This window comes from Eucyclogobius newberryi, unplaced genomic scaffold (genome assembly GCF_026437365.1).
Source record: "Eucyclogobius newberryi isolate DKJ021-1_F unplaced genomic scaffold, fEucNew1.0.hap1 SCAF_4, whole genome shotgun sequence".
NCBI lineage: Eukaryota > Metazoa > Chordata > Actinopteri > Gobiiformes > Gobiidae > Eucyclogobius > Eucyclogobius newberryi.
The window spans coordinates 2237707-2297420 of record NW_027316056.1 but is presented as its reverse complement, the minus strand read 5'-3'; the positions used below and the strand labels follow the sequence as shown (position 1 = coordinate 2297420).

General features: G+C 47.1%; 1 protein-coding gene across 1 annotated transcript; it reads right to left on the bottom strand.

Annotated features, from left to right (window-relative positions):
• Positions 1-42715: 42715 nt before the first annotated feature.
• On the bottom strand, positions 42716-59404 carry nptxrb (neuronal pentraxin receptor b). The gene is made up of 5 exons (XM_072464038.1): positions 58739-59404; positions 57793-58105; positions 54006-54247; positions 51739-51918; positions 42716-43135 (listed from the first exon to the last, which is right to left on the bottom strand). The coding sequence occupies exons 1-5, from the start codon at positions 59402-59404 to the stop codon at positions 42896-42898; spliced, it is 1641 nt and encodes a 546-aa protein (XP_072320139.1). The 3' UTR covers positions 42716-42895.
• Between the last annotated feature and the right edge of the window lie 310 nt (positions 59405-59714).

Genomic DNA, 59714 nt, shown 5'->3' with positions numbered 1-59714 from the left:
GAGCTGGGGCAAGGCAGCGAGCGCCACAACTGCACGGACAAAGTATACGCTCAGCAACAGCGGTGAGTGTGGCCAACTAGGTCACGGTGTACATTGCTAGTAAGTCAATCTGGCTTATCATTTCACCAAACTAGAGATGCAGAAGCCATTGTTTATGCAGTAAAGAAGCTCACGTGTGGAATATGATAAACTCACGTGTGGAATATGATAAACTCACGTGTGGAATATGATAAACTCACGTGTGGAATATGATAAGATCATATGTAAACAATAGGCTACAGTTGTACAATTTTCACATTATTTACAGTAACAATAATTATAATTGCTGTCTTCTTGTTTGTCACAATGACACAAAATGAGATCTGTGAATCGTTACACCTGTAGTTGGAGTATTTCATATCCATACTACAACTACATAAACCCAATGCAAAAGAATATTTTGGTGCCTATATTTTGAACTGACTGAATATTGTTCTGTCTTTGCTGATGGAAGTCAGAGCGTGTCGTGGTGAAGGTTGTTTTAGGGACTCGAGAAGTGACATGTCAGTGTTGTGTAATATGACTTATGGAAGTGTGGATGAACATCACCAGAGCAACCACAAGTTCTGTTTGAAAAGCAGTTATATATATATATATATATATATATATATATATATATATATATATATATATATATATATATATATATATATATATATATATATATATATATATATATATATATATATATATATATATATATATATATATATATGGACCAGTGAGTCACAGTCAATGTCAAGACCTGACAACTTATTCATAATGGATCAATTATGAATATGATGAAGCGTATATTGTACAAACTGTAATGCTGTGTGTTTGTGTGTGTGTTATGTACGACGTGTGTTTGTGTGTGTTGTGTGTGTTATGTACGACGTTTGTGTGTGTTTGTGTGTGTGCATGTGTGTTATGTACGACGTTTGTGTGTGTTTGTGTGTGTGCATGTGTGTTATGTACGACGTGTGTGTGTTGTGTGTGCTGTGTTTTGTGTGTGTGCACGTGTGTTATGTACGACGTGTGTGTGTTGTGTGTGCTGTGTTTTGTGTGTGTGCACGTGTGTTATGTACGACGTGTGAGTGTTTGTGTGTGTGCATGTGTGTTATGTACGACGTGTGTGTGTTGTGTGTGTGCATGTGTGTTATGTACGACGTGTGTGTGTTGTGTGTGTGCATGTGTTATGTGCGACGTGTGTGTGTTGTGTGTGCTGTGTGTTTGTGTGTGTGCATGTGTGTTATGAGCGACGTGTGTGTGTGCTGTGTGTTTGTGTGTGTGAATGTGTGTTATATGTACGACGTGTTTGTGTGTGTGCACGTGTGTTATGTGCGACGTGTGTGTGTTGTGTGTGCTGTGTGTTTGTGTGTGTGAATGTGTGTTATATGTACGACGTGTTTGTGTGTGTGCACGTGTGTTATGTGCGACGTGTGTGTGTTGTGTGTGCTGTGTGTTTGTGTGTGTGCATGTGTGTTATGTGCGACGTGTGTGTGTGCATGTGTGTTATGTGCGACGTGTGTGTTGTGTGTTTGTGTGTGTGCATGTGTGTTATGTGCGACGTGTGTGTGTTGTGTGTGCTGTGTGTGTGCACGTGCGTTATGTGCGACGTGTGTGTTGTGTGTGCTGTGTGTTTGTATGTCTGTCATGTGTGACGTGTGTGTGCTGTGTGTTTGTGTGTGTGCATGTGTGTTATGTACGACGTGTGTGTGTGTTTGTGTGTGTGCACGTGTGTTATGTGCGACGTGTGTGTGTTGTGTGTGCTGTGTGTTTGTTTGTGTGTGTGCATGTGTGTTATGTGCGACGTGTGTTTGTTGTGTGTGCTGTGTGTTTGTGTGTGTGCATGTGTGTTATGTGCGACGTGTGTGTGTTGTGTGTGCTGTGTGTTTGTGTGTGTGCATGTGTGTTATGTGCGACGTGTGGGTGCTGTGTGTTTGTGTGTGTGCATGTGTGTTATGAGCGACGTTTGTGTGCTGTGTGTTTGTGTGTGTGCATGTGTGTTATGTGCGACGTGTGTGTGTGTATGTGTGTTATGTGCAACGTGTGTGTGTGCGCACGTGTGTTATGTACGACGGGTGTGTGTTGTGTGTGCTGTGTGATTGTGTGTGTGTATGTGTGTTATGTGCGACGTGTGTGTGTGCATGTGTGTTATGTGCGACGTGTGTGCTGTGTGTTTGTGTGTGTGCATGTGTGTTATGAGCGATGTGTGTGTGTGCACGTGTGGTATGTGCAACGTGTGTGTGTTGTGTGTGCTGTGTGTTTGTGTGTGTGCATGTGTGTTATGAGCGACGTGTGTGTGTGTGCATGTGTGTTATATGCGACGTGTGTGTGTGCATGTGTTATGAGCGACGTGTGTGTGTTGTGTGTGCTGTGTGTTTGTGTGTGTGCATGTGTGTTATGAGCGACGTGTGTGTGTGTGCATGTGTGTTATATGCGACGTGTGTGTGTTGTGTGTGCTGTGTGTTTGTTTGTGTGTGTGCATGTGTGTTATGTGCGACGTGTGTGTGTGCGCACGTGTGTGATGTGCGACGTGTGTGTGTTGTGTGTGCTGTGTGTTTGTGTGTGTGCATGTGTGTGTTATGTGCGACGTGTGTGTGCTGTGTGTTTGTGTGTGTGCATGTGTGTTATGAGCGACGTGTGTGTGCATGTGTGTTATATGCGACGTGTGTGTGTGCATGTGTTATGAGCGACGTGTGTGTGTTGTGTGTGCTGTGTGTGTGCATGTGTGTTATGAGCGACGTGTGTGTGTGCATGTGTGTTATATGCGACGTGTGTGTGTGCATGTGTTATGAGCGACGTGTGTGTGTTGTGTGTGCTGTGTGTTTGTTTGTGTGTGTGCATGTGTGTTATGTGCGACGTGTGTGTGTGCGCACGTGTGTGATGTGCGACGTGTGTGTGTTGTGTGTGCTGTGTGTTTGTGTGTGTGCACGTGTGTTATGTGCGACGTGTGTGTGTTGTGTGTGTGCACGTGTGTTATGTACGACATGTGTGTGTTTGTGTGTGTGCATGTGTGTTATGAGCGACATGTGTGTGTGCACGTGTGTTATGTGCGACGTGTGTGTGTGCATGTGTGTTATGTGCGACGTGTGTGTGTTGTGTGTGCTGTGTGTTTGTGTGTGTGCATGTGTGTTATGTGCGACGTGTGTGTGTGCATGTGTATTATGAGCGACGTGTGTGTGTGCATGTGTGTTATGAACGATGTGTGTGTGTGCATGTGTGTTATGAGCGACGTGTGTGTTATGTGTGCTGTGTGTTTGTGTGTGTGAATGTGTGTTATGTACGACGTGTTTGTGTGTGTGCACATGTGTTATGTGCGACGTGTGTGTGTTGTGTGTGCTGTGTGTTTGTGTGTGTGCATGTGTGTTATGTGTGACATGTGTGTGCATGTGTGTTATATGCGACGTGTGTGTGTGCATGTGTGTTATGTACGACGGGTGTGTGTGCATGTGTGTTATGTACGACGTGTTTGTGTGTGTGCATGTGTGTTATGTGCGACGTGTGTGTTGTGTGTGCTGTGTGTTTGTGTGTGTGCATGTGTGTTATGTGCGACGTGTGTGTTGTGTGTGCTGTGTGTGTGCATGTGCGTTATGTGCGACGCGTGTGTGTTGTGTGTGCTGTGTTTGTGTGTGTGCATGTGTGTTATGTGCGTCGTATGTGTGTTGTGTGTACTGTGTGTGTGCATGTGTGTTATGTGCGACGTGTGTGTGTGCATTTGTGTTATGTACGACGTGTGTGTGTGTTTGTGTGTGTGCACGTGTGTTATGTGCGACGTGTGTTTGTGTGTGTGCACGTGTGTTATGTGCGACGTGTGTGTGTTGTGTGTGCTGTGTGTTTGTGTGTGTGCATGTGTGTTATGTGCGACGTGTGTGTGCTGTGTGTTTGTGTGTGTGCATGTGTGTTATGTGCGACGTGTGTGTGTGTGCATGTGTGTTATGAGCGACGTGTGTGTTATGTGTGCTGTGTGTTTGTGTGTGTGAATGTGTGTTATGTACGACGTGTTTGTGTGTGTGCACATGTGTTATGTGCGACGTGTGTGTGTTGTGTGTGCTGTGTGTTTGTGTGTGTGCATGTGTGTTATGTGTGACATGTGTGTGCATGTGTGTTATATGCGACGTGTGTGTGTGCATGTGTGTTATGTACGACGGGTGTGTGTGCATGTGTGTTATGTACGACGTGTTTGTGTGTGTGCATGTGTGTTATGTGCGACGTGTGTGTTGTGTGTGCTGTGTGTTTGTGTGTGTGCATGTGTGTTATGTGCGACGTGTGTGTTGTGTGTGCTGTGTGTGTGCACGTGCGTTATGTGCGACGCGTGTGTGTTGTGTGTGCTGTGTTTGTGTGTGTGCATGTGTGTTATGTGCGACGTATGTGTGTTGTGTGTACTGTGTGTGTGCATGTGTGTTATGTGCGACGTGTGTGTGTGCATTTGTGTTATGTACGACGTGTGTGTGTGTTTGTGTGTGTGCACGTGTGTTATGTGCGACGTGTGTTTGTGTGTGTGCACGTGTGTTATGTGCGACGTGTGTGTGTTGTGTGTGCTGTGTGTTTGTGTGTGTGCATGTGTGTTATGTGCGACGTGTGTGTGCTGTGTGTTTGTGTGTGTGCATGTGTGTTATGTGCGACGTGTGTGTGTGCATGTGTGTTATGTACGACGGGTGTGTGTTGTGTGTGCTGTGTGTGTGCACGTGCGTTCTGTGCGACGCGTGTATGTTGTGTGTGCTGTGTTTGTGTGTGTGCATGTGTGTTATGTGCGACGTATGTGTGTTGTGTGTACTGTGTGTGTGCATGTGTGTTATGTGCGACGTGTGTGTGTGCATTTGTGTTATGTACGACGTGTGTGTGTGTTTGTGTGTGTGCACGTGTGTTATGTGCGACGTGTGTTTGTGTGTGTGCACGTGTGTTATGTGCGACGTGTGTGTGTTGTGTGTGCTGTGTGTTTGTGTGTTTGCATGTGTGTTATGTGCGACGTGTGTGTGTGCGCACGTGTGTTATGTGCGACGTGTGTGTGTTGTGTGTGCTGTGTGTTTGTGTGTGTGCATGTGTGTTATGTGCGACGTGTGTGTGCTGTGTGTTTGTGTGTGTGCATGTGTGTTATGTGCGACGTGTGTGTGTGCATGTGTGTTATGTGCAACGTGTGTGTTTATGTGTGTTATGTACGACGGGTGTGTGTTGTGTGTGCTGTGTGATTGTGTGTGTGCATGTGTGTTATGTGCGACGTGTGTTATGTACGACGGGTGTGTGTTGTGTGTGCTGTGTGATTGTGTGTGTGCATGTGTGTTATGAACGATGTGTGTGTGTGCATGTGTGTTATGTGCGACGTGTGTGTGTTGTGTGTGCTGTGTGTTTGTGTGTGTGTGCATGTGTGTTATGAGCGACGTGTGTGTGTGCATGTGTGTTATGAGCGACGTGTGTGTGTGTGCATGTGTGTTATGAACGACGTGTGTGTGTTGTGTGTGCTGTGTGTTTGTGTGTGTGAATGTGTGTTATGTACGACGTGTTTGTGTGTGTGCACGTGTGTTATGTGCGACGTGTGTGTGTTGTGTGTGCTGTGTGTTTGTGTGTGTGCATGTGTGTTATGTGCGACGTGTGTGTTGTGTGTTATGTGCGACGTGTGTGTGTTGTGTGTGCTGTGTGTTTGTGTGTGTGCATGTGTGTTATGTGCGACGTGTGTGTGTGTGCATGTGTGTTTTGTACGACTTGTGTGTGTTGTGTGTGCTGTGTGTTTGTGTGTGTTCATGTGTGTTATGTACGATGTGTTTTTGTGTGTGCACGTGTGTTATTTGCGACGTGTGTGTGTTGTGTGTGCTGTGTGTGCACGTGTGTTATGTGCGACGTGTGTGTGTTGTGTGTGTGCACGTGTGTTATGTACGACATGTGTGTGTTTGTGTGTGTGCATGTGTGTTATGAGCGACGTGTGTGTGTGCACGTGTGTTATGTGCGACGTGTGTGTGTGCATGTGTGTTATGTGCGACGTGTGTGTGTTGTGTGTGCTGTGTGTTTGTGTGTGTGCATGTGTGTTATGTGCGACGTGTGTGTGTGCATGTGTATTATGAGCGACGTGTGTGTGTGCATGTGTGTTATGAACGATGTGTGTGTGTGCATGTGTGTTATGTGCGACGTGTGTGTGTTGTGTGTTCTGTGTGTTTGTGTGTGTGCATGTGTGTTATGAGCGACGTGTGTGTTATGTGTGCTGTGTGTTTGTGTGTGTGAATGTGTGTTATGTGTGACATGTGTGTGCATGTGTGTTATGAACGATGTGTGTGTGTGCATGTGTGTTATGTGCGACGTGTGTGTTGTGTGTGCTGTGTGTTTGTGTGTGTGCATGTGTGTTATGTGTGACATGTGTGTGCATGTGTGTTATATGCGACGTGTGTGTCTGCATGTGTGTTATGTACGACGGGTGTGTGTTGTGTGTGCTGTTTGTTTGTGTGTGTGCATGTGTGTTATGTGTGACGTGTGTGTGTTGTGTGTGCTGTGTGTTTGTGTGTGTGTATGTGTGTTATGTGCGACGTGTGTGTGTACACGTGTGTTATGTGCGACGTGTGTGTTGTGTGTGCTGTGTGTTTGTGTGTGTGCATGTGTGTTATGTGCGACGTGTGTGTTGTGTGTGCTGTGTGTGTGCACGTGCGTTATGTGCGACGCGTGTGTGTTGTGTGTGCTGTGTTTGTGTGTGTGCATGTGTGTTATGTGCGACGTATGTGTGTTGTGTGTACTGTGTGTGCATGTGTGTTATGTGCAACGTGTGTGTGTGCATTTGTGTTATGTACGACGTGTGTGTGTGTTTGTGTGTGTGCACGTGTGTTATATGCGACGTGTGTTTGTGTGTGTGCACGTGTGTTATGTGCGACGTGTGTGTGTTGTGTGTGCTGTGTGTTTGTGTGTTTGCATGTGTGTTATGTGCGACGTGTGTGTGTGCGCACGTGTGTTATGTGCGACGTGTGTGTGTTGTGTGTGCTGTGTGTTTGTGTGTGTGCATGTGTGTTATGTGCGACGTGTGTGTGCTGTGTGTTTGTGTGTGTGCATGTGTGTTATGTGCGACGTGTGTGTGTGCATGTGTGTTATGAGCGACGTGTGTGTGTGCATGTGTGTTATGAACGATGTGTGTGTGTGCATGTGTGTTATGTGCGACGTGTGTGTGTTGTGTGTGCTGTGTGTTTGTGTGTGTGTATGTGTGTTATGAGCGACGTGTGTGTGTGCATGTGTGTTATGAGCGACGTGTGTGTGTGTGCATGTGTGTTATGAACGACGTGTGTGTGTTGTGTGTGCTGTGTGTTTGTGTGTGTGAATGTGTGTTATGTGCGACGTGTGTGTGTGCATGTGTGTTATGTACGACGTGTTTGTGTGTGTGCACGTGTGTTATGTGCGACGTGTGTGTGTTGTGTGTGCTGTGTGTTTGTGTGTGTGCATGTGTGTTATGTGCGACGTGTGTGTTGTGTGTTATGTGCGATGTGTGTGTGTTGTGTGTGCTGTGTGTTTGTGTGTGTGCATGTGTGTTATGTGCGACGTGTGTGTGTGCATGTGTGTTTTGTACGACTTGTGTGTGTTGTGTGTGCTGTGTGTTTGTGTGTGTGCATGTGTGTTATGTGCGACGTGTGTGTTGTGTGTTTGTGTGTGTGCATGTGTGTTATGTGCGACGTGTGTGTGTTGTGTGTGCTGTGTGTTTGTATGTGTGCATGTGTGTTATGTGCGACGTGTGTGTTGTGTGTTATGTGCGACGTGTGTGTGTTGTGTGTGCTGTGTGTTTGTGTGTGTGCATGTGTGTTATGTGCGACGTGTGTGTGTGCATGTGTGTTTTGTACGACTTGTGTGTGTTGTGTGTGCTGTGTGTTTGTGTGTGTGCATGTGTGTTATGTACGATGTGTTTTTGTGTGTGCACGTGTGTTATGTGCGACGTGTGTGTTGTGTGTTTGTGTGTGTGCATGTGTGTTATGTGCGACGTGTGTGTGTGCATGTGTATTATGAGCGACGTGTGTGTGTGCATGTGTGTTATGAACGATGTGTGTGTGTGCATGTGTGTTATGAGCGACGTGTGTGTTATGTGTGCTGTGTGTTTGTGTGTGTGAATGTGTGTTATGTACGACGTGTTTGTGTGTGTGCACATGTGTTATGTGCGACGTGTGTGTGTTGTGTGTGCTGTGTGTTTGTGTGTGTGCATGTGTGTTATGTGTGACATGTGTGTGCATGTGTGTTATGTACGACGGGTGTGTGTGCATGTGTGTTATGTACGACGTGTTTGTGTGTGTGCATGTGTGTTATGTGCGACGTGTGTGTTGTGTGTGCTGTGTGTTTGTGTGTGTGCATGTGTGTTATGTGCGACGTGTGTGTTGTGTGTGCTGTGTGTGTGCACGTGCGTTATGTGCGACGCGTGTGTGTTGTGTGTGCTGTGTTTGTGTGTGTGCATGTGTGTTATGTGCGACGTATGTGTGTTGTGTGTACTGTGTGTGTGCATGTGTGTTATGTGTGACGTGTGTGTGTGCATTTGTGTTATGTACGAAGTGTGTGTGTGTTTGTGTGTGTGCACGTGTGTTATGTGCGACGTGTGTTTGTGTGTGTGCACGTGTGTTATGTGCGACGTGTGTGTGTTGTGTGTGCTGTGTGTTTGTGTGTGTGCATGTGTGTTATGTGCGACGTGTGTGTGCTGTGTGTTTGTGTGTGTGCATGTGTGTTATGTGCGACGTGTGTGTGTGCATGTGTGTTATGTGCAACGTGTGTGTTTATGTGTGTTATGTACGACGGGTGTGTGTTGTGTGTGCTGTGTGTGTGCACGTGCGTTATGTGCGACGCGTGTATGTTGTGTGTGCTGTGTTTGTGTGTGTGCATGTGTGTTATGTGCGACGTATGTGTGTTGTGTGTACTGTGTGTGTGCATGTGTGTCATGTGCGACGTGTGTGTGTGCATTTGTGTTATGTACGACGTGTGTGTGTGTTTGTGTGTGTGCACGTGTGTTATGTGCGACGTGTGTGTGTTGTGTGTGCTGTGTGTTTGTGTGTTTGCATGTGTGTTATGTGCGACGTGTGTGTGTGCGCACGTGTGTTATGTGCGACGTGTGTGTGTTGTGTGTGCTGTGTGTTTGTGTGTGTGCATGTGTGTTATGTGCGACGTGTGTGTGCTGTGTGTTTGTGTGTGTGCATGTGTGTTATGTGCGACGTGTGTGTGTGTGTGTGTTATGTGCAACGTGTGTGTTTATGTGTGTTATGTACGACGGGTGTGTGTTGTGTGTGCTGTGTGATTGTGTGTGTGCATGTGTGTTATGTGCGACGTGTGTTATGTACGACGGGTGTGTGTTGTGTGTGCTGTGTGATTGTGTGTGTGCATGTGTGTTATGAACGATGTGTGTGTGTGCATGTGTGTTATGTGCGACGTGTGTGTGTTGTGTGTGCTGTGTGTTTGTGTGTGTGTGCATGTGTGTTATGAGCGACGTGTGTGTGTGCATGTGTGTTATGAGCGACGTGTGTGTGTGTGCATGTGTGTTATGAACGACGTGTGTGTGTGTGTGCTGTGTGTTTGTGTGTGTGAATGTGTGTTATGTACGACGTGTTTGTGTGTGTGCACGTGTGTTATGTGCGACGTGTGTGTGTTGTGTGTGCTGTGTGTTTGTGTGTGTGCATGTGTGTTATGTGCGACGTGTGTGTTGTGTGTTATGTGCGACGTGTGTGTGTTGTGTGTGCTGTGTGTTTGTGTGTGTGCATGTGTGTTATGTGCGACGTGTGTGTGTGCATGTGTGTTTTGTACGACTTGTGTGTGTTGTGTGTGCTGTGTGTTTGTGTGTGTGCATGTGTGTTATGTACGATGTGTTTTTGTGTGTGCACGTGTGTTATTTGCGACGTGTGTGTGTTGTGTGTGCTGTGTGTTTGTGTGTGTGCACGTGTGTTATGTGCGACGTGTGTGTGTTGTGTGTGTGCACGTGTGTTATGTACGACATGTGTGTGTTTGTGTGTGTGCATGTGTGTTATGAGCGACGTGTGTGTGTGCACGTGTGTTATGTGCGACGTGTGTGTGTGCATGTGTGTTATGTGCGACGTGTGTGTGTTGTGTGTGCTGTGTGTTTGTGTGTGTGCATGTGTGTTATGTGCGACGTGTGTGTGTGCATGTGTATTATGAACGATGTGTGTGTGTGCATGTGTGTTATGTGCGACGTGTGTGTGTTGTGTGTTCTGTGTGTTTGTGTGTGTGTGTGCATGTGTGTTATGAGCGACGTGTGTGTTATGTGTGCTGTGTGTTTGTGTGTGTGAATGTGTGTTATGTGCGACGTGTGTGTTGTGTGTGCTGTGTGTTTGTGTGTGTGCATGTGTGTTATGTGTGACATGTGTGTGCATGTGTGTTATATGCGACGTGTGTGTCTGCATGTGTGTTATGTACGACGGGTGTGTGTTGTGTGTGCTGTTTGTTTGTGTGTGTGCATGTGTGTTATGTGTGACGTGTGTGTGTTGTGTGTGCTGTGTGTTTGTGTGTGTGTATGTGTGTTATGTGCGACGTGTGTGTGTGCACGTGTGTTATGTGCGACGTGTGTGTTGTGTGTGCTGTGTGTTTGTGTGTGTGCATGTGTGTTATGTGCGACGTGTGTGTTGTGTGTGCTGTGTGTGTGCACGTGCGTTATGTGCGACGCGTGTGTGTTGTGTGTGCTGTGTTTGTGTGTGTGCATGTGTGTTATGTGCGACGTATGTGTGTTGTGTGTACTGTGTGTGTGCATGTGTGTTATGTGCGATTTGTGTGTGTGCACGTGTGTTATGTACGACGTGTGTTTGTGTGTGTGCACGTGTGTTATGTGCGACGTGTGTGTGTTGTGTGTGCTGTGTGTTTGTGTGTTTGCATGTGTGTTATGTGCGACGTGTGTGTGTGCGCACGTGTGTTATGTGCGACGTGTGTGTGTTGTGTGTGCTGTGTGTTTGTGTGTGTGCATGTGTGTTATGTGCAACGTGTGTGTGCTGTGTGTTTGTGTGTGTGCATGTGTGTTATGTGCGACGTGTGTGTGTGCATGTGTGTTATGAGCGACGTGTGTGTGTGCATGTGTGTTATGAACGATGTGTGTGTGTGCATGTGTGTTATGTGCGACGTGTGTGTGTTGTGTGTGCTGTGTGTTTGTGTGTGTGTATGTGTGTTATGAGCGACGTGTGTGTGTGCATGTGTGTTATGAGCGACGTGTGTGTGTGTGCATGTGTGTTATGAACGACGTGTGTGTGTTGTGTGTGCTGTGTGTTTGTGTGTGTGAATGTGTGTTATGTACGACGTGTTTGTGTGCATGTGTGTTATGAGCGACGTGTGTGTGTGTGCATGTGTGTTATGAACGACGTGTGTGTGTTGTGTGTGCTGTGTGTTTGTGTGTGTGAATGTGTGTTATGTACGACGTGTTTGTGTGTGTGCACGTGTGTTATGTGCGACGTGTGTGTGTTGTGTGTGCTGTGTGTTTATTTGTGTGCATGTGTGTTATGTGCGACGTGTGTGTTGTGTGTTATGTGCGACGTGTGTGTGTTGTGTGTGCTGTGTGTTTGTGTGTGTGCATGTGTGTTATGTGCGACGTGTGTGTGTGCATGTGTGTTTTGTACGACTTGTGTGTGTTGTGTGTGCTCTGTGTTTGTGTGTGTGCATGTGTGTTATGTACGATGTGTTTTTGTGTGTGCACGTGTGTTATGTGCGACGTGTGTGTTGTGTGTTTGTGTGTGTGCATGTGTGTTATGTGCGACGTGTGTGTGTTGTGTGTGCTGTGTGTGTGCACGTGCGTTATGTGCGACGTGTGTGTGTTGTGTGTGCTGTGTGTTTGTGTGTGTGCATGTGTGTTATGAGCGACGTGTGTGTGTGCTGTGTGTTTGTGTGTGTGCATGTGTATTATGTACGACGTGTGTGTGTGTTTGTGTGTGTGCACGTGTGTTATGTGCGACGTGTGTGTGTGCATGTGTGTTATGTGCGACGTGTGTGTGTTGTGTGTGCTGTGTGTTTGTGTCTGTGCATGTGTGTTATGTGCGACGTGTGTGTGTGCACGTGTGTGATGTGCGACATGTGTGTGTTGTGTGTGCTGTGTGTTTGTGTGTGTGCATGTGTGTTTTGTGCGACGTGTGTGTGCTGTGTGTTTGTGTGTGTGCATGTGTGTGTTATGTGCGACGTGTGTGTGCTGTGTGTTTGTGTGTGTGCATGTGTGTTATGAGCGACGTTTGTGTGCTGTGTGTTTGTGTGTGTGCATGTGTGTTATGTGCGACGTGTGTGTGTGCACGTGTGTTATGTGCGACGTGTGTGTTGTGTGTGCTGTGTATTTGTGTGTGTGCATGTGTGTTATGTGCGACGTGTGTGTGTTGTGTGTGCTGTGTGTGTGCACGTGCGTTATGTGCGACGCGTGTGTGTTGTGTGTGCTGTGTGTTTGTGTGTGTGCATGTGTGTTATGTGCGACGTATGTGTGTTGTGTGTGCTGTGTGTGTGCATGTGTGTTATGTGCGACGTGTGTGTGTGCATTTGTGTTATGTACGACGTGTGTGTGTGTTTGTGTGTGTGCACGTGTGTTATGTGCGACGTGTGTGTGTTTTGTGTGCTGTGTGTTTGTGTGTGTGCAAGTGTGTTATGTACGACGTGTGTGTGTGTTTGTGTGTGTGCACGTGTGTTATGTGCGACGTGTGTGTGTTGTGTGTGCTGTGTGTTTGTGTGTGTGCATGTGTGTTATGTGCGACGTGTGTGTGCTGTGTGTTTGTTTGTGTGCATGTGTGTTATGTGCGACGTGTGTGTTTATGTGTGTTATGTACGACGGGTGTGTGTTGTGTGTGCTGTGTGATTGTGTCTGTGCATGTGTGTTATGTGCGACGTGTGTTATGTACGACGGGTGTGTGTTGTGTGTGCTGTGTGATTGTGTGTGTGCATGTGTGTTATGTGCGACGTGTGTGTGTTGTGTGTGCTGTGTGTTTGTGTGTGTGCATGTGTGTTATGAGCGACGTGTGTGTGTGCATGTGTGTTATGAGCGACGTGTGTGTGTGTGCATGTGTGTTATGAACGACGTGTGTGTGTTGTGTGTGCTGTGTGTTTGTGTGTGTGAATGTGTGTTATGTACGACGTGTTTGTGTGTGTGCACGTGTGTTATGTGCGACGTGTGTGTGTTGTGTGTGCTGTGTGTTTGTGTGTGTGCATGTGTGTTATGAGCGACGTTTGTGTGCTGTGTGTTTGTGTGTGTGCATGTGTGTTATGTGCGACGTGTGTGTGTTGTGTGTGCTGTGTGTTTGTGTGTGTGCATGTGTGTTATGTGCGACGTGTGTGTGTGCATGTGTGTTTTGTATGACTTGTGTGTGTTGTGTGTGCTGTGTGTTTGTGTTTGTGCATGTGTGTTATGTGCGACGTGTGTGTTGTGTGTTTGTGTGTGTGCATGTGTGTTATGTTCGACGTGTGTGTGTTGTGTGTGCTGTGTGTGTGCACGTGCGTTATGTGCGACGCGTGTGTGTTGTGTGTGCTGTGTGTTTGTGTGTGTGCATGTGTGTTATGTGCGACGTATGTGTGTGCTGTGTGTTTGTGTGTGTGCATGTGTGTTATGAGCGACGTGTGTGTGTGTTTGTGTGTGTGCATGTGTGTTATGTGCGACGTGTGTGTGTTGTTTGTTATGTGCGACATGTGTTATGTGCAACGTGTGTGTGTTGTGTGTGCTGTGTGTTTGTGTGTGCATGTGTGTTATGTGCGACGTGTGTGTGTGCACGTGTGTTATGTGCGACGTGTGTGTTGTGTGTGTGCTGTGTGTTTGTGTGTTTGCATGTGTGTTATGTGCGACGTGTGTGTGTTGTGTGTGAATGTGTGTTATATGTACGACGTGTTTGTGTGTGTGCATGTGTGTTATGTGCGACGTGTGTGTGTTGTGTGTGCTGTGTGTGTGCATGTGTGTTATGTGCGACGTGTGTGTGTGCATTTGTGTTATGTACGACGTGTGTGTGTGTTTGTGTGTGTGCACGTGCGTTATGTGCGACGCGTGTGTTTTGTGTGTGCTGTGTGTTTGTGTGTTTGCATGTGTGTTATGTGCGACGTGTGTGTGTTGTGTGTGAATGTGTGTTATATGTACGACGTGTTTGTGTGTGTGCATGTGTGTTATGTGCGACGTGTGTGTGTTGTGTGTGCTGTGTGTGTGCACGTGCGTTATGTGCGACGCGTGTGTGTTGTGTGTGCTGTGGGTTTGTGTGTGTGCATGTGTGTTATGTGCGACGTGTGTGTGTTGTGTGTGCTGTGTGTGTGCATGTGTGTTATGTGCGACGTGTGTGTGTGCATTTGTGTTATGTACGACGTGTGTGTGTGTTTGTGTGTGTGCACGTGTGTTATGTGCGACGTGTGTGTGTTTTGTGTGCTGTGTGTTTGTGTGTGTGCAAGTGTGTTATGTACGACGTGTGTGTGTGTTTGTGTGTGTGCACGTGTGTTATGTGCGACGTGTGTGTGTTGTGTGTGCTGTGTGTTTGTGTGTGTGCATGTGTGTTATGTGCGACGTGTGTGTGTGCGCACGTGTGTTATGTGCGACGTGTGTGTGTTGTGTGTGCTGTGTGTTTGTGTGTGTGCATGTGTGTTATGTGTGACGTGTGTGTGCTGTGTGTTTGTGTGTGTGCATGTGTGTTATGTGCAACGTGTGTGTGTGCATGTGTGTTATGAGCGACGTGTGTGTGTGCATGTGTGTTATGTGCAACGTGTGTGTTATGTACGACGGGTGTGTGTTGTGTGTGCTGTGTGATTGTGTGTGTGCATGTGTGTTATGTGCGACGTGTGTTATGTACGACGGGTGTGTGTTGTGTGTGCTGTGTGATTGTGTGTGTGCATGTGTGTTATGTGCGACGTGTGTGTGTTGTGTGTGCTGTGTGTTTGTGTGTGTGTGCATGTGTGTTATGAGCGACGTGTGTGTGTGCATGTGTGTTATGAGCGACGTGTGTGTGTGTGCATGTGTGTTATGAACGACGTGTGTGTGTTGTGTGTGCTGTGTGTTTGTGTGTGTGTGCATGTGTGTTATGAGCGACGTGTGTGTGTGCATGTGTGTTATGAGCGACGTGTGTGTGTTGTGTGTGCTGTGTGTTTGTGTGTGTGAATGTGTGTTATGTACGACGTGTTTGTGTGTGTGCACGTGTGTTATGTGCGACGTGTGTGTGTTGTGTGTTCTGTGTGTTTGTGTGTGTGCATGTGTGTTATGAGCGACGTTTGTGTGTTGTGTGTGCTGTGTGTTTGTGTGTGTGAATGTGTGTTATGTACGACGTGTTTGTGTGTGTGCACGTGTGTTATGTGCGACGTGTGTGTGTTGTGTGTGCTGTGTGTTTGTGTGTGTGCATGTGTGTTATGAGCGACGTTTGTGTGCTGTGTGTTTGTGTGTGTGCATGTGTGTTATGTGCGACGTGTGTGTGTTGTGTGTGCTGTGTGTTTGTGTGTGTGCATGTGTGTTATGTGCGATGTGTGTGTGTGCATGTGTGTTTTGTATGACTTTGTGTGTTGTGTGTGCTGTGTGTTTGTGTGTGTGCATGTGTGTTATGTGCGACGTGTGTGTTGTGTGTTTGTGTGTGTGCATGTGTGTTATGTTCGACGTGTGTGTGTTGTGTGTGCTGTGTGTGTGCACGTGCGTTATGTGCGACGCGTGTGTGTTGTGTGTGCTGTGTGTTTGTGTGTGTGCATGTCTGTTATGTGCGACGTGTGTGTGCTGTGTGTTTGTGTGTATGCATGTGTGTTATGAGCGACGTGTGTGTGTGTTTGTGTGTGTGCACGTGTGTTATGTGCGACGTGTGTGTGTTGTTTGTTATGTGCGACATGTGTTATGTGCAACGTGTGTGTGTTGTGTGTGCTGTGTGTTTGTGTGTGCATGTGTGTTATGTGCGACGTGTGTGTGTGCACGTGTGTTATGTGCGACGTGTGTGTTGTGTGTGCTGTGTGTGTGCACGTGCGTTATGTGCGACGCGTGTGTTTTGTGTGTGCTGTGTGTTTGTGTGTTTGCATGTGTGTTATGTGCGACGTGTGTGTGTTGTGTGTGCATGTGTGTTATGTGCGACGTGTGTGTGCTGTGTGTTTGTGTGTGTGCATGTGTGTTATGTGCGACGTGTGTGTGTTGTGTGTGCTGTGTGTGTGCACGTGCGTTATGTGCGACGCGTGTGTGTTGTGTGTGCTGTGTGTTTGTGTGTGTGCATGTGTGTTATGTGCGACGTGTATGTGTGTTGTGTGTGCATGTGTGTTATGTGCGACGTGTGTGTGCTGTGTGTTTGTGTGTGTGCATGTGTGTTATGTGCGACGTGTGTGTGCATGTGTGTTATATACGACGTGTGTGTGTGTTTGTGTGTGTGCACGTGTGTTATGTGCGACGTGTGTGTGTTTTGTGTGCTGTGTGTTTGTGTGTTCATGTGCGACGTATGTGTGTTGTGTGTGCTGTGTGTTTATTTGTGTGTGTGCACGTGTGTTATGTACGACGTGTGTGTGTGTTTGTGTGTGTGCATGTGTGTTATGTACGACGTGTGTATGTGTTTGTGTGTGTGCATGTGTGTTATGTACGACGTGTGTGTGTTGTGTGTGTGCATGTGTGTTATGTACGACGTGTGTGTGTTGTGTGTGTGCATGTGTTTTATGAGCGACGTGTGTGCTGTGTGTGTGCACGTGCGTTATGTGCGACGCGTGTGTGTTGTGTGTGCTGTGTTTGTGTGTGTGCATGTGTGTTATGTGCGACGTATGTGTGTTGTGTGTACTGTGTGTGTGCATGTGTGTTATGTGCGACGTGTGTGTGTGCATTTGTGTTATGTACGACGTGTGTGTGTGTTTGTGTGTGTGCACGTGTGTTATGTGCGACGTGTGTTTGTGTGTGTGCACGTGTGTTATGTGCGACGTGTGTGTGTTGTGTGTGCTGTGTGTTTGTGTGTTTGCATGTGTGTTATGTGCGACGTGTGTGTGTGCGCACGTGTGTTATGTGCGACGTGTGTGTGTTGTGTGTGCTGTGTGTTTGTGTGTGTGCATGTGTGTTATGTGCAACGTGTGCGTGCTGTGTGTTTGTGTGTGTGCATGTGTGTTATGTGCGACGTGTGTGTGTGCATGTGTGTTATGAGCGACGTGTGTGTGTGCATGTGTGTTATGAACGATGTGTGTGTGTGCATGTGTGTTATGTGCGACGTGTGTGTGTTGTGTGTGCTGTGTGTTTGTGTGTGTGTATGTGTGTTATGAGCGACGTGTGTGTGTGCATGTGTGTTATGAGCGACGTGTGTGTGTGTGCATGTGTGTTATGAACGACGTGTGTGTGTTGTGTGTGCTGTGTGTTTGTGTGTGTGAATGTGTGTTATGTACGACGTGTTTGTGTGCATGTGTGTTATGAGTGACGTGTGTGTGTGTGCATGTGTGTTATGAACGACGTGTGTGTGTTGTGTGTGCTGTGTGTTTGTGTGTGTGAATGTGTGTTATGTACGACGTGTTTGTGTGTGTGCACGTGTGTTATGTGCGACGTGTGTGTGTTGTGTGTGCTGTGTGTTTATTTGTGTGCATGTGTGTTATGTGCGACGTGTGTGTTGTGTGTTATGTGCGACGTGTGTGTGTTGTGTGTGCTGTGTGTTTGTGTGTGTGCATGTGTGTTATGTGCGACGTGTGTGTGTGCATGTGTGTTTTGTACGACTTATGTGTGTTGTGTGTGCTCTGTGTTTGTGTGTGTGCATGTGTGTTATGTACGATGTGTTTTTGTGTGTGCACGTGTGTTATGTGCGACGTGTGTGTTGTGTGTTTGTGTGTGTGCATGTGTGTTATGTGCGACGTGTGTGTGTTGTGTGTGCTGTGTGTGTGCACGTGCGTTATGTGCGACGTGTGTGTGTTGTGTGTGCTGTGTGTTTGTGTGTGTGCATGTGTGTTATGAGCGACGTGTGTGTGTGCTGTGTGTTTGTGTGTGTGCATGTGTATTATGTACGACGTGTGTGTGTGTTTGTGTGTGTGCACGTGTGTTATGTGCGACGTGTGTGTGTGCATGTGTGTTATGTGCGACGTGTGTGTGTTGTGTGTGCTGTGTGTTTGTGTCTGTGCATGTGTGTTATGTGCGACGTGTGTGTGTGCGCACGTGTGTGATGTGCGACATGTGTGTGTTGTGTGTGCTGTGTGTTTGTGTGTGTGCATGTGTGTTTTGTGCGACGTGTGTGTGCTGTGTGTTTGTGTGTGTGCATGTGTGTGTTATGTGCGACGTGTGTGTGCTGTGTGTTTGTGTGTGTGCATGTGTGTTATGAGCGACGTTTGTGTGCTGTGTGTTTGTGTGTGTGCATGTGTGTTATGTGCGACGTGTGTGTGTGTGCACGTGTGTTATGTGCGACGTGTGTGTTGTGTGTGCTGTGTATTTGTGTGTGTGCATGTGTGTTATGTGCGACGTGTGTGTGTTGTGTGTGCTGTGTGTGTGCACGTGCGTTATGTGCGACGCGTGTGTGTTGTGTGTGCTGTGTGTTTGTGTGTGTGCATGTGTGTTATGTGCGACGTATGTGTGTTGTGTGTGCTGTGTGTGTGCATGTGTGTTATGTGCGACGTGTGTGTGTGCATTTGTGTTATGTACGACGTGTGTGTGTGTTTGTGTGTGTGCACGTGTGTTATGTGCGACGTGTGTGTGTTTTGTGTGCTGTGTGTTTGTGTGTGTGCAAGTGTGTTATGTACGACGTGTGTGTGTTTGTGTGTGTGCACGTGTGTTATGTGCGACGTGTGTGTGTTGTGTGTGCTGTGTGTTTGTGTGTGTGCATGTGTGTTATGTGCGACGTGTGTGTGCTGTGTGTTTGTTTGTGTGCATGTGTGTTATGTGCGACGTGTGTGTTTATGTGTGTTATGTACGACGGGTGTGTGTTGTGTGTGCTGTGTGATTGTGTGTGTGCATGTGTGTTATGTGCGACGTGTGTTATGTACGACGGGTGTGTGTTGTGTGTGCTGTGTGATTGTGTGTGTGCATGTGTGTTATGTGCGACGTGTGTGTGTTGTGTGTGCTGTGTGTTTGTGTGTGTGCATGTGTGTTATGAGCGACGTGTGTGTGTGCATGTGTGTTATGAGCGACGTGTGTGTGTGTGCATGTGTGTTATGAACGACGTGTGTGTGTTGTGTGTGCTGTGTGTTTGTGTGTGTGAATGTCTGTTATGTACGACGTGTTTGTGTGTGTGCACGTGTGTTATGTGCGACGTGTGTGTGTTGTGTGTGCTGTGTGTTTGTGTGTGTGCATGTGTGTTATGAGCGACGTTTGTGTGCTGTGTGTTTGTGTGTGTGCATGTGTGTTATGTGCGACGTGTGTGTGTTGTGTGTGCTGTGTGTTTGTGTGTGTGCATGTGTGTTATGTGCGACGTGTGTGTGTGCATGTGTGTTTTGTATGACTTGTGTGTGTTGTGTGTGCTGTGTGTTTGTGTTTGTGCATGTGTGTTATGTGCGACGTGTGTGTTGTGTGTTTGTGTGTGTGCATGTGTGTTATGTTCGACGTGTGTGTGTTGTGTGTGCTGTGTGTGTGCACGTGCGTTATGTGCGACGCGTGTGTGTTGTGTGTGCTGTGTGTTTGTGTGTGTGCATGTGTGTTATGTGCGACGTATGTGTGTGCTGTGTGTTTGTGTGTGTGCATGTGTGTTATGAGCGACGTGTGTGTGTGTTTGTGTGTGTGCATGTGTGTTATGTGCGACGTGTGTGTGTTGTTTGTTATGTGCGACATGTGTTATGTGCAACGTGTGTGTGTTGTGTGTGCTGTGTGTTTGTGTGTGCATGTGTGTTATGTGCGACGTGTGTGTGTGCACGTGTGTTATGTGCGACGTGTGTGTTGTGTGTGCTGTGTGTGTGCACGTGCGTTATGTGCGACGCGTGTGTTTTGTGTGTGCTGTGTGTTTGTGTGTTTGCATGTGTGTTATGTGCGACGTGTGTGTGTTGTGTGTGAATGTGTGTTATATGTACGACGTGTTTGTGTGTGTGCATGTGTGTTATGTGCGACGTGTGTGTGTTGTGTGTGCTGTGTGTGTGCACGTGCGTTATGTGCGACGCGTGTGTGTTGTGTGTGCTGTGGGTTTGTGTGTGTGCATGTGTGTTATGTGCGACGTGTGTGTGTTGTGTGTGCTGTGTGTGTGCATGTGTGTTATGTGCGACGTGTGTGTGTGCATTTGTGTTATGTACGACGTGTGTGTGTGTTTGTGTGTGTGCACGTGTGTTATGTGCGACGTGTGTGTGTTTTGTGTGCTGTGTGTTTGTGTGTGTGCAAGTGTGTTATGTACGACGTGTGTGTGTGTTTGTGTGTGTGCACGTGTGTTATGTGCGACGTGTGTGTGTTGTGTGTGCTGTGTGTTTGTGTGTGTGCATGTGTGTTATGTGCGACGTGTGTGTGTGCGCACGTGTGTTATGTGCGACGTGTGTGTGTTGTGTGTGCTGTGTGTTTGTGTGTGTGCATGTGTGTTATGTGTGACGTGTGTGTGCTGTGTGTTTGTGTGTGTGCATGTGTGTTATGTGCAACGTGTGTGTGTGCATGTGTGTTATGAGCGACGTGTGTGTGTGCATGTGTGTTATGTGCAACGTGTGTGTTATGTACGACGGGTGTGTGTTGTGTGTGCTGTGTGATTGTGTGTGTGCATGTGTGTTATGTGCGACGTGTGTTATGTACGACGGGTGTGTGTTGTGTGTGCTGTGTGATTGTGTGTGTGCATGTGTGTTATGTGCGACGTGTGTGTGTTGTGTGTGCTGTGTGTTTGTGTGTGTGTGCATGTGTGTTATGAGCGACGTGTGTGTGTGCATGTGTGTTATGAGCGACGTGTGTGTGTGTGCATGTGTGTTATGAACGACGTGTGTGTGTTGTGTGTGCTGTGTGTTTGTGTGTGTGAATGTGTGTTATGTACGACGTGTTTGTGTGTGTGCACGTGTGTTATGTGCGACGTGTGTGTGTTGTGTGTGCTGTGTGTTTGTGTGTGCATGTGTGTTATGTGCGACGTGTGTGTGTGCACGTGTGTTATGTGCGACGTGTGTGTTGTGTGTGCTGTGTGTGTGCACGTGCGTTATGTGCGACGCGTGTGTTTTGTGTGTGCTGTGTGTTTGTGTGTTTGCATGTGTGTTATGTGCGACGTGTGTGTGTTGTGTGTGCATGTGTGTTATGTGCGACGTGTGTGTGCTGTGTGTTTGTGTGTGTGCATGTGTGTTATGTGCGACGTGTGTGTGTTGTGTGTGCTGTGTGTGTGCACGTGCGTTATGTGCGACGCGTGTGTGTTGTGTGTGCTGTGTGTTTGTGTGTGTGCATGTGTGTTATGTGCGACGTGTGTGTGTGTTGTGTGTGCATGTGTGTTATGTGCGACGTGTGTGTGCTGTGTGTTTGTGTGTGTGCATGTGTGTTATGTGCGACGTGTGTGTGCATGTGTGTTATATACGACGTGTGTGTGTGTTTGTGTGTGTGCACGTGTGTTATGTGCGACGTGTGTGTGTTTTGTGTGCTGTGTGTTTGTGTGTTCATGTGCGACGTATGTGTGTTGTGTGTGCTGTGTGTTTATTTGTGTGTGTGCACGTGTGTTATGTACGACGTGTGTGTGTGTTTGTGTGTGTGCATGTGTGTTATGTACGACGTGTGTGTGTGTTTGTGTGTGTGCATGTGTGTTATGTACGACGTGTGTGTGTGTTTGTGTGTGTGCATGTGTGTTATGTGTGACGTGTGTGTGTTGTGTGTGCTGTGTGTTTGTGTCTGTGCACGTGTGTTATGTACGACGTGTGTGTGTTTGTGTGTGTGCATGTGTGTTATGTACGACGTTTGTGTGTTGTGTGTGTGCATGTGTGTTATGTACGACGTGTGTGTGTTGTGTGTGTGCATGTGTGTTATGTACGACGTGTGTGTGTTGTGTGTGTGCATGTGTGTTATGAGCGACGTGTGTGTGTTGTGTGCACGTGTGTTATGTACGACGTGTGTGTGTTGTGTGTGTGCATGTGTGTTATGTACGACGTGTGTGTGTGTTTGTGTGTGTGCATGTGTGTTATGTGTGACGTGTGTGTGTTGTGTGTGCTGTGTGTTTGTGTCTGTGCACGTGTGTTATGTACGACGTGTGTGTGTTTGTGTGTGTGCATGTGTGTTATGTACGACGTTTGTGTGTTGTGTGTGTGCATGTGTGTTATGTACGACGTGTGTGTGTTGTGTGTGTGCATGTGTGTTATGTACGACGTGTGTGTGTTGTGTGTGTGCATGTGTGTTATGTACGACGTGTGTGTGTTGTGTGTGTGCATGTGTGTTATGAGCGACGTGTGTGTGCTGTGTGTTTGTGTGTGTGCATGTGGGTTATGAACGACGTGTGTGTGCACCTGTGTTATGTGCGACGTGTGTGTTTTTGTGTGTGTGCACGTGTGTTATGTGCAACGTGTGTGTGTTGTGTGCACGTGTGTTATGTACGACATGTGTGTGTTTGTGTGTGTGCATGTGTGTTATGTACGACATGTGAGTGTTTGTGTGTGTGCACGTGTGTTATGTGCGACGTGTGTGTGTTGTGTGTGCTGTGTGTGTGTGTGCATGTGTGTTATGAGCGACGTGTGTGTGTGTGCATGTGTGTTATGAACGACGTGTGTGTGTTGTGTGTGCTGTGTGTTTTTGTGTGTGCATGTGTGTTATGAGCGACGTGTGTGTGCATGTTTGTTATATGCGACGTGTGTGTGTGCTTGTGTGTGCTGTGTGTTTGTGTGTGCTGTGTGTTTGTGTGTGTGTATGTGTGTTATGTGCGACGTGTGTGTGTGCATGTGTGTTATGTACGACATGTTTGTGTGTGTGCACGTGTGTTATGTGCGACGTGTGTGTTGTGTGTGCTGTGTGTTTGTGTGTGTGCATGTGTGTTATGTGCGACGTGTGTGTGTTGTGTGTGCTGTGTGTGTGCACGTGCGTTATGTGCGACGCGTGTGTGTTGTGTGTGCTGTGTGTTTGTGTGTGTGCACGTGTGTTATGTGCGACGTATGTGTGTTGTGTGTGCTGTGTGTTTGTTTGTGTGTGTGCATGTGTGTTATGTGCGACATGTGTGTGTTGTGTGTGCTGTGTGTTTGTGTGCATGTGTGTTATGTGCGACGTATGTGTGTTGTGTGTGCTGTGTGTTTGTTTGTGTGTGTGCATGTGTGTTATTTGCGACGTGTTTGTGTTGTGTGTGCTGTGTGTTTGTGTGTGTGCACGTGTGTTATGTGCGACGTGTGTGTGTTGTGTGTGTGCATGTGTGTTATAAGCGACGTTTGTGTGTGCACGTGTTTTATGTGCGACGTGTGTGTGTGCATGTGTGTTATGTGCGACGTGTGTGTGTTGTGTGTGCTGTGTGTTTGTGTGTGTGCATGTGTGTTATGTGCGACGTGTGTGTGTGCATGTGTGTTATGAGCGACGTGTGTGTGTGCATGTGTGTTATGAACGATGTGTGTGTGTGCATGTGTGTTATGTGCGACGTGTGTGTGTTGTGTGTTCTGTGTGTTTGTGTGTGTGTGTGCATGTGTGTTATGAGCGACGTGTGTGTGTGTGCATGTGTGTTATGAACGACGTGTGTGTTGTGTGTGCTGTGTGTTTGTGTGTGTGAATGTGTGTTATGTACGACGTGTTTGTATGTGTGCACATGTGTTATGTGCGACGTGTGTGTTTGTGTGTGTTATATGCGACGTGTGTGTGTGCATGTGTGTTATGTACGACGGGTGTGTGTTGTGTGTGCTGTTTGTTTGTGTGTGTGCATGTGTGTTATGTGTGACGTGTGTGTGTGCATGTGTGTTATGAGCGACATGTGTGTGCATGTGTGTTATATGCGACGTGTGTGTGTGCATGTGTGTTATGTACGACGGGTGTGTGTTGTGTGTGCTGTTTGTTTGTGTGTGTGCATGTTTGTTATGTGTGACGTGTGTGTGTGCATGTGTGTTATGTACGACTTCTGTGTGTTGTGTGTGCTGTGTGTTTGTGTGTGTATGTGTGTTATGTGCGACGTGTGTGTGTGCATGTGTGTTATGTACGACGTGTTTGTGTGTGTGCACGTGTGTTATGTGCGACGTGTGTGTTGTGTGTGCTGTGTGTTTGTGTGTGTGCATGTGTGTTATGTGCGACGTGTGTGTGTTGTGTGTGCTGTGTTTGTGCACGTGCGTTATGTGCGACGCGTGTGTGTTGTGTGTGCTGTGTGTTTGTGTGTGTGCATGTGTGTTATGTGCGACGTGTGTGTGTGCATTTGTGTTATGTACGACGTGTGTGTGTGTTTGTGTGTGTGCACGTGTGTTATGTGCGACGTGTGTGTGTTGTGTGTGCTGTGTGTTTGTGTGTGTGCACGTGTGTTATGTACGACGTGTGTGTGTGTTTGTGTGTGTGCATGTGTGTTATGTGCGACGTGTGTGTGTTGTGTGTGCTGTGTGTGTGCATGTGTGTTATGTGCGACGTGTGTGTGTGCATTTGTGTTATGTACGACGTGTGTGTGTGTTTGTGTGTGTGCACGTGTGTTATGTGCGACGTGTGTGTGTTGTGTGTGCTGTGTGTTTGTGTGTGTGCATGTGGGTTATGAACGACGTGTGTGTGCACGTGTGTTATGTGCGACGTGTGTGTGTGTTTGTGTGTGTGCACGTGTGTTATGTGCGACGTGTGTGTGTTTTGTGCACGTGTGTTATGTACGACATGTGTGTGTTTGTGTGTGTGCATGTGTGTTATGGGCGACGTGTGTTTGTGTGTTTGTGTGTGTGCATGTGTGTTATGTGCGACGTGTGTGTGTGCACGTGTGTTATGTGCGACGTGTGTGTTGTGTGTGCTGTGTGTGTGCACGTGCGTTATGTGCGACGCGTGTGTGTTGTGTGTGCTGTGTGTTTGTGTGTTTGCATGTGTGTTATGTGCGACGTGTGTGTGTTGTGTGTGCATGTGTGTTATGTGCGACGTGTGTGTGCTGTGTGTTTGTGTGTGTGCATGTGTGTTATGTGCGACGTGTGTGTGTTGTGTGTGCATGTTTGTTATGTGCGACGTGTGTGTGCTGTGTGTTTGTGTGTGTGCATGTGTGTTATGTGCGACGTGTGTGTGTTGTGTGTGCATGTGTGTTATGTGCGACGTGTGTGTGCTGTGTGTTTGTGTGTGTGCATGTGTGTTATGTGCGACGTGTGTGTGTGCATGTGTGTTATATACGACGTGTGTGTGTGTGCACGTGTGTGTGCACGTGTGTTATGTGCGACGTGTGTGTGTTTGTGTGTGGTCATGTGCGACGTATGTGTGTTGTATGTGCTGTGTGTTTGTTTGTGTGTGTGCACGTGTGTTATGTACGACGTGTGTGTGTGTTTGTGTGTGTTGTGTGTGTTATGTACGACGTGTGTGTGTCTTTGTGTGTGTGCACGTGTGTTATGTACGATGTGTGTGTGTGTTTGTGTGTGTGCATGTGTGTTATGTACGACGTGTGTGTGTGTTTGTGTGTGTGCACGTGTGTTATGTACGACGTGTGTGTGTGCATGTGTGTTATGTGTGACGTGTGTGTGTTGTGTGTGCTGTGTGTTTGTGTGTGTGCACGTATGTTATGTACGACGTGTGTGTGTTGTGTGTGTGCATGTGTGTTATGTACGATGTGTGTGTGTTGTGTGTGTGCATGTGTGTTATGTACGACGTATGTGTGTTGTGTGTGTGCATGTGTGTTATGAGCGACGTGTGTGTGTTGTGTGCACGTGTGTTATGTACGACGTGTGTGTGTTGTGTGTGTGCATGTGTGTTATGAGCGACGTGTGTGTGTTGTGTCTTCTGTGTGTTTGTGTGTGTGTGTGCATGTGTGTTATGAGCGACGTGTGTGTGTGTGCATGTGTGTTATGAACGACGTGTGTGTGTTGTGCGTGCTGTGTGTTTGTGTGTGTGAATGTGTGTTATGTGCGACGTGTGTGTTTGTGTGTGTTATATGCGACGTGTGTGTGTGCATGTGTGTTATGTACGACGGGTGTGTGTTGTGTGTGCTGTTTGTTTGTGTGTGTGCACCTGTGTTATGTACGACATGTGTGTGTTTGTGTGTGCATGTGTGTTATGAGCGACGTGTGTGTGTGCATGTGTGTTATGTACGACTTCTGTGTGTTGTGTGTGCTGTGTGTTTGTGTGTGTGTATGTGTGTTATGTGCGACGTGTGTGTGTGTGCATGTGTGTTATGTACAACGTGTTTGTGTGTGCTGTGTGTTTGTGTGTGTGCATGTGTGTTATGTGCGACGTGTGTGTGTTGTGTGTGCTGTGTGTGTGCACGTGCGTTATGTGCGACGCGTGTGTGTTGTGTGTGCTGTGTGTTTGTGTGTGTGCATGTGTGTTATGTCCGACGTATGTGTGTTGTGTGTGCTGTGTGTGTGCATGTGTGTTATGTGCGACGTGTGTGTGTGCATTTGTGTTATGTGCGACGTGTGTGTGTTGTGTGTGCTGTGTGTTTGTGTGTGTGCATGTGTGTTATGTGCGACGTATGTGTGTTGTGTGTGCTGTGTGTGTGCATGTGTGTTATGTGCGACGTGTGTGTGTTGTGTGTGCTGTGTGTTTGTGTGCATGTGTGTTATGTGCGACGTGTGTTTGTTGTGTGTGCTGTGTGTGTGCATGTGTGTTATGTGCGACGTGTGTGTGTGCATGTGTGTTATGTGCAACGTTTGTGTGTGCGCACGTGTGTTATGTACGACGGGTGTGTGTTGTGTGTGCTGTGTGATTGTGTGTGTGCATGTGTGTTATGTGCGACGTGTGTGTGTGCACGTGTGGTATGTGCGACATGTGTGTGTTGTGTGTGCACGTGTGGTATGTGCGACGTGTGTGTGTTGTGTGTGCTGTGTGTTTGTGTGTGTACATGTGTGTTATGTGCGACTTGTGTGTGCTGTGTGTTTGTGTGTGTATGTGTGTTATGAGCGATGTGTGTGTGTGCACGTGTGGTATGTGTGACGTGTGTGTGTTGTGTGTGCACGTGTGGTATGTGCGACGTGTGTGTGTTGTGTGTGCTGTGTGTTTGTGTGTGTGCATGTGTGTTATGAGCGACGTGTGTGTGTGCATGTGTGTTATATGCGACGTGTGTGTGTGCATGTGTGTTATGTGCGACGTGTGTGTGTGCATGTGTGTTATGAGCGACGTGTGTGTGTGCATGTGTGTTATATGCAACGTGTGTGTTTATGTTTGTTATGTACGACGGGTGTGTGTTGTGTGTGCTGTGTGATTGTGTGTGTGCATGTGTGTTATGTGCGACGTGTGTTATGTACGACGGGTGTGTGTTGTGTGTGCTGTGTCATTGTGTGTGTGCATGTGTGTTATGTGCGACGTGTGTGTGTGCACGTGTGGTTTGTGCGACGTGTGTGTGTTGTGTGTGCACGTGTGGTATGTGCGACGTGTGTGTGTTGTGTTTGCTGTGTGTTTGTGTGTGTACATGTGTGTTATGTGCGACTTGTGTGTGCTGTGTGTTTGTGTGTGTGCATGTGTGTTATGAGCGATGTGTGTGTGTTGTGTGTGCACGTGTGGTATGTGCGACGTGTGTGTGTTGTGTGTGCACGTGTGGTATGTGCGACTTGTGTGTGTTGTGTGTTTGTGTGTGTGCATGTGTGTTATGTGCGATGTGTGTGTGCTGTGTGTTTTTGTGTGTACATGTGTGTTATATGCGACGTGTGTGTGTGCATGTGTGTTATGAGCGACGTGTGTGTGTGCATGTGTGTAATGTGCGACGTTTGTGTGTGCATGTGTGTTATGTACGACGGGTTTGTGTTGTGTGTGCTGTGTGTTTGTGTGTGTGCATGTGTGTTATGTACGACGGGTGTTTGTTGTGTGTGCTGTGTGTTTGTGTGTGTGCACGTGTGTTATGTGCGACGTGTGTGTGTTGTGTGTGCTGTGTGTTTGTGTTTGTACAGGTGTGTTATGTGCGACTTGTGTGTGCTGTGTGTTTGTGTGTGCATGTGTGTTATGAACGATGTGTGTGCGTGCACGTGTGGTATGTGCGACGTGTGTGTGTTGTGTGTGCTGTGTGTTTGTGTGTGTGCATGTGTGTTATGTGTGACGTGTGTGTGCTGTGTGTTTTTGTGTGTACCTGTGTGTTATGTGCGACGTGTGTGTGCTGTGTGTTTTTGTGTGTACACGTGTGTTATGTGCGACGTTTGTGTGCTGTGTGTTTTTGTGTGTACATGTGTGTTATGTGCGACTTGTGTGTGCTGTGTGTTTGTGTGTGCATGTGTGTTATGTGCGACGTGTGTGTGTTGTGTGTGCTGTGTGTTTGTGTGTGTGCATGTGTGTTATGTGTGACGTGTGTGTGCTGTGTGTTTTTGTGTGTACCTGTGTGTTATGTGCGACGTGTGTGTGCTGTGTGTTTTTGTGTGTACACGTGTGTTATGTGCGACGTTTGTGTGCTGTGTGTTTTTGTGTGTACATGTGTGTTATGTGCGACTTGTGTGTGCTGTGTGTTTGTGTGTGTGCATGTGTGTTATGTACGACGGGTGTTTGTTGTGTGTGCTGTGTGTTTGTGTGTGTGCACGTGTGTTATGTGCGACGTGTGTGTGTTGTGTGTGCTGTGTGTTTGTGTTTGTACAGGTGTGTTATGTGCGACTTGTGTGTGCTGTGTGTTTGTGTGTGCATGTGTGTTATGAACGATGTGTGTGCGTGCACGTGTGGTATGTGCGACGTGTGTGTGTTGTGTGTGCTGTGTGTTTGTGTGTGTGCATGTGTGTTATGTGTGACGTGTGTGTGCTGTGTGTTTTTGTGTGTACCTGTGTGTTATGTGCGACGTGTGTGTGCTGTGTGTTTTTGTGTGTACACGTGTGTTATGTGCGACGTTTGTGTGCTGTGTGTTTTTGTGTGTACATGTGTGTTATGTGCGACTTGTGTGTGCTGTGTGTTTGTGTGTGCATGTGTGTTATGTGCGACGTGTGTGTGTTGTGTGTGCTGTGTGTTTGTGTGTGTGCATGTGTGTTATGTGTGACGTGTGTGTGCTGTGTGTTTTTGTGTGTACCTGTGTGTTATGTGCGACGTGTGTGTGCTGTGTGTTTTTGTGTGTACACGTGTGTTATGTGCGACGTTTGTGTGCTGTGTGTTTTTGTGTGTACATGTGTGTTATGTGCGACTTGTGTGTGCTGTGTGTTTGTGTGTGTGCATGTGTGTTATGAACGATGTGTGTGCGTGCACGTGTGGTATGTGCGACGTGTGTGTGTTGTGTGTTTTTGTTTGTACATGTGTGTTATGTGCGACGGGTGTATGTGATGTGCACTGTGTGTGTGTGTGTGTGTGTGTGTTATGTGCACTGTGTGTGTGTTATGTGCACTGTGTGTGTGTGTGTGTGATATGCACTGTGTGTGTGTGTGTGTGTTATGTGCGCTGTGTGTGTGTTATGTGCACTGTGTGTGTGTGTGTGTGATGTGCACTCTGTGTGTGTGTGTGTTATGTGCGCTGTGTGTGTGTGTGTGATGTGCACTGTGTGTGTGTGTGTGTTATGTGCGCTGTGTGTGTGTGTGTGTGTGTGTGTGTGATGTGCACTCTGTGTGTGTGTGTGTGTGTTATGTGCTCTGTGCTCAAGAAATACATGACACCAAAAATGTGTTGTTGTGATGCAACTTTTAAACTACTGGACGATAAACTCTTCCAACTCCTGTTTCAAAACTCAAGAGAAAATGTCAGAGCCTGCACGGCTGAGCATGAACCTGCTCAGAGCCTGCACGGCTGAGCATGAACCTGCTCAGAGCCTGCACGGCTGAGCATGAACCTGCTCAGAGCCTGCACGGCTGAGCATGAACCTGCTCAGAGCCTGCACGGCTGAGCATGAACCTGCTCAGAGCCTGCACCGCTGTGCATGAACCTGCTCAGAGCCTGCACGGCTGTGCATGACCCTGCTCAGAGCCTGCACGGCTGTGCATGAACCTGCTCAGAGCCTGCACGGCTGAGCATGAACCTGCTCAGAGCCTGCACGGCTGAGCATGAACCTGCTCAGAGCCTGCACGGCTGAGCATGAACCTGCTCAGAGCCTGCACCGCTGTGCATGAACCTGCTCAGAGCCTGCACCGCTGTGCATGAACCTGCTCACGCGCGGCCGAGTGGCTGCAGAGCCTCTGTAAAACTCGAGCTGTAAATGTGTATGTCTGGGTTAATAAATTACCTTCAATGGATAATCATTTTCACACTTTCCTACTGTTCACTACTTGTTTAATTTACTACAAGTTTTTATTACTTGACTTAAGTCGTCACTGTAATAAACTGGTCATTGTTTTTCTAACTCATCTGTAAAAAGAGCTGAGCAGCCGTCGTGTGCAATTTAGGTTCAAGAGAAGTGAATGGAGAGGAATCAATGAGCTGCACGTTGTTACTTGACAGGATGTACTTTATTGTCTTTGTGTCCACACATGATGAAGCGGGTGTCAAACGGGTCCACACATGATGAAGCGGGTGTAAAACGCGTCCACACATGATGAAGCGGGTGTAAAACGTGTCCACACATGATGAAGCGGGTGTCAAACGTGTCCACACATGATGAAGCGGGTGTCAAACAGGTCCACACATGATGAAGCGGGTGTAAAACTTGTCCACACATGATGAAGCGGGTGTCAAACGTGTCCACACATGATGAAGCGGGTGTCAAACGTGTCCACACATGATGAAGCGGGTGTCAAACGTGTCCACACATGATGAAGCGGGTGTAAAACGTGTCCACACATGATGAAGCGGGTGTCAAACATGTCCACACATGATGAAGCGGGTGTCAAACGGGTCCACACATGATGAAGCGGGTGTAAAACGCGTCCACACATGATGAAGCGGGTGTAAAACGTGTCCACACATGATGAAGCGGGTGTCAAACGTGTCCACACATGATGAAGCGGGTGTCAAACGTGTCCACACATGATGAAGCGGGTGTCAAACAGGTCCACACATGATGAAGCGGGTGTAAAACTTGTCCACACTTGTATGTGTGTTGTGTGTGTGTTGTGTGTGCATGTGTGTTATGTGCGACGTGTGTGTGCTGTGTGTTTGTGTGTGTGCATGTGTGTTATGTGCGACGTGTGTGTGTTGTGTGTGCATGTTTGTTATGTGCGACGTGTGTGTGCTGTGTGTTTGTGTGTGTGCATGTGTGTTATGTGCGACGTGTGTGTGTTGTGTGTGCATGTGTGTTATGTGCGACGTGTGTGTGCTGTGTGTTTGTGTGTGTGCATGTGTGTTATGTGCGACGTGTGTGTGTGCATGTGTGTTATATACGACGTGTGTGTGTGTGCACGTGTGTGTGCACGTGTGTTATGTGCGACGTGTGTGTGTTTGTGTGTGGTCATGTGCGACGTATGTGTGTTGTATGTGCTGTGTGTTTGTTTGTGTGTGTGCACGTGTGTTATGTACGACGTGTGTGTGTGTTTGTGTGTGTTGTGTGTGTTATGTACGACGTGTGTGTGTCTTTGTGTGTGTGCACGTGTGTTATGTACGATGTGTGTGTGTGTTTGTGTGTGTGCATGTGTGTTATGTACGACGTGTGTGTGTGTTTGTGTGTGTGCACGTGTGTTATGTACGACGTGTGTGTGTGCATGTGTGTTATGTGTGACGTGTGTGTGTTGTGTGTGCTGTGTGTTTGTGTGTGTGCACGTATGTTATGTACGACGTGTGTGTGTTGTGTGTGTGCATGTGTGTTATGTACGATGTGTGTGTGTTGTGTGTGTGCATGTGTGTTATGTACGACGTATGTGTGTTGTGTGTGTGCATGTGTGTTATGAGCGACGTGTGTGTGTTGTGTGCACGTGTGTTATGTACGACGTGTGTGTGTTGTGTGTGTGCATGTGTGTTATGAGCGACGTGTGTGTGTTGTGTCTTCTGTGTGTTTGTGTGTGTGTGTGCATGTGTGTTATGAGCGACGTGTGTGTGTGTGCATGTGTGTTATGAACGACGTGTGTGTGTTGTGCGTGCTGTGTGTTTGTGTGTGTGAATGTGTGTTATGTGCGACGTGTGTGTTTGTGTGTGTTATATGCGACGTGTGTGTGTGCATGTGTGTTATGTACGACGGGTGTGTGTTGTGTGTGCTGTTTGTTTGTGTGTGTGCACCTGTGTTATGTACGACATGTGTGTGTTTGTGTGTGCATGTGTGTTATGAGCGACGTGTGTGTGTGCATGTGTGTTATGTACGACTTCTGTGTGTTGTGTGTGCTGTGTGTTTGTGTGTGTGTATGTGTGTTATGTGCGACGTGTGTGTGTGTGCATGTGTGTTATGTACAACGTGTTTGTGTGTGCTGTGTGTTTGTGTGTGTGCATGTGTGTTATGTGCGACGTGTGTGTGTTGTGTGTGCTGTGTGTGTGCACGTGCGTTATGTGCGACGCGTGTGTGTTGTGTGTGCTGTGTGTTTGTGTGTGTGCATGTGTGTTATGTCCGACGTATGTGTGTTGTGTGTGCTGTGTGTGTGCATGTGTGTTATGTGCGACGTGTGTGTGTGCATTTGTGTTATGTGCGACGTGTGTGTGTTGTGTGTGCTGTGTGTTTGTGTGTGTGCATGTGTGTTATGTGCGACGTATGTGTGTTGTGTGTGCTGTGTGTGTGCATGTGTGTTATGTGCGACGTGTGTGTGTTGTGTGTGCTGTGTGTTTGTGTGCATGTGTGTTATGTGCGACGTGTGTTTGTTGTGTGTGCTGTGTGTGTGCATGTGTGTTATGTGCGACGTGTGTGTGTGCATGTGTGTTATGTGCAACGTTTGTGTGTGCGCACGTGTGTTATGTACGACGGGTGTGTGTTGTGTGTGCTGTGTGATTGTGTGTGTGCATGTGTGTTATGTGCGACGTGTGTGTGTGCACGTGTGGTATGTGCGACATGTGTGTGTTGTGTGTGCACGTGTGGTATGTGCGACGTGTGTGTGTTGTGTGTGCTGTGTGTTTGTGTGTGTACATGTGTGTTATGTGCGACTTGTGTGTGCTGTGTGTTTGTGTGTGTATGTGTGTTATGAGCGATGTGTGTGTGTGCACGTGTGGTATGTGTGACGTGTGTGTGTTGTGTGTGCACGTGTGGTATGTGCGACGTGTGTGTGTTGTGTGTGCTGTGTGTTTGTGTGTGTGCATGTGTGTTATGAGCGACGTGTGTGTGTGCATGTGTGTTATATGCGACGTGTGTGTGTGCATGTGTGTTATGTGCGACGTGTGTGTGTGCATGTGTGTTATGAGCGACGTGTGTGTGTGCATGTGTGTTATATGCAACGTGTGTGTTTATGTTTGTTATGTACGACGGGTGTGTGTTGTGTGTGCTGTGTGATTGTGTGTGTGCATGTGTGTTATGTGCGACGTGTGTTATGTACGACGGGTGTGTGTTGTGTGTGCTGTGTCATTGTGTGTGTGCATGTGTGTTATGTGCGACGTGTGTGTGTGCACGTGTGGTTTGTGCGACGTGTGTGTGTTGTGTGTGCACGTGTGGTATGTGCGACGTGTGTGTGTTGTGTTTGCTGTGTGTTTGTGTGTGTACATGTGTGTTATGTGCGACTTGTGTGTGCTGTGTGTTTGTGTGTGTGCATGTGTGTTATGAGCGATGTGTGTGTGTTGTGTGTGCACGTGTGGTATGTGCGACGTGTGTGTGTTGTGTGTGCACGTGTGGTATGTGCGACTTGTGTGTGTTGTGTGTTTGTGTGTGTGCATGTGTGTTATGTGCGATGTGTGTGTGCTGTGTGTTTTTGTGTGTACATGTGTGTTATATGCGACGTGTGTGTGTGCATGTGTGTTATGAGCGACGTGTGTGTGTGCATGTGTGTAATGTGCGACGTTTGTGTGTGCATGTGTGTTATGTACGACGGGTTTGTGTTGTGTGTGCTGTGTGTTTGTGTGTGTGCATGTGTGTTATGTACGACGGGTGTTTGTTGTGTGTGCTGTGTGTTTGTGTGTGTGCACGTGTGTTATGTGCGACGTGTGTGTGTTGTGTGTGCTGTGTGTTTGTGTTTGTACAGGTGTGTTATGTGCGACTTGTGTGTGCTGTGTGTTTGTGTGTGCATGTGTGTTATGAACGATGTGTGTGCGTGCACGTGTGGTATGTGCGACGTGTGTGTGTTGTGTGTGCTGTGTGTTTGTGTGTGTGCATGTGTGTTATGTGTGACGTGTGTGTGCTGTGTGTTTTTGTGTGTACCTGTGTGTTATGTGCGACGTGTGTGTGCTGTGTGTTTTTGTGTGTACACGTGTGTTATGTGCGACGTTTGTGTGCTGTGTGTTTTTGTGTGTACATGTGTGTTATGTGCGACTTGTGTGTGCTGTGTGTTTGTGTGTGCATGTGTGTTATGTGCGACGTGTGTGTGTTGTGTGTGCTGTGTGTTTGTGTGTGTGCATGTGTGTTATGTGTGACGTGTGTGTGCTGTGTGTTTTTGTGTGTACCTGTGTGTTATGTGCGACGTGTGTGTGCTGTGTGTTTTTGTGTGTACACGTGTGTTATGTGCGACGTTTGTGTGCTGTGTGTTTTTGTGTGTACATGTGTGTTATGTGCGACTTGTGTGTGCTGTGTGTTTGTGTGTGTGCATGTGTGTTATGTACGACGGGTGTTTGTTGTGTGTGCTGTGTGTTTGTGTGTGTGCACGTGTGTTATGTGCGACGTGTGTGTGTTGTGTGTGCTGTGTGTTTGTGTTTGTACAGGTGTGTTATGTGCGACTTGTGTGTGCTGTGTGTTTGTGTGTGCATGTGTGTTATGAACGATGTGTGTGCGTGCACGTGTGGTATGTGCGACGTGTGTGTGTTGTGTGTGCTGTGTGTTTGTGTGTGTGCATGTGTGTTATGTGTGACGTGTGTGTGCTGTGTGTTTTTGTGTGTACCTGTGTGTTATGTGCGACGTGTGTGTGCTGTGTGTTTTTGTGTGTACACGTGTGTTATGTGCGACGTTTGTGTGCTGTGTGTTTTTGTGTGTACATGTGTGTTATGTGCGACTTGTGTGTGCTGTGTGTTTGTGTGTGCATGTGTGTTATGTGCGACGTGTGTGTGTTGTGTGTGCTGTGTGTTTGTGTGTGTGCATGTGTGTTATGTGTGACGTGTGTGTGCTGTGTGTTTTTGTGTGTACCTGTGTGTTATGTGCGACGTGTGTGTGCTGTGTGTTTTTGTGTGTACACGTGTGTTATGTGCGACGTTTGTGTGCTGTGTGTTTTTGTGTGTACATGTGTGTTATGTGCGACTTGTGTGTGCTGTGTGTTTGTGTGTGTGCATGTGTGTTATGAACGATGTGTGTGCGTGCACGTGTGGTATGTGCGACGTGTGTGTGTTGTGTGTTTTTGTTTGTACATGTGTGTTATGTGCGACGGGTGTATGTGATGTGCACTGTGTGTGTGTGTGTGTGTGTGTGTTATGTGCACTGTGTGTGTGTTATGTGCACTGTGTGTGTGTGTGTGTGATATGCACTGTGTGTGTGTGTGTGTGTTATGTGCGCTGTGTGTGTGTTATGTGCACTGTGTGTGTGTGTGTGTGATGTGCACTCTGTGTGTGTGTGTGTTATGTGCGCTGTGTGTGTGTGTGTGATGTGCACTGTGTGTGTGTGTGTGTTATGTGCGCTGTGTGTGTGTGTGTGTGTGTGTGATGTGCACTCTGTGTGTGTGTGTGTGTGTGTGTTATGTGCTCTGTGCTCAAGAAATACATGACACCAAAAATGTGTTGTTGTGATGCAACTTTTAAACTACTGGACGATAAACTCTTCCAACTCCTGTTTCAAAACTCAAGAGAAAATGTCAGAGCCTGCACGGCTGAGCATGAACCTGCTCAGAGCCTGCACGGCTGAGCATGAACCTGCTCAGAGCCTGCACGGCTGAGCATGAACCTGCTCAGAGCCTGCACGGCTGAGCATGAACCTGCTCAGAGCCTGCACGGCTGAGCATGAACCTGCTCAGAGCCTGCACCGCTGTGCATGAACCTGCTCAGAGCCTGCACGGCTGTGCATGACCCTGCTCAGAGCCTGCACGGCTGTGCATGAACCTGCTCAGAGCCTGCACGGCTGAGCATGAACCTGCTCAGAGCCTGCACGGCTGAGCATGAACCTGCTCAGAGCCTGCACGGCTGAGCATGAACCTGCTCAGAGCCTGCACCGCTGTGCATGAACCTGCTCAGAGCCTGCACCGCTGTGCATGAACCTGCTCACGCGCGGCCGAGTGGCTGCAGAGCCTCTGTAAAACTCGAGCTGTAAATGTGTATGTCTGGGTTAATAAATTACCTTCAATGGATAATCATTTTCACACTTTCCTACTGTTCACTACTTGTTTAATTTACTACAAGTTTTTATTACTTGACTTAAGTCGTCACTGTAATAAACTGGTCATTGTTTTTCTAACTCATCTGTAAAAAGAGCTGAGCAGCCGTCGTGTGCAATTTAGGTTCAAGAGAAGTGAATGGAGAGGAATCAATGAGCTGCACGTTGTTACTTGACAGGATGTACTTTATTGTCTTTGTGTCCACACATGATGAAGCGGGTGTCAAACGGGTCCACACATGATGAAGCGGGTGTAAAACGCGTCCACACATGATGAAGCGGGTGTAAAACGTGTCCACACATGATGAAGCGGGTGTCAAACGTGTCCACACATGATGAAGCGGGTGTCAAACAGGTCCACACATGATGAAGCGGGTGTAAAACTTGTCCACACATGATGAAGCGGGTGTCAAACGTGTCCACACATGATGAAGCGGGTGTCAAACGTGTCCACACATGATGAAGCGGGTGTCAAACGTGTCCACACATGATGAAGCGGGTGTAAAACGTGTCCACACATGATGAAGCGGGTGTCAAACATGTCCACACATGATGAAGCGGGTGTCAAACGGGTCCACACATGATGAAGCGGGTGTAAAACGCGTCCACACATGATGAAGCGGGTGTAAAACGTGTCCACACATGATGAAGCGGGTGTCAAACGTGTCCACACATGATGAAGCGGGTGTCAAACGTGTCCACACATGATGAAGCGGGTGTCAAACAGGTCCACACATGATGAAGCGGGTGTAAAACTTGTCCACACATGATGAAGCGGGTGTCAAACGTGTCCACACATGATGAAGCGGGTGTCAAACGTGTCCACACATGATGAAGCGGGTGTCAAACGTGTCCACACATGATGAAGCGGGTGTAAAACGTGTCCACACATGATGAAGCGGGTGTCAAACATGTCCACACATGATGAAGCGGGTGTCAAACGGGTCCACACATGATGAAGCGGGTGTCAAACGTGTCCACACATGATGAAGCGGGTGTAAAACGTGTCCACACATGATGAAGCGGGTGTCAAACATGTCCACACATGATGAAGCGGGTGTCAAACGGGTCCACACATGATGAAGCGGGTGTCAAACGTGTCCACACATGATGAAGCGGGTGTCAAACGTGTCCACACATGATGAAGCGGGTGTCAAACGTGTCCACACATGATGAAGCGGGTGTCAAACGTGTCCACACATGATGAAGCGGGTGTCAAACGTGTCCACACATGATGAAGCGGGTGTCAAACGTGTCCACACATGATGAAGCGGGTGTCAAACGGGTCCACACATGATGAAGCGGGTGTCAAACGGGTCCACACATGATGAAGCGGGTGTCAAACGTGTCCACACATGATGAAGCGGGTGTCAAACGTGTCCACACATGATGAAGCGGGTGTCAAACGTGTCCACACATGATGAAGCAGTGTTCAAGCCTCTTCTGTGCCTCTGACCTCTTCTGTGCCTCTGACCTCTTCTCTGCCTCTGACCTTTTCTGTGCCTCTGACCTCTTCTGTGCCTCTGACCTCTTCGGTGCCTCTGACCTCTTCTGTGCCTCTGACCTCTTCTGTGCCTCTGACCTCTTCTCTGCCTCTGAACTCTTCTCTGCCTCTGACCTCTTGACCTCTTCTGTGCCTCTGACCTCTTCTCTGCCTCTGACCTTTTCTGTGCCTCTGACCTCTTCTCTGACCTCTTGACCTCTTCGGTGCCTCTGACCTCTTCTGTGCCTCTGACCTCTTCGGTGACTTTGACCTCTTCTGTGCTTCTGACCTCTTCTGTGCCTCTGACCTCTTCTCTGCCTCTGACCTCTTCTGTGCCTCTGACCTCTTCTCTGCCTCTGACCTCTTCTGTGCCTCTGACCTCTTCTCTGCCTCTGACCTCTTCTGTGCCTCTGACCTCTTCTCTGCCTCTGACCTCTTCTGTGCCTCTGACCTCTTCTCTGCCTCTGACCTCTTCTGTGCCTCTGACCTCTTCTCTGCCTCTGACCTCTTCCGTGCCTCTGACCTCTTCTGTGCCTCTGACCTCTTCTCTGCCTCTGACCTCTTCTGTGCCTCTGACCTCTTCTGTGCCTCTGACCTCTTCTCTGCCTCTGACCTCTTCTGTGCCTCTGACCTCTTCTGTGCCTCTGACCTCTTCTCTGCCTCTGACCTCTTCTCTGCCTCTGACCTCTTCTGTGCCTCTGACCTCTTCTGTGCCTCTGACCTCTTCTCTGCCTCTGACCTCTTCTCTGCCTCTGACCTCTTCTGTGCCGCTGACCTCTTCTCTGCCTCTGACCTCTTCTGTGCCTCTGACCTCTTCTGTGCCTCTGACCTCTTCTCTGCCTCTGACCTCTTCTGTGCCTCTGACCTCTTCGGTGCCTCTGACCTCTTCTGTGCCTCTGACCTCTTCTCTGCCTCTGACCTCTTCTGTGCCTCTGACATCTTCTGTGCCTCTGACCTCTTCTGTGCCTCTGACCTCTTCTCTGCCTCTGACCTTTTCTGTGCCTCTGACCTCTTCTCTGCCTCTGACCTTTTCTGTGCCTCTGACCTCTTCTGTGCCTCTGACCTCTTCGGTGCCTCTGACCTCTTCTGTGCCTCTGACCTCTTCTGTGCCTCTGACCTCTTCGGTGTCTCTGACCTCTTCGGTGCCTCTGACCTCTTCTGTGCCTCTGACCTCCTCAGTGCCTCTGACCTCTTCTGTGCCTCTGACCTCTTCGGTGCCTCTGACCTCTTCTGTGCCTCTGACCTCTTCGGTGCCTCTGACCTCTTCTGTGCTTCTGACCTCTTCTGTGCCTCTGACCTCTTCTCTGCCTCTGACCTCTTCTCTGCCTCTGACCTCTTCTCTGCCTCTGACCTCTTGACCTCTTCTGTGCCTCTGACCTCTTCTCTGCCTATGACCTTTTCTGTGCCTCTGACCTCTTCTCTGCCTCTGACCTCTTCTGTGCCTCTCACCTCTTCTGTGCCTCTGACCTCTTCTCTGCCTCTGACCTCTTCTGTGCCTCTGACCTCTTCTCTGCCTCTGACCTCTTCTGTGCCTCTGACCTCTTCTCTGCCTCTGACCTCTTCCGTGCCTCTGACCTCTTCTCTGCCTCTGACCTCTTCTCTGCCTCTGACCTCTTCTGTGCCTCTGACCTCTTCTGTGCCTCTGACCTCTTCGGTGCCTTTGACCTCTTCTGTGCTTCTGACCTCTTCTGTGCCTCTGACCTCTTCTCTGTGCCTCTGACCTCTTCTGTGCCTCTGACCTCTTCTCTGCCTCTGACCTCTTCTCTGCCTCTGACCTCTTCTGTGCCTCTGACCTCTTCTCTGCCTCTGACCTCTTCTGTGCCTCTGACCTCTTCTGTGCCTCTGACCTCTTCTGTGCCTCTGACCTCTTCTGTGCCTCTGACCTCTTCTCTGCCTCTGACCTCTTCTCTGCCTCTGACCTCTTCTGTGCCTCTGACCTCTTCTGTGCCTCTGACCTCTTCTGTGCCTCTAACCTCTTCTCTGCCTCTGACCTCTTCTCTGCCTCTGACCTCTTCTCTGCCTCTGACCTCTTCTGTGCCTCTGACCTCTTCTGTGCCTCTGACCTCTTCTGTGCCTCTGACCTCTTCTCTGCCTCTGACCTCTTCTCTGCCTCTGACCTCTTCTGTGCCGCTGACCTCTTCTCTGCCTCTGACCTCTTCTGTGCCTCTGACCTCTTCTGTGCCTCTGACCTCTTCTCTGCCTCTGACCTCTTCTGTGCCTCTGACCTCTTCTGTGCCTCTGACCTCTTCTGTGCCTCTGACCTCTTCGGTGCCTCTGACCTCTTCTGTGCCTCTGACCTCTTCTCTGCCTCTGACCTCTTCTGTGCCTCTGACATCTTCTGTGCCTCTGACCTCTTCTGTGCCTCTGACCTCTTCTCTGCCTCTGACCTTTTCTGTGCCTCTGACCTCTTCTCTGCCTCTGACCTTTTCTGTGCCTCTGACCTCTTCTGTGCCTCTGACCTCTTCTGTGCCTCTGACCTCTTCTGTGCCTCTGACCTCTTCTGTGCCTCTGACCTCTTCGGTGTCTCTGACCTCTTCGGTGCCTCTGACCTCTTCTGTGCCTCTGACGTCCTCAGTGCCTCTGACCTCTTCTGTGCCTCTGACCTCTTCGGTGCCTCTGACCTCTTCTGTGCCTCTGACATCTTCGGTGCCTCTGACCTCTTCTGTGCTTCTGACCTCTTCTGTGCCTCTGACCTCTTCTCTGCCTCTGACCTCTTCTCTGCCTCTGACCTCTTCTCTGCCTCTGACCTCTTGACCTCTTCTGTGCCTCTGACCTCTTCTCTGCCTATGACCTTTTCTGTGCCTCTGACCTCTTCTCTGCCTCTGACCTCTTCTGTGCCTCTCACCTCTTCTGTGCCTCTGACCTCTTCTCTGCCTCTGACCTCTTCTGTGCCTCTGACCTCTTCTCTGCCTCTGACCTCTTCTGTGCCTCTGACCTCTTCTCTGCCTCTGACCTCTTCCGTGCCTCTGACCTCTTCTCTGCCTCTGACCTCTTCTCTGCCTCTGACCTCTTCTGTGCCTCTGACCTCTTCTGTGCCTCTGACCTCTTCGGTGCCTTTGACCTCTTCTGTGCTTCTGACCTCTTCTGTGCCTCTGACCTCTTCTCTGCCTCTGACCTCTTCTCTGCCTCTGACCTCTTCTGTGCCTCTGACCTCTTCTCTGCCTCTGACCTCTTCTGTGCCTCTGACCTCTTCTCTGCCTCTGACCTCTTCTGTGCCTCTGACCTCTTCTGTGCCTCTGACCTCTTCTGTGCCTCTGACCTCTTCTCTGCCTCTGACCTCTTCTCTGCCTCTGACCTCTTCTGTGCCTCTGACCTCTTCTGTGCCTCTAACCTCTTCTCTGCCTCTGACCTCTTCTCTGCCTCTGACCTCTTCTCTGCCTCTGACCTCTTCTCTGCCTCTGACCTCTTCTGTGCCTCTGACCTCTTCTCTGCCTCTGACCTCTTCTGTGCCTCTGACCTCTTCTCTGCCTCTGACCTCTTCTGTGCCTCTGACCTCTTCTCTGCCTCTGACCTCTTCTGTGCCTCTGACCTCTGACCTCTTCTCTGCCTCTGACCTCTTTTCTGCCTCTGACCTCTTCTCTGTGCCTCTGACCTCTTCTGTGCCTCTGACCTCTTCTGTGCCTCTGACCTCTTCTGTGCCTCTGACCTCTTCTCTGCCTCTGACCTCTTCTGTGCCTCTGACCTCTTCTGTGCCTCTGACCTCTTCTCTGCCTCTGACCTCTTCTCTGCCTCTGACCTCTTCTCTGCCTCTGACCTCTTCTCTGCCTCTGACCTCTTGACCTCTTCTGTGCCTCTGACCTCTTCTCTGCCTCTGACCTTTTCTGTGCCTCTGATCTCTTCTGTGCCTCTGACCTCTTCTATGCCTCTGACCTCTTCTGTGCCTCTGACCTCTTCTGTGCCTCTGACCTCTTCTCTGCCTCTGACCTCTTCTGTGCCTCTGACCTCTTCTGTTTCTCTGACCTCTTCTGTGCCTCTGACCTCTTCTGTGCCTCTGACCTCTTCTGTGCCTCTGACCTCTTCTGTGCCTCTGACCTCTTCTCTGCCTCTGACCTCTTCTGTGCCTCTGACCTCTTCTGTGCCTCTGACCTCTTCTGTGCCTCTGACCTCTTCTCTGCCTCTGACCTCTTCTGTGCCTCTGACCTCTTCTGTGCCTCTGACCTCTTCTGTGCCTCTGACCTCCTGTGTCCAGTTCTGAATGGGCAGTGTTTCTGGAGCATGTGAAATTAATAGAACTCGAGACAAGGCAAGAGCCAGAACTCCTGTTTTCAGTGTATGATATTTTCAAGAAATATCAACATCCACTATAGGTTTATCATTCTTCTATAGAGCTCATACTGTCAGGGGCCCCGTACTGTCAGGGGCCCCGTTCTGTCAGAGGCCCCGTACTGTCAGGGGCCCCATACTGTCAGGGGCCCCGTACTGTCAGAAGCCCCAGAGCTTTCAGATTCTACAAACTCCATGGATGAGCTACACAAAGGTCAATATTTAGAAAAGCTGCGATCGATCAACTCAGATCCATATTTGATGCTTAAATCATTGACTCTTCCTCAGATCTCGTACCTGGACATTTACGATTCAATCCCACTGGTCCCATGGGTCACAAGTCCCAATGTTGAACAAAGAGTGGAACACACTAGACTTATATATCTGGAGCTCCAGCGCAGGCAGCAGTGGTGAGCCTGCACGCCCGGGGTTCAGTCACCTGCACGCCCGGGGTTCACTCACCTGCACGCCCGGGGTTCACTCACCTGCACGCCCGGGGGTTCACTCACCTGCACGCCCGGGGTTCACTCACCTGCACGCCCGGGGTTCAGTCACCTGCACAGGGCTGAACAGCTGTAAGCTCCCTCCGCCGCGCCAGTGAGTGACAAGTTCAATTCAACTACAAATAGTAACTTAACAGATATAAAATGACGACTACACAGTCTGATCGTTTGGTTCCCAGTTTGAATGTTTTATTGCAGCTGTCCATCGCGCTCTTCTTTCCGGGTTTCTCGGTTTTCGATAGAACTTCCCTCCGTTTATCTTCCCTGTTGCTGCACCAACTGCCACACAAACCTTCACCATTGTGATTATTGTAAAGCGTGCGATATCATGGATGAGGGTTTGGGCCTCTTTGAGCCGTGTGTTGTTGTAAATTGAAGCAGACGCAGTATTGAAGGGGCTTGTTGTGGTAAATCAGCTGACGGACAATATGGCGAAACAAGCCTGGGGCGCTTGTGTCACGTGAATGAGCTCTATATGTGTCCAACCACACCACAAAAACGGCACGTTGACAATATTATAACGTTTCATTGTTTCGTCTTGTTAAACATTACAGGTTTATAGAACGCTGTCACCTGAAACCTTCCAGTACAAAACACAACACAAGTACATAGACAGGGCCTGGTTGGTCGGCCCCTCACTGGTTTGGATTGGGGGTCTTGTAGGCCCCATTGCAGGGCTCGGTGGACTCTTTGGTAGCCCCCCCGTACACGTCCACGTCCAGGTCTGTCCAGGGTGCGATGTTCCCCAGAGCGGAGGAGCTACAGTCAGCCAGAGCGGACACCTCAGCAGGCTTCAGCACACGGTCCCACAGGTTAAACTGGGACAGCTCCCCCACCAGGGCCTGGGACGCTTCGAAGCGCCCTCCCACAGTGTCCTGCACAGCAGCAAAGCATTCACACTTTAACCCTTTGGAGGCTGAGGGCAGTTGTGGGTTCAATTCCTCCTTATTTTTCTTTTATGCTCCATCACAAATAATACATATGACATATTTGAATATATTTGTCTACAAGTCTCTATCTAACAGTTTTGAGGATACATTCATGAGCTGAACCTTGTGTGAAAGCTCACATCTGTTGTGAAGGATGTGACATGTGACATGTGACATGTGACATGTGCCTCCAGAAGGTAAATGGACTCAATATTGTCAATGCCGTAAATCAGCTTCTCTAATATTAACCATTGTTTGATTTTGTAACTTTCTGCAGGTAAAACCAACAATTTTGGAAAGCCCTGCTGTGTGATTTTGGGCGGCATGGTTCATTTTTGTATTAAATATTGTAATGCATGAATTAGATGATTTAGTGCTTTTAGAGATACAATAAAAACGAATATTAGGTCTGTAAATGTGTGTTAATTAGGTTATTATAGCAGATGTTTTCCAATTTTACAGTAAAAAGTAAATTTTTTTGTTGTTTAGCAGGAAGCCAAAGGGCCAACAAAAAATGGTCTAAGGGCCGTATTTGGCCCCTGTCGGGCCATAGTTTGGACACCCCTGGCGTTATGTGGCGTACAACTAAACCAAGGCACTTCGGGATCTATCGATGTTGATTTGAGTGCACGGTGAGTCCAGAGGTGATGTACCATCTTATACTCTAACTTCAAACAAACCACCAAATGCACATGGAACATGATATATATTAAAAGACACACATGGTTTATGATACTTTTTCTAAGTTCAAATGATTTTCCCTCTGATTTGAGCTTATCAGTTAAAAAAAAAGCCCACATTGGTGACAGAGAAGACTATAGGAGCCAGTGATGCACAACAGTTTATTGAACGCGTGCATTTGTTTAATAGCCTGGGGTGGTGACAGAAGTGGCCCCTGGCCCTTCAACTTGTGCGCTCTTAGATAGGAGTTTGAAGAGACATATTCAGCAGACACAAGAGTCAGAAACAGAGATGGGAGGATGTCAGACTTGCATCAAAGCGTGGACACGTGTTACATATTTCTGATGCAATTTCAGCAAATGAGCAAAGGCCACTGTTTCTGTCTAAAGTTTCACAAAACATGAGTCCAAAGGTCTTGACACAAGTCTGTGAAGCCTGTGATGTTTAGGGGCCACGTTAGACTTCCAGGGGCGTTACCTGGGGGACCTGATGGAAACACATATTTTATGTTGTATTCAGACTTCCATAATTACATTTTTTACCAGACTTAAAACGTTTCTCTTTGAAATTTCAGTTTCAGCTATGCTGCCCTAGGAGCAACTGTGCTGGGGGAAGTATGGCAGCTTGAGCACTATCCTCTGCTTCTGACTACTTATGCTTTCAAACAATATTTCATATTTCATTTCACTTGTGTCTGTTCATTGCCTTTTCTTTTTCTTTTCCCACTTCCTCGTCGGGAGTGGAACAGGCACATCGAGGACCTGTGGACCCAGATGCTCCTCGGCTCTCTGGAGAAACTGTCTCTACTCCATATGAACGGTTCTTCATCTGCCTGGAAGAGCTGGTTCTCCTCCTCAAAAGCTGGTTCTCCTCCTGAAGAGCTGGTTCTCCTCCTGAGGAACTGGTTCTCCTACTGAAGAACGGGTTCTCCTCCTGAAGAACTGGTTCTCCTCCTGATGAACTGGTTCTCCTCCTGATGAACTGGTTCTTCTCCTGAAGAAATGGTTCTCCTCCTGATGAACTGGTTCTCCTCCTGAAGAACTGGTTCTCCTCCTGAAGAACTGGTTCTCCTCTTGAAGAACTGGTTCTTCTCCTGAAGAACTGGTTCTCCTCCTGAAGAACTGGTTCTCCTCCTGAAGAACTGGTTCTCCTCCTGAAGAACTGGTTCTCCTCTTGAGTGGCTCCAGCTCCACTGTCTCCCTCGCGTCCGTCTGTGAGAGTCAGATCTCTCCTTCATCTGGAACTCCTCCAGGTTTATACTTTTTCCCAAGGAGGTTTTTTGTAGTTTTTCCTGGCTGAGAAGGAGGGTCTAAGGACAGAAGGAGGGTCTAAGGACAGAAGGAGGGTCTAAGGACAGAAGGAGGGTCCAAGGACAGAAGGAGGGTCTAAGGACAAAAGGAGGGTCTAAGGACAGAAGGAGGGTTTAAGGACAGAAGGAGGGTCCAAGGACAGAAGGAGGGTCTAAGGGCAGAGGGAGGGTCTAAGGACAGAAGGAGGGTCCAAGGACAGAAGGAGGGTCTAAGGACAGAAGGAGGGTCAAAGGACAGAAGGAGGGTCCAAGGACAGAAGGAGGGTCTAAGGACAGAAGGAGGGTCCAAGGAAGGTCTAAGGACAGAAGGAGGGTCCAAGGACAGAAGGAGGGTCTAAGGACAGAAGGAGGGTCCAAGGACAGAAGGAGGGCCCAAGGACAGAAGGAGGGTCCAAGGACAGAAGGAGGGTCTAAGGACAGAAGGAGGGTCTAAGGACAGAAGGAGGGTCTAAGGAGGGTCTAAGGACAGAAGGAGGGTCTAAGGAGGATTTAAGGACAGAAGGAGGGTCTAAGGACAGAAGGAGGGTCTAAGGAGGGTCTAAGGACAGAAGGAGGGTCTAAGGACAGAAGGAGGGTCCAAGGACAGAAGGCGGGTCTAAGGACAGGGGACTCTGGGACGTCGTCCCTCGTCCATATGGACATGGTTTCATCAGTTTTTCACTTTCGCCCTCAGAAGCAACTGTTGTGATTTTGGGCGTTACAAAAATAAATTGAATTGAATTGAAGATGGGCTTGTTTGACCGGAGTGGAGTGCTCGGTGGGATGCTGGTGGTCCGGAGGGCGTGAGAACTGTGGTCAGTTCAGTCAGATCCACTGGCCTGCAGGTTGACGGTGCGATTGCAGCTGCCTCATGTGAATACTGCCGTTGTGTCCTTGGGCAAGACACTTAACCCAACTCGCCCCCAGTGTCTGTGAACACTGGTGTGTGATTGTGTGTGTGAATGTGTGACTGGTTCCTTGATGTAAAGCGCTTTGAGTGCCTCGACGGTAGAAAAGCACTATATAAATGTGACCATTTTAAATGTATTTCATACAGGCAGAGCCTGGACGTACGAGACGCGGTCAGCATTTTATACCCCGCCCCAACCTGCCTGCAATGAAATAGGAATTTCTTGTCCTGGGCCAACCCGGCCTGTGGGTCAAAACCCGGCCGCGCATCACTAGTGTCCACAGCGCAGCGCTCTGTGCAGCCGTGTATCATCTGCACTGCTCCCTCCTCACATTTTAAACCCACACAGGTTAATGCTGGTCATTTATGCTTGAGGAAAATATCTAAAACTCATCCTCAATCTATAAGTTTATTAGTTACGATTCTGGCCATTCAAAAAATGCACCAGACCACGCCCTCAGTTCAGTTCACGTCCAACAAACAGTTGGACCTGAACAGGCTACAGTGTTGACACTTTCAGATGGTTTCACATTACACTTCAGTTCAGACTAATTATTAGCTAGTCACAATGTTTGGTGTAAAGTTTCTATACTCCACACACCACCTCTGGACAGTGGCGTACGGCTGGTACACGCCGTGCGCTCGCGTCAGTATTGATCAATCCGGGAGAGGGCCTTGTACACCACATGTAGGCGCTGATTTCACTGTACGACAGTACAGTGTTCAGACCCTCTTTAATTGTAGTTTTGGGAAAGTGGAACAGGAGTCTAGAGGAGTCACTGACTAAACACGGGAGGCTTAAACGTTCACATTTTGTGATGATATTCTGTGGTTTGAGTTCAGAGTGCCTCAAAGCATTTGGTTTATATGATGTGTATTGACAGTTCAATGCTCTCACATGAAGGGCTCTTTTATTTGTATCTATAACTTCATTTAATTTTAATATTTTCCGCTTTTGTTCTTCATTTACAAGAATAAACTCAAAGTATTATGAGAATAAAGTCAACATTTCAAGTGTCCGATAAGCGTTTCACTTTCAGCACCACGGCCAGGACGCAGATGGTACTTGACTTGGATGGGTTAAAGTGAATACAAAAGCCCACAATAGATTTCGACCTTTATAATGTGGTTCTTTTAGACATCACAGACAATCACTTCCCCCGTGCAGTGTCTCCATGTCCTTCTGTTTAATGTCCTGCACGTGGCTCAGGTCCTGGACACTGGCCACAGAAGGCGAGGGAGTCTCGGACCATTTTCACCAATAATCTGCTCCCTTGACTTCTGCCTCTTCACCTTCTAAACTTTATACAAAGTCACTGTTCATATGAGCTTTTTGTGTGGGTGTGTCAGGCTGTGGGTGTGTCAGGCTGTGGGTTTGTCTGCGGGCTTCTCCTCCTGTCTGCGGGCTCCTCCTCCTGTCTGCGGGCTCCTCCTCCTGTCTGCGGGCTCCTCCTCTTCCTGTCTGCGGGCTCCTCCTCCTGTCTGCGGGCTCCTCCTCTTCCTGTCTGCGGGCTCCTCCTCCTGTCTGCGGGCTCCTCCTCCTGTCTGCGGGCTCCTCCTCTTCCTGTCTGCGGGCTCCTCCTCCTGTCTGCGGGCTCCTCCTCCTGTCTGAGGACTCCTCCTCCTGTCTGAGGGCTCCTCCTCCTGTCTGAGGACTCCTCCTCCTGTCTGAGGGCTCCTCCTCTTCCTGTCTGCGGCCCCTCATTCTGTCTGCGGGCTCCTCCTCCTGTCTGCGGGCTCCTCCTCCTGTCTGAGGACTCCTCCTCCTGTCTGAGGGCTCCTCCTCCTGTCTGAGGACTCCTCCTCCTGTCTGAGGGCTCCTCCTCCTGTCTGAGGACTCCTCCTGTCTGAGGGCTCCTCCTCCTGTCTGAGGACTCCTCCTCCTGTCTGAGGACTCCTCCTGTCTGAGGGCTCCTCCTCCTGTCTGAGGACTCCTCCTCCTGTCTGAGGGCTCCTCCTCCTGTCTGAGGTCTCCTCCTCTTCCTGTCTGCGGCTCCTCATTCTGTCTGCGGGCTCCTCCTCCTGTCTGAGGGCTCCTCCTCCTGTCTGAGGGCTCCTCCTCCTGTCTGAGGGCACCTCCTCCTGTCTGAGGGCTCCTCCTCCTGTCTGCGGGCTCCTCCTCCTGTCTGAGGGCTCCTCCTCCTGTCTGCGGGCTACTCCTCCTGTCTGCGGGCTCCTCCTCCTGTCTGAGGGCTCCTCCTCCTGTCTGCGGGCTCCTCCTCCTGTCTGAGGGCTCCTCCTCCTGTCTGCGGGCTCCTCCTCCTGTCTGAGGGCTCCTCCTCCTGTCTGCGGGCTACTCCTCCTGTCTGCGGGCTCCTCCTCCTGTCTGAGGGCTCCTCCTCCTGTCTGCGGGCTCCTCCTCCTGTCTGAGGGCTCCTCCTCCTGTCTGCGGGCTCCTCCTCCTGTCTGAGGGCTCCTCCTCCTGTCTGCGGGCTCCTCCTCCTGTCTGCGGGCTCCTCCTCCTGTCTGAGGGCTCCTCCTCCTGTCTGCGGGCTCCTCCTCCTGTCTGCGGGCTCCTCCTCCTGTCTGAGGGCTCCTCCTCCTGTCTGCGGGCTCCTCCTCCTGTCTGCGGGCTTGATTGCTCGGTAACATCACCAAAGCCAGCTCGTTGCATTGCTCGATGCTGAGCTCGATGCAGAGCTCGATGGGCCTTTCCCAGGTGCACTCCGCACTCACTATGGAGGGTGTACTTGAGCTAACAGTTTGTGTGTGTGTAACTGCAGTGACCTGGTGATAGATATAATGAGCTCACACGTGGCACGTTATTAGAAACGTCAGCATTATAACTTTTGAACTCATCCAAGCCCATTCTTCTGCAGCAGCTAAAGTGATTTGCTCATCTTTGTCTCTTTGACGTCGGTCCCTTTACATTTGCATGTTGACTTTATATTTAGTCAAATGACGTGTTTATTTTGACGGCAACTTTATTCTCATTATATTACAAGTTTATTCTTGTAGTACGATGACTTTATTCTCATTATATTACAGGTTCATTCTTGTAGTACGATGAATTTATTCTCATTATATTACAGGTTTATTCTTGTAGTACGATGACTTTATTCTCATTATATTACAGGTTTATTCTTGTAGTACGATGAATTTATTCTCATTATATTACAGGTTTATTCTTGTAGTACGATGAATTTATTCTCATTATATTACAGGTTCATTCTTGTAGTACGATGACTTTATTCTCATTATATTACAGGTTTATTATTGTAGTACGATGACTTTATTCTCATTATATTACAGGTTTATTCTTGTAGTACGATGAATTTATTCTCATTATATTACTGGTTTATTCTTGTAGTACGATGACTTTATTCTCATTATATTACAGGTTTATTCTTGTAGTACGATGACTTTATTCTCATTATATTACAGGTTCATTCTTGTAGTACGATGAATTTATTCTCATTATATTACAGGTTTATTCTTGTAGTACGATGACTTTATTCTCATTATATTACAGGTTTATTCTTGTAGTACGATGAATTTATTCTCATTATATTACAGGTTTATTCTTGTAGTACGATGACTTTATTCTCATTATATTACTGGTTTATTCTTGTAGTACGATGAATTTATTCTCATTATATTACAGGTTTATTCTTGTAGTACGATGACTTTATTCTCATTATATTACAGGTTTATTCTTGTAGTACGATGACTTTATTCTCATTATATTACAGGTTCATTCTTGTAGTACGATGAATTTATTCTCATTATATTACAGGTTTATTCTTGTAGTACGATGACTTTATTCTCATTATATTACAGGTTTATTCTTGTAGTACGATGACTTTATTCTCATTATATTACAGGTTTATTATTGTAGTACGATGACTTTATTCTCATTATATTACAGGTTTATTCTTGTAGTACGATGAATTTATTCTCATTATATTACAGGTTTATTCTTGTAGTACGATGACTTTATTCTCATTATATTACAGGTTTATTATTGTAGTACGATGACTTTATTCTCATTATATTACAGGTTTATTCTTGTAGTACGATGAATTTATTCTCATTATATTACTGGTTTATTCTTGTAGTACGATGACTTTATTCTCATTATATTACAGGTTTATTCTTGTAGTACGATGAATTTATTCTCATTATATTACAGGTTTATTCTTGTAGTACGATGACTTTATTCTCATTATATTACAGGTTTATTATTGTAGTACGATGACTTTATTCTCATTATATTACAGGTTTATTCTTGTAGTACGATGAATTTATTCTCATTATATTACTGGTTTATTCTTGTAGTACGATGACTTTATTCTCATTATATTACAGGTTCATTCTTGTAGTACGATGAATTTATTCTCATTATATTACAGGTTTATTCTTGTAGTACGATGACTTTATTCTCATTATATTACAGGTTTATTCTTGTAGTACGATGAATTTATTCTCATTATATTACAGGTTTATTCTTGTAGTACGATGACTTTATTCTCATTATATTACTGGTTTATTCTTGTAGTACGATGAATTTATTCTCATTATATTACAGGTTTATTCTTGTAGTACGATGACTTTATTCTCATTATATAACAGGTTTATTCTTGTAGTACGATGACTTTATTCTCATTATATTACAGGTTTATTATTGTAGTACGATGAATTTATTCTCATTATATTACAGGTTTATTCTTGTAGTACGATGACTTTATTCTCATTATATTACTGGTTTATTCTTGTAGTACGATGAATTTATTCTCATTATATTACAGGTTTATTCTTGTAGTACGATGACTTTATTCTCATTATATTACAGGTTTATTCTTGTAGTACGATGAATTTATTCTCATTAAATTACAGGTTTATTCTTGTAGTACGATGACTTTATTCTCATTATATTACTGGTTTATTCTTGTAGTACGATGAATTTATTCTCATTATATTACAGGTTTATTCTTGTAGTACGATGACTTTATTCTCATTATATTACAGGTTTATTCTTGTAGTACGATGAATTTATTCTCATTATATTACAGGTTTATTCTTGTAGTACGATGACTTTATTCTCATTATATTACAGGTTTATTATTGTAGTACGATGAATTTATTCTCATTATATTACAGGTTTATTCTTGTAGTACGATGAATTTATTCTCATTATATTACAGGTTTATTCTTGTAGTACGATGAATTTATTCTCATTATATTACTGGTTTATTCTTGTAGTACGATGACTTTATTCTCATTATATTACAGGTTTATTCTTGTAGTACGATGACTTTATTCTCATTATATTACTGGTTTATTCTTGTAGTACGATGACTTTATTCTCATTACATTACAGGTTTATTCTTGTAGTACGATGACTTTATTCTCATTATATTACAGGTTTATTCTTGTAGTACGATGACTTTATTCGTTTAAGATGTTGAAATGCTACTATACTATATCTAACTATACTTTGTATGGCCTGCATATTTTTAACATTTAAATGGCCCTTATTCTCTGTCATACAGGGGCACCATGCTTTTTGTGTATTTTTATAATGTTCTTACTAAAAGGGGAGTTTGAAATAGGCTAATGATGAATTAGCATAAGTACCAGTTTGAGAAGTCTTATAAATGATGTGATTTATAAATACAATTAATTGTAGTGACATTTTGTGCCTCTACAGTCCACCAGGTCCACACTGACCTGCTCCTGGCCCAGGATGAGCACTCCTCCAGGCTTGATTGGGTGCCACGCAGCAAGCCCCTCCCCACGGCCCTTCAGCCGCCCCCCCTGGTAGGCCTTCCACACCCCGTCTCGCAGTGTCCAGCTCACACACACGTGCTGCCACTGGCCCCTGGGCAGGTCTAAGGGCAGCTGGGCCACCTGCACACACAACAAGGCTCCACTTTTCTTTATAGTGAAAAAACAATTTCAATTATATCACAATACAAAACTAATCAAAAAAGAAATATGATTTTTTTCTATTCTATCATCAATTTATCATCCAAATATTTTGAGCGGTCAATAGTCCTCATAATGGCATCTACTGAAACTGGTGAATCGAGACTAAACGTGTACTTCACATTACCTGGGTAAAACCAGGTCGGAAGGAGAGCTATTCCTGATCAAACTGAGATGAAAACTATTCAAGTTTGAATTTTCCAGCTCGGTCTGGTTTGTTGTAAACATGAAGTATAGCGGCGCTTTCACAGCCAATGGAGATCGAAATAATACAAATACAAACAAATGAAATGTGGTACACACCCCCTTTATGTGATTTTGAACTAAATTAAATGTAGACCACACCCTACTTCCACCCACATTTGCATGGCCACGCCTCAAAAAAGTTAATGAAAAGTTTTCTTTTAATTGTTTTGGTAATCCAATTCAATTTGGTACATCTGTTGTGTGTATGTGACCTTGAGCAGAACGTCAATGTGAACACCGCCATTTTAAATCTAAATAGGCAGATTCCAAAATCTAACACTCTTTCTTTAACCATTTTTGATCCAATGGTCACCAGACTGAGGCAGAAGCATCAGGACATATCAAGTCTCAGGGTGTGGTCATAATGCCATTTAGGGGGGAAAAATTGATTTTGAAGGATCCAGGGTATTTTGATGACCTGTAAATAATTACAGAATGACAGTTCTATATTTAGCACCTCCTGCAAAGTTATAATGAGACAGAAATCATTATCTTGAACGCCCAATTCAAATTCTATTTTTAGAAATTCATAAAAGGCAATGTGTTTGACATGGACTAAAATATGTTGTGTTCGTAATACAGAACAATCTGACAAAGTCACAACATACTGACTTCTATCGTTTTAGAAAAAAATTAAATAGGGAAGATTATTATTTATTTTTTTCCCGCCAAATAAATTGGAGTTTTGAAACCCTAAATATCTTTGAAATGTCATGAGAATGGGCACAAAATACAACTTGAGATTCAAGGTCTGCATAACAAAAGGTATACAAGTTTTTCACCAGATTGTAAAAGATAATCACATATATAAGAGTTATGTAACCAGATGAAAAGCCTTTTGTATTTGTTTTCATGAATGGGTTGTTGCAATACCAGTTTTGGTCACACAACGGTGCTGTTTGCCTTATGTGCGCGTGAACAGGAAATGCTTTTGCGCTCATTTTGTTTTGGTCACAGGAGTATTGCTGAACTATCTCGGTAAGGACATATCTGTTTGATTAAGTGTTGTTTGTTCAGTCGATGTAATGAAGTTAACAGTGGTTTTTGTCCTCTTGCACAGGTGCCACTGACGTTTTTTATACTCTTATGTATTTGAGTTTGGGTGCTATCAACGCTGTAGTAGCTCCATTTTGTTCCTGGGCGTCTTGTATGGACTGATTTTAGGTTCATACCTTTTGAACAACAACATAAAACAGAACCCTGTTTTTCTAAAAATGGGTCACGTTTTTAACACCATGTCAAATTTATATATGTTGTAGTTTTTCCTGGCCGAGAAGGAGGGTCCAAGGACAGGGGACCCTGGGACGTCGCCCCTCGTCCCTATGGACATGGTTTAATCCATATTTCCATATTTTTCGCCCTCAGAGACAACTGCTGTTGTGATTTTGAGCGTTACAAAAATAAATTGAATTGAAATTATTCGGTTAGTCGATTATCGTGATTATTCAGGTCAGTATATAACCATACGAACTTCAACATGATAATCTTGACCATTTTAGAAGCAAAATGTTGTCTTTTGAATTCAATGGATCGTCCAAAAGTAGCTGTACAAAGAGCTTGATATGTGATTTAAATCTCTATCTATAGAAATGTCTTTCCAGAACCCACTTTAATGTTAAAATTGGACAAACCAAGACCTAGACCAGACCAAGACAAAACCAGGACTTTTAACTGAGGCTAATTAAAGCTGAAGTAATGCTACACCTAACAGGGTGTAAAGTATAGTCCTACTTCAGACCTAATGAAGTTCTTGCAGCCTTCACCTTGTTATTGATGAGCAGCTCCACAGGGTTGTGCAGCCCCTGCAGGAGCACCAACTCATTGGGCTGTCCAGGGACAGAGTAGGAGAAGGGAGTCCCGATGCCCCCCTCTGTGGTATGGAGCCACAGGCAGGCTGTGAAGGCGTACATCTCCGTCACCTCTCGCCGAACCACGCCATACATGTAGTTGGTGCGCATGGGGAAGGAGAGCACAAACCCCTCAGGGAAAGAAGGCTCACCCACACCTGGACAAGAAAACAAAGTGTAACTCAGGGACCCAAAACTGTTTTCTTGACAACATGGCTTGACAAAAACACAGGAAATATAGTTATAATAGAATCTAGTCCACTCAACTTGAATCTGGAACATGAGAAAACAACAAGATGAAATAATCACCCACAGTTTTTTTTTCTTTTTTTTTACTCATCATTTGAGTATGTATCCTTTAAAATGGAGCTAAAACAGTCTCCGTCCATTCTCTTCATTGTTTTATACAAGCCTCTCCAGCACTGACAACGTTTTATTGATGATTTTACTAAGATACTTTCAGTCGTATGCACAGACTTTGATGGTTTGGTCATTACAGGTGATTTCAATGTTCATGTTGATAATATTTGTGACAGAAACGCTAAAGAGCTTGATGCTGTCCTTGAAACCTTCAGTTTTTCGCAGCACGTGAGAGGCCCCACCCACAGCAGAGTGGCCCCACCCACAGCAGAGGGCACACTCTGGATCTGTTAATCACAAAGGGGGTAAATATTTCAAATGTCAATGCTGGTCGATCATTTCTGTGTCTTCTTTGACCTGTCTGTTTCTCCCAAACCACCGGCTGTTCCTGCAGCTGTTCAGAGGCTGGTCCTGCAGTTGTTCAGAGGAGACACATAAGTGATGGCACAGGTGCACTGTTTATGGAAATGATAAACTTTGAAAATGTCTCATGTTCTAATGTAAATGACTTGTTGAACTCTGTTACATCTAGTGTTTTGAATGTTCTGGACACCATCGCCCCTATAAAGGCTAAAATGGTTAAAAATAAGCAGAAGGCGCCGTGGAGAAATGATGATTCGGTCAGGGCACAGAAAAGGGAGTGCCGCAGGGCCGAACGGAAATGGCGCAAGTCAAAAGCGACTCTCGCTTTTTATTTATTTATTTATTTATTTATTTGTTTATTTATTTATTTATTTGTTTATTTATTTATTATTTATTATTTATGGACATAGCATTTACATTGGACAAACCAGATGGAGCCAGAGAACCTGGAGCGAACCCACGGTAACACGGGGAGGACATGCAGACTGCACCCAGAGAGATCATGTGATGTTGGTCTGGTCCGGGAATCGAACTCATGGTCTCCTTCTTGGGAGGCAAGAGCGCTAACGGCGGTTAGCGCCCCGTGCACACCCTTCACAGCAGAATGTCCTGGGATCAATTCCCAGGTGGTGCGGGGCCTTTCTGTGTGGAGTTTGCATGTTCTCCCCATGTCTGCATAGGTTTCCCTACCACTAAAAACATGTACAATAGGCTCCTCCTTTCAGTGGGACTTAACATCAGCCTGCCCAGGGAAGACAGGTGGAAATTAGCTCTTGAGATACAAACTGGTACAAGGCATCTCCTGATAAGGTTAATGTATGCTGTCCACTCTTTGTCTAAAATAAAAGCTCCATGTTCAAAAAGAGATTTACAGAGAATGTTGAACATTTTATGTAGAACTAGGGAAAGATATTTCTCTGAAATTATTGGAAGCTGCTGTAACAACTGGCGTGTCCTGTTGCCACAGTAACAGATGAACAAACCCTCCAGCTCAGCTGTCGTGAGAACTCATTTCCACATCCAAGTGTAATGAGTTTACATTATTCTTTAATGACAAAGTTCAGGGCATTAAAAATGCTATAAATTCCACATTGCAAAAAATTACCCTAAAACCACCAAGACACTTAGAGCTAACTCACTTTGCACCTGTAACTGACAAAACTGTCCATGAGATCATCACCAGTCTGAGTTCATCTACAAGCTGCCTCCATGTATGAGCCTCCAGATTTCTAAAGTCTGTGCTGAACAGTTTGTTAGCATCACTCACAGAGTTAACATGTCGCTTCAATCTGGAACATTCCCAATGTCTTTGAAAACTGCGGTCATAAAGCCTCTCCTAAAGAAGAGCAGTCTTGATGCTGCAGGACTGAGTCATTACCGGCCCATCTCTAATCTGCCATTTTGGGACAAAGTCCTTGAAAAGGTTGTTTACAACAGTCACACATTTCCTCTTAATAAACAACTCATTTGATGTTTTTCAGTCAGGTTTTCGACCTCATCACACTAAAACTGCTGTTGTCAAGGTGACAAATGACATCCGCCTGAACACTGACACGGGTGAGGCCTCAGTCTTAAGGCTGTCAGAAAGTACTATGTTGAAATTGGTAACTGTGGCCATTTTTCAATCTACGTACTTGTGCAGACTTGTGCTTGTGGACTTGTGAAACGTCTTCCTCTACGTCACAAGTCCTGTTCCAATTCAATTCACTTCTCAGCAAGTTCACTGGAAATACCCGCATCACAACTGACCGGCCTCCTGCTGGTGCCCAGAGTCAGGACTAAACATGGGGAAACTTCTTCCTGAAGATGTGAGACAGGCCTCTACTCTAGCAATGTTCAAATCCAGGCTAAACATTTTTTTGTTTAGCAGTGCCTTTATGTCTTTATTTGTTGGGTGATCTTAATTTAATAAATTCCTGTTGCACAAAAAGGAGATTGTGGTTTTGATTCGCGGGCCAGACCAACGTCACATGATCTCTCTGGGTGGAGTCTGCATGTTCTTCCCGTGTTACCGTGGGTTCTCTGGCTTCTCCCAGCGTCCAAACACACGCTCAAATTAGCAACCCTAATTTGGCCCTTGTGAATGAATGTGAGAGTGAAGGTTTGTCTGTGTTAACCCGGTGACGAGCTGGCCCCTGTCCAGGGTGTACCCCGCCTAAGGCCCAAAGTCACCGGGATAGGTTCCAGTCACTGCCTTGTGTACAAATTGTGCTCAACAAATAAACTTTCCTTGCCTTTTCTTAATAATGAAACCTAAATCTCATCTGAGTTTATTTGTATTAATGACCTTTGAATCATAAGGCTGAGCGCAGTCATTTTACAGTAAGTATTAAAACCTTTCCAAGCAGTGCTTCATTTCATATCAACAATTACATCCAAAATTACCATTGGTTTCTCTTAACAAGCTATGTGTTTGTCCGTCCTTGTACCAAAGTTTCCCCCTAAATATACATTTGCTCATGAGCCCACAGCGACACCCAGTGGCCACTCCCAACATTATGTATCCGAGGTTTTGGCTCCTCCTTGTGTGTGTGAGACATGGCTAAAGCTAAAGTCAACAAGAAATTACTTCTGGTTTCTCCTCAGCATTTTTTGGTTTGGTTGATGCGTTATGCTCTGAAAATATAATATTTTGTGTCTTAAAGCAAGTGCTGTGCGTCGATAAACATCTTGTTGGCTTTGTTTGGCTAAGCATACTTTTGGATAAATGAGGAACACATAGAAACTATGAACAGAATGGTTCATTTGATTGAAAATAAATGGCTCTCTTTTTATATGTTATCTTCGATAGATGTTGTTTAATAGTTCTCTTTAACCAGATGCTGGACAAAAAGGAATAAGCAGGACGGCACGTTGACATTTAAGTGTTAAAAGAAGTGGTACGAATAAGCACCTTAGTTTGACATGAAGGAGAAATGTTATGTTGACCTGGTTCCAGACTCTCAGGAGGAGCCAGACTGTAAGAGACTCTGGGACTGACCGTGCTGTAGTGGGCTCACATTGTCCCGTCCAGAGCTCATTTTGTCCTGTGGTCCCTGTGTCTCCAGCCTCATCGCCTGCCGCTCTTTCTCCAGCATTTTGATCTTCCTCTCCAGCTCACCCTCCAGGTCCTCCACTCTCCATGGGCCCTTTGGTCGAACAGCGGAGCCCTTAGATGAAGGTTTGGCTGGGTGTGTGGGTCTGTGGGGCCCTGGGGAGCTCGCAGCAGCCGGAGGTGAAGTGGAGGCTCTTCCCCTGGGAGTGGCCCCAGAAGAGGAGTCAGAGCGGTTCAGAGCAGGAGGTCCGATCTCCGCCTGCAGAAAACACAGCAGAACAATAGCAGACACACAGGGGGAGTATACGGCCATCACCACTGAAACATACAGTTCAACCTCATTGGTTTATTAACCTGGTTAAATAAAGGTTAACAAAATAAAATATGGAAGAATCAGTGGTGATAGAATCCAAACCTGTTTTAGGCCTGCTTTATTGTCATCACTCTTGTGGAAGAAGCCTTTCATTGGCCTACAGAGCATCCAGAAAGTATTCCCCTTTTCCACATTTTGTTATAGCCTTATAAAGAAAAAGATTCAGTGGTATCATCTGGACTTTAGACACTCATTCTCAATCTGCGAATCAAGACTGGGAACTCAGGGAACGGGGAACCCGCCGGGCGGGACCTCCTTATAAAGGGTGTTTTTTTAAAACAAAACAAAACCCTTGTGGTCCTGTTTGTTCTGCTCATACAGTTTCAAAATTCTATCAAAAGAACTGACAACAATTCGCCAGAATCCAAGATATTTCATGTGTTTGACTCAAATTTGACCCCCCAGATTTTTTGCCACCCCATCAAAGAATGTGTAGCTCCGCCACTGCACGAGTGGTTCTGAGGTTCACGTCACAGGAGCATCTCAGGCCTTCCACACACGGGGCCATAACGAACTTACCTCCAGTTTCTCGATGCGGTCCTTCAGGTCCATGATGGCCCGGGCCAGCTCCTCCACAGCCCGCGCCGTTTGCAGCTGTGCGGCCGTGGAGCCGACCTCATCCCCGGCCATAATGCGGCGGTTCCCGCTCCACACGTCGACGCTGCGCTCGGGCGCAGGCAGCTCCTCCAGGCCGCTCTCACACTCGCTCAGTTTCCCCGTGAGCTCCCGGATGGTCTTCTGGTCCATGAGGATCTGCTGGTTCTGCTGGAGAAGCACCTGCTGCAGCTCGTCCGCGGTGGCGCGCAGACGGCTCCAGTCCTCCTCTGCTCCAGGCGCAGGCTCGTCGGCCTGGACCCGGCCGCCGCAGGCTCCGAGCGGCAGCGGAGTGCAGACCAAGCGGCTGAAAGTCAAGGCGGGGTTCTGCCCCAGCTCATTCAGGCTGGGCAGGTCCAGGCCGCCCAGCGCATTGCCTCCGTCATACGAGGAGCCTCCGTGGAGGGCCCCCAGCGGCCCCGCCTGAGCCACGGCCTCGGGCTCCAGGGGCCGCAGCAGGTCCTCCGAGGACGTGCCGTTAAGCCCGACTGGCTGGATGTGTTTCCGCGGATAAACGCTGGCGACGATGCAAATGACGGCGCCGAGGAAGGCGAGGCTGCCCGCGCCCGCGAGCACCAGCACGAGCTTCATGTCTGTGGCTCAGTGATGCTCTGACTCTGAGATGCAGGAGGAGGAGACCGCGCGGTGCCAGGCTCCGCTCAATAGTTTCCATGGAGACATTGGGGAGCCCGTGCGCATGCGCATAGAAGGCGGCTTCTGCCAAAGCGCCCGTGGAAAAAAGTCAAGGTTCTCAGACCTATGAGTAGCACATGACTATAGACTGAAGACATATTTGTGATCACACAGAGCCTCTGAATCATCACTCTTCTGCTTCTAAAGTGCTGCTCGTGTCAGTGGAGCCTGGACCTCCTGTGACTCTCAGCACCATCTGTAATGTGGA

Excerpts from the sequence above, each read along its gene's own strand:
- nptxrb (XM_072464038.1), bottom strand. The coding sequence starts at position 59,404 with ATGAAGCTCGTGCTGGTGCTCGCGGGCGCGGGCAGCCTCGCCTTCCTC. Across the intron at positions 54,248-57,792 it reads TGTGAGCCCACTACAGCACG|GTGTGGGTGAGCCTTCTTTC; the intron begins GTCAGTCCCAGA and ends TTTCTTGTCCAG. Across the intron at positions 43,136-51,738 it reads TCATCCTGGGCCAGGAGCAG|GACACTGTGGGAGGGCGCTT; the intron begins GTCAGTGTGGAC and ends GCTGCTGTGCAG.